Source organism: Argentina silus (genome assembly GCF_951799395.1).
Source record: "Argentina silus genome assembly, chromosome: X".
Taxonomy (NCBI): domain Eukaryota; kingdom Metazoa; phylum Chordata; class Actinopteri; order Argentiniformes; family Argentinidae; genus Argentina; species Argentina silus.
Window position 1 is genome coordinate 2335699 of NC_139653.1, and position 63002 is coordinate 2398700.

Sequence of the window (63002 nt, forward strand, 5' to 3'; positions counted from 1 at the left end):
AAACGGTTTAAAAGTATTTAATGGACATGTCTAGTGGGAACTACTTACCAGCATGCCTGGCATTGTCTTACGACGGATAGTGCGACTACATCCACTGACATACAGCAGATAAATAATATTTGTTTGCCTTTACAACATGAATCCTTTATGGCGGTTACATCTTCTTCCTGCTAAAACGTACTGCTTGTTTGATCCCCGCAGGTTTTAGTTCGCAGACCCATTGATTCCAGAAATAATTTGTAAAAATCATGTTATGGTTAAAACTTGGATTGGATTGACTTGAAGATAGACTGTTTTTTTCATTGTGTTGATGCAAATGTGTGTGGTGGTGGAGTACAGATAGAAGAGTAGTGGCAGTATATTAGATTACAAAAAGATAGTGGGGGGGGGGGGGGGGGGGGGGGGGGGGGGGGGGGTAGAATTAAGGTCAACGACCTTAACAGATGTCAGCAAACTTTCACTTTGGGCCCTTTATTGGCAGGTCTTCCGACGTCCGAGATGGACGCGATTTCAACAGCCAATCGACGTCGAAATGTTTGCTGGGAAATATATACAGCCAACCAATGCTCAAAAGGTGGTTTCAATACAATTATTTCATCAAGTACTGTAAGTTTAAACAATGACACTGAGATGAACAGAAATCCCCTCTGCAATCCGATCAGTATGATATAGGTATGTTTTCCAGAGCCTAAATGTTTTCCATGATTTTGTTGGGCTTCCTGCTCGTGTTCTCTTGGACATCACAGCGCCAAGGGCAATACGAGATTCTTTACTCGACACTCCCCTCTTGTGGACTAGGAAGGTGGTGGTTTCAGATCCGTGTTTTCTAATAAGATAATAGTTGGTAATGGTAATAATAATTAGCATGACAAAGCAACCATTTTCAAACTGTTTGACTCTATTAACATGTAGTCTACTTATTGAAATATTATAGCCCAACAGCCTTTCAAACAAGTAATTCATTTGTTTTAGATAAGATCCAAGAGAATATACTGTACATCTAGAATTCAATCAAACCCTTAATATGTTATTTTGTTTACATACGTAATACGTTTAGTAATCAGTACTATAGCCACTAGTTGTCATTTCATTGCTGTCTAGTATGATTGGATGTAGCTGGCTGCCTATTAAAATTATATGAACTCTAGGATGGACATATGTTTCCAGAAACATGATCACAAGTCAGCCAGATTGGTCAGGAGTTCATTAGTTAAATAGCTTGGGTGGACTGGAGTTAGATGCAGTCAGAAATGGCTGAATCCATATAGATATAACAGTGCCATAACTGTATCTATCTTATTGGCTGAATTACCCTACATATCAACTCTATTGACATTTCAAAGTTAGTGATAGTTTCCCTCTCTGATCTGAGGTAATGAAATTGATCATGTCAAAGAGCAGGGCAAGACTTGAAACATCTTCTTCTTCTACTTGATTTGACTGTTGTGGACTGGCTTTTGTGGTCTGTTCAGGACGCTATAGGGAAGAGCTTTAAGGCAAAGAGTACAGGTCAAGACATCAACAAAAAACGTCAAGAGAAGAATATGTTGACAAAAACAGTTGATTGGAGAATAAGAATCCTATATCAATCATCAGACACCTCGGGCCAGATGAAGAGCTGCTGAGTGGCCAAAAGCATCTTGGAGTGGAGCTGCAGAGGGGGGAGCGAGGCGGATGGGGAGACTTCCGGTCCTCTGCCAGGCCTGATCTAAAAGAGGAGACAGTTCTGGAAAAAAATGGAAAAACATTTGATGTGAACAGCTTCTCATTTTCAGTCTATTGTGTAATTATTGGAAATAAATACTATTTGCGATCATTGAATTGTAATTTTAATGTTTTTCCTGAATTTAAATTCAACTGACTGATCTCTGCTACCTCCCTACCCAACAGGGGAGGCTTGTGGATGCAGAAATCAGAGGACGGGCTCATTGTATCAAAATACCAATCCTCATTCCATTCCATGCATTGCAATGAGCCCGTCCTACTGATTTTTACCTCCATTGCACCTACCTACTCACAATGTTCACCCTGGCACAGCCCCTGCTGCTGCTGCTGCTGCTGCATGTGGGCACTAGCTCTCTGCTGAACTACAAGGTTGGGGTGAAGACAGAGAAGTCTGCTAAGCTCTTGCAGTGGGCTGCCAGTCTGGGCCAAGGTGGATCCTGAACTGCGCCTCTGCGCCTCTGCACCTCTCTTAACTCAGCCCTAAACACTGGATATGACCTCGACAGACTCAACGTAACAGAATTCTAATTTGCAGCTATAATTACGCAATATCTTATACAGTTTCTTTCTACGTGTGCATTGATGAAGCTAACATCGGCTCTGACACGGCACTTTTCCGTCAGGTGACAGGACAGCTGGTTCACACGTATGCAAAAACATCCATCACATGTTCAAGGGACAAAGCAGTTTTACACTCCACCATAGTTAAACTGTGCTTTTTTGACAAGGAAACCAAAGAGGTTCCACCAAACTCACCAGGGCAGAGGGTTCGGTGTAGTTTGAAATTTCCGATTGTGCCCACGGGCTCCTTCCCAATATTTTTTTTCGCCGGGAGATCCTTTCCCCCATGATTGTCGATCATGATGACTTGTTCAGTTTTCGTCAAATGCTGGATATAGATATTCCTGCCCCGGCGAAGAATGGGTTCTAGGTGTGGTGAATACACTACTGGTGTTAATATCTTCAATCCTTTCTATGATCTCACACTCTCTGACTTGAAAATATTTGCAATGTCGACCACAGACGATGCCTACTGAACCACTGTTCGTCACTGAGGAGGACAAACCTATGACCAGATACTGGTTTGCTGCACATTTCCGGCTCTTGTGCCAATGTTGTGGACTGTCTTCATAAATAAACACACCTCACTGATTCTGCATCGGCGCTGCCTTCTCAGATGCATCAACCTCAGAGGTGTTGACGACTATCCTGATAAAGATGGGTCAATGGTCCTCAGCTTCATGAGAATGTTAAAGTAAATGAAATTCAAAAGAATGTCAAGCACAAAAAGTGTTGAGTACCTTAATCTATGGTATGGAGACGTGTGCGATTGTGTGCAGCCATTAACAGCCTGCATACAGGCAGCATGAAATGCATGATACAGAGTCTGTGATGAAGTGCAATGATCACTTAAGCAGGTGGTGGCTGGGTATTGATTGCATAGTTAAAGTAGAACCAGGCAGATCTTGATAATCATCCATGGTGGGTCGCAGATGTGCTCTGTGATCTGAGCAGAACCATGAGGTGGTTTCTTGACATCCCTTGGTCAATCCTTAAACATGTGCAGGAAAGCAGTGATGGATTCACTGTAAACACATAGATCACAAAGTAGAATATTCCCATGTACCAGATAACGTAGTTAGTATCTGCTTTGCATGGGTGCTGACGAGCTTAGAGTCAAGAAGCCAAAGTGCCACCAAGGGCTGTTACATCAGCTGGACACATACACATCACATCATTACACATAAGGTCACTGGTGATTGGATGGTTCAGTTGCATTTGGGGTTTGATAAGCCATGGTCTCCCTGCCATATTGTTATTTGTATGTTATAATAATAATAATAATAATAATAATAATAATAATAATAATGCATTTACTTTGTATAGTGCTTTTCTCTGTGCTCAAAGACACTACATTCCATGGAGAACAATAATATATAGATAAATAAAAAGTAAAACAAAAGCACAGTCAGTAAAAACAACAATAAAAATAGTTAAAGATTAAAAGCAAGTTTAAAAAGGTGGGTTTTGAGGGATCGTTTGAAGGAGGAGAGCATGCTGGATTATTTGATGTGGTTTGTTATGGTCGTTTACACTCCAGGCAGGGAGCCATACAGAGTGCAGCCATCCAATTACGCCAAGCTTAATAAAAGCTTCACAATGTATGCAAAAAAAAACCAGAAGGCTGCTTTTTGAATAACTTGCGACATTCAATTTACGATGAGTGGAAAGTCTTGCACACTTCTAACTGACCTTCTTGATCACTCTAAGGATATTATTAGTAGACTTAACACGGACCTTTATGACCACATCCACATTTACCGTTATTAGCACAGCATTTACAATGAAAGGGTTGCGTGTGCTAGGCATGTCAGCAAACACACAATCTATGATGAAATCTACTAATATTCTACTCCAGTCCCAGTATACACAATATAATTTACTTCCTGCCTACTGTGATATTGATGTTCTAAAACTCTTACACACTGTAGCATGGTGTGAAATTGGTAATGAATAGACCTTGGAATGGAAACAAAGAGGCAAGCTAATGGCAAAGAGCAGTCATGAATACATCACATCTGCAAACTGCAAACAGAACCTTCCCCTCAGTGGGATAATTACAGATATTTTGTATGTTTACCATCCTTGAAAATCTTACACTGGGGTCTTTCAAATTCATTTTCCATTTAGGTGGATATACATTGATGATAATAACCCTGCAAGACTGCAACAAGAAACAACCAGTAGTAACATCATTAGTGGGGGGAACATGAATCTAACCACTTTGCCCAATTCATCCAGGCCCTTTATTTGTTTTGTCAAAGACCTCTTGTCCCCACAACCAATATACACTTTTTATGGCTCTTAAGAACCATCACTGTGATTCCAGCACTGTTTCTATAGTGCTAGTCTCATTAATGCCTGCTGTAAAAACAAAAGGTGAAAACCCTGCTTTTGGAGACACTCCACTACGCTTCAAGTATATATGTATAACTTGGAAAGTGAATGCCAAACAAATACAATCCAGTTTAAAAATCTTACAGCTCTATAATGTCAGATATTAATCATAGTCCTTTAAAGGGGCAATTTGGGATTAAAACAACAACAAAGCGGTCACCCTGCCACTTCTTTGGTAAACAGCTGAGGGATGGGGCTGGGGAAATGCAACCACTTTCTAATTCATAGACAGAGCTATGGATGCAAGGACTGACCATCCATGAGATCAAAATGGTAGTTTTAAACCATGTTTTGAAGCTATAAAGTGTTTGTTTACAATGACATTGTTTACAAACAATGGAGTAAAATAAGCTAATATTTTGGGTCAGTTGAACTAAGCTCACGAGGCATGTATAAGCTCACAAGGCATGTATAAGTTATATTCTTCAAGAATCAATGGCTATATATCCTTTATTTAACAGCCCAAAAGCTGATGTACCAATCCCAGATTGCCTCTTAAAGAGTCAGCAAACATGAATTATCTATCAGATTCCATAGGGTTGGAAGTTTCCTTCATGTGTCAACTAAGATATTAAAGTACCACTATTTCAATATGAGGCCATGTAACATGAATATTAAGGTATTGTCAGAGAGTATATGTGAACGCATATGAAAAGTTGTCATCTCTCTACATGACCTAAACAGTGGTTCCGACCTGAAGGGTGCCAGAGAGTTAAGTGGAGTCTCAGATTAGATATGTGTAGATATGAGGCATAATACAAAAAAACCACGTATTCAACAAATCACTACATTAATCATTCCATGACCCGGCCAGAGTGTGTTATTTAGAGAAACAGGCTAATGACTGCATGAAATGAACAAAATACACCAGGACACCAAAACCAGACAGTGACTGTGACTTTTCCTTTGAAAGAACAAAACAAATGTGAACAGGTCAATAAGATATACATCATGTCGAAAATATAGTTGGGAGCCCGACCTATAACATTGATTTTGATGGGGTCAGACAGCAAGTGACCACTAGATGGGGTAAGGAGCTGATCTTTTGAGCACACAAGATTGAGACCAGTGGTTGAGATGCTGAAGATGTGGCTCGCTTTTATTTGTTCTTCTTTTTTACACAGGTTACCATGATAACTGAATATCCAGTCAGGTGACTGGACAGCTGGTTCACACATACACTCACCGGCCACTTTATTAGGTACACCTTGCTAGTACTGGGTTGGACCCCTTTTTGTAGCCCATCTGCTTCAAGGTTCGACATGTTGTGCGTTCAGAGATGGCCTTCTGCATACCTTGGTTGTAACGAGTGGTTATTTGAGTTACTGTTGCCTTTCTATCATCTCGAACCAGTCTGGCCATTCTCCTCTGACCTCTGGCATCAACAAGGCATTTTCGCCCAGAGAACTGCCGCTCACTGGATATTTTCTCTTTTTCGGACCATTCTCTGTAAACCCTAGAGATGGTTGTGCGTGAAAATTCCAGTAGTTTCTGAAATACTCAGACCAGCCCGTCTGGCACCAACAACCATGCCACGTTCAAAGTCACTTAAATCACCTTTCTTCCCCATTCTGATGCTCGGTTTGAAATTCAGCAGATCGTCTTGACCATGTCTACATGCCTAAATGCATTGAGTTGCTGCCATGTGATTGGCTGATTAGATATTTGCGTTACCGAGCAGTTGAACAGTTGTACCTAATAAAGTGGCCAGTGAGTGTGCAAAAACACCCATCACATGTTCAAGGGACAAGGCTTAAAGACAGCTAAGTTTTACACTCCACCATATTTAAACAGTGTGACATGATCGTACTGGCATTGAGAGTAAGCTTTGTACCACAACCACACAAAGTAGAGGTGCCACGATCGTCTCATTGTGGCTGGCTTTAGTGTTTCTCTGCTATTTGTTTTTTTATTCCATTTGAATTTGGCCAGGATATAATGCTCTTAAATAAAACCTTCACAACGTCTGCAAGAAAAAAAAACAGAAGACTGCTTTTTGAGTAACTTGCGACATTCAATTTATGAGTGGACGGAGGAGTCTTGCAAACTTCTAACTGACCTTTTAGCTTCTAACTGACCTTTTTCTTCACCTGGGTAAAGTCACCTACTTACTGAGGTGGAACGGAACAGTCTTAATGGGGAATTCTAGTTACATTGAATTGGAGTGTCAAGGTCACAGCACGAGAGCAGAATGGGGCATACTGTAGACTACATTACATTCAGCATATTGTAGACTACATTACGTTTTGCAATTGCAATGTATTACTGTAATTACATGTACTTATTGTAACTAATCAGGATTATCTGAAATGAGTGTACAGCTGAGTTACTGCATTCAGGCTACCAAACTAGTCTTTCAGTGAATAAGTCAAACTTGAAATGTTGATAACACTATGCAATTACACAACTGTGAAACTTTTTTGAAGCCTGTGTATTTCCACATTGAACATTACTTTACTTTCAACACAACTGAATTAAGTAACCCTTTGGTTCCCACAGGTTTGTTTAAAAAGACTCTTTGAAATTGTGAAAAGAGTTACAACAAAAACAGTAAAATAAATATAACAACACACCAAATGGGCCAAGTAAAATTATATATATATTTATAATTGTATTTAAAGTTGACGCCAACAGTGCCTAAATATTGTGTATGGGTTTTCTTTTGTGATGATCAGTTTGTAGACTTACATTTACATTACATTTACATTTATGGCATTTAGCAGACGCCTTCATCCAAAGCGACTTACAACAATCATCTATCCATCAGTCATCATAAGATAAAGTAATCAATGCTCGGACCAGGGGCCATAGGCAGTCACAATGCTAGAAGAAGGAATTTTGTTTTAATTTTTTTTTTACTAGTTCATAGATTCAGGATAAAAAAAAAAAAAGAATACAAAAAAGATGGGGTGGGCATGTGAGGTAAACCTGAGTAGGCTACCATTTTTCAGATTTTGGGGTTTCTTATTTGCAAACAGAGAGGATTAAAAAAAGAAGATTAATGACATGTCACCGGAAAACGCAGAATAGCAGGATCTTAGGTCATGATGTAGAGCTGCAGCCTTGCAGCCCCAACTGTAGACGTCTGCTGTGGAATGGGCTACATTCCTGCCAGAACAGCCGTGTGAGCTGACTGGAGGGGCGGGACAGAGGGCTACCTAACAATCGGAAAGTATAGCAGCCTGGGGTACAAGACTTGCTTTTTCTGGAGGTGTAGATCGGCCAAACTCGATTACAATACTTCGGCTGAAAGAGTCCATCACGTATAGCATTCTTTTAAATGTGCTTTTTTAGCGCGCCATTCGTAGCAAGTAACCTATAAAGGAAGCGAAGATATTGGAGAAGAGGTTTAAGGGGAATAATCCGAGTGAGTTTTTGATATCCCTCTAATGATACAGACTGCAAAGTAAACAAGGAAAAATTGCATTCTCATTGCATTAGGTGTATAGGGGAGGCTCGAGGGACGATAACGCAACGGGATACGATGACTGACAAGGAATCTGCAACAGACAACGTAATAGCAGGTAAAATGCATTTTTCTAACCCTCTTGCAATTTTGATGTAGCCTACAAACAGCCCTCGTCATGTACGTACTGATAATGTCACAGATTAGGTGCGTTCATTCCATCAGTGCGCAAAGAGGCGTTTTGTATTTCGCCTGTGAGACGCATTTACCACATTCATTCTGGGTTCAAGTCGATCTGGTGCAGAGGTATTCGTAAGCGATATTTTCGGATCATATTAACTGCACTTCACACTTAGGTCCACTACAAAGCTTCAACGTGGGGCTATTCTTGGAAAGCGTGGTCAGATTCACTCTGCCGCAATGTGGGTGAAACCATCACATACCCTGTGGAGAACTCCTATACAACATATAATTATAAGATACCCAGGCCTATGTCACTCTGTTGAATATGTTTTTGTTCGAGCTTGCTAACTGAGTACATGCAGGATGTCTACTCATGACTAACGCCCTTTTCGTTGAGCCGAGAGCCGGGAAAAGTAAGCGCGCATTTGAGTTTGTCGTCCATAACGGTGCAGAGTTTGGTCACATGGTTCAGTCTCATGGGAAATTTGACTCAATGCAGCAAAAGGCTCCGTGCCTCATCATCATACCAGGTAACGCAGCAATGAGGCTGAAACTTAGTCCTGTAAACTGTTTGCTCTTCTCAATTACGGTAATAACATTACATTTAGACGTATTGAACAGATGCGTGTTAAAGTAGGCTAAGGATAGGCTATATTGCGATTCCTCTACTCAGCATTCGCATTTTAGTTCGTCAGTGTTTTCAGCTTAGTCTTTTTCCTTTCGTTTTCCTTGCCTAACATAATGCCCATATTATGCGTCATCGTTCCTCCTGTATAACGTACAGCATACAGCCTGTGACGGGATGGTGGCTAGAAACACAATGTGCTTTTCAGTGGGACGTGCTTATCTAAGACAAAAAACAACAAACTCTTCTTCACGCCTCCTTTGTCCCGCCTATAATGATGTCCCGCTGGTGATGTCCCGCAGAGAAGTTGAAGTGAACAGAGAACCTCCTGTCACTTTCAGTCTGTCATCTCGTAGCACCAAAGCACCAAAAAAACTCTGGTATTTGCCGACAGTATATTGCCATTGCCAATATGTGGATGTTATGTTACTAACATGATACAATGAACTTGATGGTTGAACTTGAACGAACTGAACTTGACTTGGGTTGGGTCACCTTATCCAATGGCCTAACTTGGTCCTCACGTTTCACATGGAGATCCATAAACTACTTGTGGAGGTTAGCAGATAGAAACATGACTTCTTGGAAGTGAAAAATACAATATTTTTTTAAAAGTATCAAGGTGCGGGGTGCATTTAAGACAAGGGTACCTGCATGAATAAATTGATTCATTCATGATAGGCCTACAAAAAAAAACATTAAGTCATGTTTCATGGAGTTAGCAGGCAAACTATCTCTGAATTAAGTTACAATGCACGCTTGTTTCTCACCACAGTGACACTTTGAGGTTGCTGATGAAGGGCTCTTTGTTCATTTAGGGGGCATAATGCCCACACATTGCTGTGTGCGTTTCCGTATAGAGCCCTTTCCCGGGGGATTGATGTCACACTCTTGAGTCTTTAAGAACGCAGGCCTATGACATCAGGCTCCTTTTGACATCAGGGTCCTTTTTATATCAGGGTGAAATACATTGACAACCTTGCAATACCACAGAACCAATTGAGATTATGTCCCTCAATTTTCCTCAGTTGAACAGTAGTTATGGACACATATTGCCCCTTCAAAGGCATGACCCCTCCTTCTTTGGAAGAAGTGAGTAATGGGTGGCCTAATGCTGGAAGCTGCTTCGTCTGCTAAGAGCCCACCAATCACAATGTAAAAACAAACAGCTCAGCACTGACACAGAGGTCGCAGCTGTCACAGTCACTGTGGAATCGATTCACGCGAATTTGAGCTAGTGCAGCATACTGGGACAATAGAATCTCCATAGTATCCAGGGTGCGGTCAGAGCAGAGGACCAGTAGTATTTGTAGTAGTATTTGGTCAGGTAATTATGCATGGTAAAAAAGTGTGGACATGACAAATTGACACTCAGCTATAAAGGACCATTTCTCATCAGGAGTGCTGATTATTACTGATCAATGTCTCAAATTCCCATTATAGTGAATTGATTACAAATCCCAGCAATGACAAAAAACATTCAAGCAATTCTCGATTGATAAAAGAGCTGTCAATATCAAGTATTGATTCTAGGCTTTGCATTTGCTGTTGGAGTCTGCTATTGGTGTCTGTCAACATGAGACAATGAAAGTCAAGGAAGCCATTATGAGCCTGAAATATGAGAAAACAGAAACAGCCAAAACCTTACATATCAAAATCAACAGTTTGTAACATCATTTAAAAAGAAAGAAAGCACTAGTGAACTCAGCAATCCCAAATGGGATGGTTGGCCAAGGAAGACTTCTACAGTGGATGACCGAAGAATGTTCACTATAATTAAGAAAAAACACAAAACATTTTATTATTTTTCGTATACTTTTGGAGCCCTGAAATAGGGGGAGTATGTTTAAAAATGTTTATACTTTATAAGTGGTGAATCCAAATCTGAAAAAAAACATTGAATTAAAGCTGAGAATCTCTACTTTGACCAAACTGTTGTAGTATAGAGCTAAACAAAGACAACATGCTTCCTCTTTCCAATACTTAGCCACACAGGTTCTACACATTGGCCTGCCTCATACAATCTACAATGAGTAGTGACTAATCATCACCCTCACCAGTACTAAATGTAGATACATCTCTGGCTCTAACCATCTGGAAGCTTTTTGATCAGCCCAAGAGCATTGTAGTGGATGCATTCTCAACAATGAGACAGTACAGTATAGTCTGAAATCTAGGCAAGTTGAGTGATTCTAGCCCCAATGTGAATCCTAGGTTTTCCCCTTGGTCTGTTGAGCTTCCACATCATTGGGCAATTGCCCGAGTTCTCTGCCCAGCTGTTCTATATCCAAGTTTATGCTTATTCCCTCACATGTGAATACAGCCAAGTGGTGTGTGTGTGCGCGCATGTGCGTGTGTGTGTGTGTGTGTGTGTGTGTGTGTGTGAGAGAGAACATTATCCCAGTCTCTGTATTTATACAGTAATATACTATATACAGTATAGCCAATGTACAGCAGTATTCCAGTCCCATGTTTTACCCTGAGCTAACAGTTGTGCTATGAAGCCCTGTGAACAATTTAAAGTAAACTGTAAAGTTTCAGACACTTCGACCTCTGTTCTTATAATCATAAAGTAACCTAACATAAAGAGGGATTTTACAGTGGCCACATCACCAATGTAAAAAAAAATTAGCTGAGAGTCTAATTTGAAAAGGACTGATACGATGATACAGTAGTACCTCGATGGAATGTAGCCCAGCACATCATGAGGTAGGCAGTGGAAAACAAATATCACTATAATATCAGTGCAAGATCACTTTTCACGCACAAGGCCGTTTTTACATTAATGTTAACCGTTTTTTACACCAGTAAACTTTTTTATTTAGGTGAATAGAGTTGACCCATCTTTTCTGCTAGGTCAATGATGTTATCTGCATTAGCATTTACCCACCTATTAAATCCATGGAGTTCAGGGTTTTTTACTGTTTTTTACCACTACATCCCTGAATATAAACCAGTAAAATATGTTCTAGGTTCCTACAGTACCAAGTTGTTACTACCATCACATTGTTGTTACCTTGGTGACGTAAGAAGGGGATTCTTGACAGCACAACACCAGCTGTGTGACAACTGCAGCAGCTACAGAAGGAATGAACCTTTCATCATATTAAACACAGTATACAGCCTCCACACAAGACCCTTCTGTTTTATCCTACCATAGTGTTACCTTTTCCATTGACTTAAGTGTATTGAAGCAAATTGCCTTGCTTGCACCCATTGACGCCCATCTGTAAAATGCATAGGAGGTGTTGGATGGGGGGTTGGTTGACAGGGCAGTGATGGTGGAGTGGGGGGAGGGGGGCTGCAGTTTCCAGACAAGGGTGATTTACAGCTCCGGCCATTAACGTCTCTGTTTAAGAATCTGAGGGAGGGAGCAGGTGAGCTGGCAGAAAGAACACCACAGTGGCCCCTGTCCCGAGGTCAGACAGACAGACCACCACAGCCCAGTACACACCATTGTTGAGGGGTGAGTCTCATGAATATCATAGATACACGCCTTCAAAATAAAGGTCTTATAGCCATAGGACATAGGCATTCCTCAGGCAAAGAGAAATCATAGATGAGTAAATGAGTAGATGAGTGTGTAAAGTCTGGGATGCCTATTTGGCGAGATATGCGCGTATCTTTTCAAAATGGGAATATCAAATCTTGGGAAGTGTGGAGCCAGAAGTGTGTAAAAAGTGTGGAGTGCAGGAAATCATAATAGACCTCTATGAGACTATTCCAGGAAGTAAATCTGAGCTCACAACTAAGATATCTATGATGTTTGGATGCACAAATGGTGGGCTGATGAGAGCTATGCAAAAAAAGCTATTTTTTAGTAAAATTCTGCTTTAAGATCATCCACACTCTCGATGAGCTGTATTTTTATTATTTTAATTTGGTAAAGAGAAACAGAGGAAAAGGGAGAAGAAGTTCCATGCTCAGCATTATGTCATGTCCAAGATATTGTCTGAGTTTACTCTTGGGGGGAGGCACAGGATGAGGGAGGTACTACTCACTCGCATGCCATTGAATTGTAGAATAGGAGGCTTTGAGAATAAAACACAAAAACAGCTGTTATCTCTGAGATTACTCATGGGGCCCTCTTCCCGTAGATATTATAAACACTATATGCATGTCTGTCTTTTTGTCCTATGTCAAACATAGCCTGCTAACATTCTCCACAGGGAAAATATACTGTTTTGTAGTAGGTAATTGGTTTCAGATTTTTCTGTGGTATTTCAAGTATGTGCTGTAAATAATAAGTTTGTTTGTGTACTCTAGTGTAGTTCTCAGTTTCAGTGCCTTCCCCACTCCTATTCTGGTTCAGATACAAGCTCTTCCACATACCACTGCAATAAATCTATCCACAAAATGTGTTTGGGACATGTGTCTCAATGACAGATAGTTAGTCAGCACCTTGACTGTATTTGTTGCTCATTGATAGTTACCTCACTTTAAACAGAAGAAATCAGTAAGCATGTAGGAGAACTTGACAACTTAAAGATACATTATGGAGCCTTTTATACTGATTCTTTACCTCCGGATCTTGAATGTTGATTATATGGTACGTGATATGATGTTAATTGATATCTTATCTCATTAGACCACACAGTCCTTAAGCCCACCTGGCGCTGGAGCTCTCACTCTGGGAGAGCGGAGCGGGAGCGAATACAAGACCAATGAACATGGTGACACTCCCCCTCTCTCATTGCAGCGCTAGATAGAACTTTGTATAAAACAGCAAATCTCCCAAAAATAAATAAACGAACAGACTATGATCAGGAAGCCCAATCGATTATGAGATATGGCATATGCATTCTATGGGATAATATTTGGTAGCAGGTTTATAATTTTACCCTTTATTTATTCTACTATGTGTACTATGTGTTCTAAATAATTCAGCTTAACTCTGCCTGAAACACATCTGGGCCAAGGGAAGCATGGGACTAGATCTTAAACACAGAGGCTGTTTTGATTGACATGGCCACTGAACTTGATGATAGCATGCAAGCACTGATAAACATTGGTCATGATGACGATGACACAATGGATTATGAATTGGGCATGAGCTTGCATATTATTGACACACAGATGTTGTTGTCAAAGCATGCTTTTGAACATGACATATCTGAAATATTATGCACAATGGTCAGCTATTTTTATCGGTTTTGTGTGTAAGTGAATTGTGTTATTATTACCAGACACTATTTCGGAGGGTTTTTGTTGTTATCTGGGTCTCCAAGGCAGTCAGACAGGAAGGAAGCCCATTGTTCTTTGGAGGGGTTTGAGGAATTTCCTCAGTCTGAACTAAACGCTCTGCCCTCATAAGGAACCACTCTTCCTTTCTTTCAAACCTCTCTCTCTCGCCATTGTTCCATATGAATCCTTGTTGTAATAGTAATTTTCTCTTCTTTGTTAAAGCTTGGTATACATGCCATTTTCATGTGCTGATGTTCATGTTCACACATTTGGGAAAGGTGAACTGCATAGCCTAACCATAGGGAACTGATAGATGTCAGATGGATACTCATACTCTTTTCACACCATGCAAGGGTGAAAAGCCTGGGGTGGTGTCACTGAATGACAATTCAAAATGTTGTGCTGAAAATAAGCATTGCTAATTGACGATATATTGTGAAAGGGGTATACAGTCATGAGAAAAAATTAGGACACCCTATGAAAACCTTTGTCTTCTTCAACATATTCAAACATATGGACATTTGATATTCATTTGAACAATATTGAAAAATTGAGGTAATATAACTAAACAAATACAACTGAAACAAATTATTTAAAAAATGATTGGTAAAATGTAATTAATAGAAATGCAATCTTCTTGTGAGGAAAAAGTTAGGACACCCCCACATTTAGTTCCACTTAAAATGCCTAAAATTATAATAAAGAGCACCACATCAGGTGCAAATGATTAGAACATCGTTACAGAGGATTTTGGAGGAGCCTGTCCTATTTAAGCCTCAGATATTTAGTTTGGTTTGCTCTTGATTGTTGAAGTGAGTTGCATCACCATGGCGAGATCAAAAGAGCTCTCTGAGGCCTTCAGAAGAAAAATTGTAGATGCATATGAGTCTGGGAAGGGATATAAAAAGATCTCCAAACTATTCGAAATTGGCCATTCCACTGTCCGGAAAATAATTTACAAGTGGAGAACATTTAAAACCACCACCAACATGGCCAGGTCAGGCCGCCCAAGCAAGTTCAGCCTAAGAGCTGACCGAAAGATGCTTAAAGAAGTCTCCAACAATCCCAGAATGTCATCACGAGACCTACAGGTATCTCTTGCCACAATTGATGTCAAAGTACATGCATCCACCATAAGAAAGAGACTGAACAAGTTTGCATTACATGGGAGGTGTGCAAGGAGGAAACCCCTGCTGTCAAAAAAAAACATCAGGGCAAGACTAAAGTTTGCCAGAGAACACCTAGAGAAAGACCAGAACTTCTGGAACAATGTGCTTTGGACAGATGAATCCAAAGTTGAACTATTTGGGCACAGTAAGAGTAGACATGTTTGGCGCAAAACCAAGACAGCATTTGAGAACAAGAACCTCATACCAACTGTGAAGCATGGGGGTGGAAATGTCATGGTTTGGGGCTGCTTTTCTGCAGCAGGGCCTGGTCAGCTCACCATCATAGAATCCACTATGAATTTTGTATTGTATCAGAGGGTGCTTGAGGAAAATGTGAGACCATCTGTTCGAAAGTTGAAGCTGAAGCAGATGTGGACCATGCAACATGACAATGACCCAAAACATTCCAGTAAATCTACCAAGGAATGGCTCAAGAAAAATAAATTGAGAGTTCTGGAATGGTCAAGTCAAAGCCCGGATCTTAATCTTATTGAGATGCTGTGGATTGATTTGAAACTGGCTGTGCATGCAAGACACCCCTCGAACATCACACAGCTGAAAGAATTCTGCAAGGAGGAGTGGGAAAAACCTTCTCCCAATTGATGTCAGAGACCTGTAGACAGTTATAAGAAACGTCTAATTGAGGTTATTTCAGCCAAGGGGGGCAATACTAGCTATTAGGGCATAGGGTGTCCTAACTTTTTCCTCAGTAGGAATTGGCATTATTGTTAATTTTTCGTTAAATAAATGATTACAAAGTTACATTTTCATAGTTTTTTGTTCAATTACATCCCCTTTATCTATAGACATTGTTAGAAAGAAGATAACATATTGATATGTCCATATTTTTAAGAGAATAACTTAATATTTTGGGGGGTGTCCTAACTTTTTCTCATGACTGTATGTGTGACAATTGATAGCATAGAGTCTAGTAAACTGCTGCTACATGGTTCGGACCAATCACAGCCTGTGTTTAAAGACCTCCAGAGGCAGCTGATGTGGTTCTGTCAATGTGTCACACTGATTCATCCTCAGCCTGATCAGGAACAAGGCCTGCTCCTTCTAAAGGGTTTATAGCGGGACTTGGGAGCCTGTGGTGGGTTCTGTTTATTTTACTACACAACAGATGTCCCAGCCTCTCCTCTGCTCTGTTGAGAGGATACCAGATACCACAACAGAGGGACACTCATTCACAAGAGGGCATTCATGGGTCCTCTCCCCTCCGCTCCTCTCCTGAGAGAGTGTTTTATCATTCATATTACTTGGCATACACAACAGATAGGCATATCATTTTCAATATTATTTGGTCCTTAAACCATATAAATCACAAATGACATCATATACTAATAGATTTCAGATTTATTTGCCCTGATCTATACATATAATTCAAATAACCGGGCATGAATACTATAGAGTTCAGATTACTTGTCTTCAATGTCATTTTCTAAGTGTCCATCTAGCATGTGGAGTTCTACTATGCTGATCATATTAACACCAGTGGTGTTCTGTAGTAATCGGGTTACGATTCACTCGTAATCAGGTTACGATTCAAGTGCAGTGGAAGTGTATTTCTGTCTGATCTGCAGAATCACTATGAGCTGCAGAATCTATAGATTGATCACAGTCTGAAGCATTTTTAAATCTGTGCCTCTGCCTTTATCCCTTCAGTAGAAAGATGGCAATTCAACAGTAACAGAATGATGCTGGGACTAAATTTTTCACTTTCAAACAAAAACTCTTGATAGCAAAGTTTAACAAACCATACAACTCTATGCACAAGGACTACTAACAATTCCAACTGAAAATAAAAAAGCACATTTACTTTAAGAACTGTGTAGGTAAGTTTGGTAAAGGAATGACCATACATTTCTTTTATTTTTTTAAATGTACTTCTAGTGGAAGATGATAGGATGTCACTCACCGCGACTCTCCACTTTGGCATTGTTGTCGTGATTACCTGACGACGGCTCTTGAAATGTGATCCTGAAGATACAGATCAACGTCATTCATGGTCAGACATGGTTAGTATACAGTGGAAACGTAAATATTGGGATTTAGTCATGTATCTGGAGGAAAACCTGAGCACCCGATTTTATCGGCACACAATCTACAATGCTCTTGTAGTGTGAGATGTGCAACGACAAGTTTTGAGAACGGTGATCAGCAGTTGCCAATGAGCAAGACAGCGTGGTATTGAGAATCCTCACCAACAAGTGAAGAATTGTGTAGTGTGTCACATCGTGTGCAACATCGTTTAGTGTGACCACCACTACATTAGCAAGAAAAAAATACAGGAAAAACGGTCATTTAATGTGAGAGGCTTAGCGATGTTAGGATTTTGAAAGTCATGTAGTGTATGCTCGGCATAAGTGTAAATTATTATGTGATTTTACTGAGACTCAAATTGGATTTCTTGCTGAATAGGTCTAATGGTATTGATATTTTACATACCTTCCACTTATCTATAGGGGAGGTAAACTGAATTTCAATTTATTAACTTTTTGTAAAACAGACCTTACATTAAAAAGTGATGTGTGTGTGTGTGTGTGTGTGTGTGTGTGTGTGTGTTGTGCGAATGTGTGTGTATTGGTGCATTCTGAGGGGTGCTCTAAACTCTGGGCCGACCACAGCTGTTGTCAGGCTGCTGCCCTGTGCTGTGTCTCTGGGCAGTTGGCCAGCTGGATGCAGTTGAGAAAGAGGGAGGAAGAAAGAAGGCCTCTCTCTCTCCCAACCCTTTTTCTCCCTCTCTCCCTCCCAACCCTCCCTCTCTCTCTCCCAACCCTTTCTCTCTCTCTCTCTCTCTCTCTCTCTCTCTCTCTCTCTCTCTCTCTACCCCAACCCTCTCTCTCTCCCAACCGTCCCTCTCTCTCTCTCTCTCTCTCTCTCTCTCTCTCTCTCTCTCTCTCTCTCTCTCTCTCTGTCCCCTATCTCTCTCTCAGCTCCAGTCTTGATGCTCACTATGCTGCCTCATGGCATGAATGAGAGCTTAGATGGCCAAAGAAGTGGGACATTCTCCAAAAAAGGAGAGCCGCCCGCCCTTCATCTCCATGAATGTAGGCCTTTGATAGGGAGGTTTTTGTGACATGGGACGTTTTGCAACATTGAGTTTAATGGGCCGTCTTTTGCCTTTGTAGGTGTTGATTGGTGCCAGACATTGTATCTGCTCCGTTTCATGCTGCCTCAAATCTCTGCAATGTGGAGAAAGTGTTCTAGCTCTATTATATCTCTAAAAGCACTGTTTACTGTTTCTACAGTGAAAACTAGTTATACAGTATACCATTTATTATGTCTTGAATAGATGTTATATTTACAGTATATTTGCTGTGTAGAATATGTGTTGACAGATTTGCTGGTTGTGATTCTGTAGGGCTCAGGGGAGGCTGGTGTAGGTGGAAATCCATGCATTACGATGAGCCCGTCCTCCAATTTCTACCTCCACCAGCCTCCCCTGGTGTGGCTGTAGGGTCAACATTTGCCCTACCTGGTGTAAAGAGTTCACTGTAGAATGGATCTTATCTGGGTAGCAATATGTGATGTATCGCACTCATCTTGGCTTTGCTTTTAAAACTCAATGTGTAAGGCTCTATGTTAAAAAGCTTTATCTAAACTGCTTAAAGGGAACTACAGTTTGGTGTTTATTTTTACATTAAATGTTGTCTTGAAACGTGAGTTGTTGGTTTAGGATCTATATTTATTTGCTTAACATGCTCGGTCAGTTTTAGGCAATAAACATTGATTTCCAGATTAGGTTTTGAAGGTAAAGGCACAATCCGGGATTTGTTCTGCTGTTCAATACTAATTTCAATTCATGATATACTGTATTATATACCTATTAACTCTTGAGAAGTATTTTATTTAACCTTTATTTATACTGTGGAAACACACTGGCCTCTTTTGCAGGTGCACCCTGGCCACAATATAAATACAAAAAATACAACACAATAAAATCTAGAATTTAATAAAACTACATACAACCACATTATATGTTATCAAGATGTATCAAGTGACATTCTTCACCAAATAGGTTCTCAAGCAACATTTTTTGACTCCAAAGTGCGTCCTTGCACTTTGTTACAAATGCCAAGTCACTAACCCACCATTGTACCTTATATCATATATTATATATATGGCAGACAGCTACATTGGTATGTGTTCATTTACAAAACCCTTCAGCGTAACCTCCCCCTATACCTCTGTAGCCTGCTCTCCTTCACCATAAGCAGTCACGTTCTTCTAGATGGGTGCTTCTTAAAGTCCCCAGGGCCTTTACCGAGTTAGGCAAGACTGCCTTTTCATATTGTGCACCAGGGGCATGGAATAGTCTGCAAGGTATGCTTCACCTAAATGTACTGGTGCCCCTAAATAAGTTTAAAACTCTAATGCAAAACGATGTTCAGGAGGAGTTTAAATGTTTTCTACAGGCCGGATCATGTTATGCTGATTGTATTGTATGTTTTAAATGTTGTAATGTTGTATTGACTGCTGTTGCATTATTGGCCAGATCTCTCTTGCAAAAGAGACTTTGTGTCTCAATAGTCTTTTCCTGGTTAAATAAAGGTGAAATAAAAAATTAAATACAAAATTAAATTGCCAGAGTGGCACCAGAAAAAACAACTGTAATGTTTTTTGTAGATTATACTCCAGGCAGGGAGTGTCAATTCAACAGTCTATTGGCCTGGGGGTAAAAGCTATTTCGAAACCTGTTGGTCCGGGACTGGATGCTCCGATACCGTCTGCCAGATGGAAGCAGAGAAAACAGGGCATGAATGGGGTGACTGTTGTCCTTGATCTGGGAAAGGCAAGATCTATTCCTATAAAAAAGCCCACCTTAAATCTTACCTTTTTAACAAGCTCCTCTGTATGTTTTCTAAACATCAAGTCTTTGTCAAACCAAATGCCCAGATATTTATAAGCGGGGACACATTCAATGGGGGCACCACCCAAAGTACATATACATAAATCATCAGATACATTTCTGTGATTTGGAAAATGACATATACTTGATTTTTCCTGCATTAAGTATCAATTTCAGTTCAACAAATGCTTTCTGTAGGACAAGCAGACTGTAGCTCAGAAAGAGCCTGGTCAATAGTGGGGACAATAGCACAATTTCTCTCTACCTCACCACAATAGACAATTATTTAAAGATAACCCAATATTGTTAATGTAAATGGGACTGGACCATGAATCGATTCTTGTTTTCTGGACACCCTTTGTTATGTCCAGAAAACCTGATTCAACACCATCACGTAAATACACACATGTACAAATCATTTTCAAACCACCTGATCCAGGCCTATTCCTGACAAACTCTAAATGAGTAAGTAATGGCCGACCGTATTGAATGGAAAGGACTATAAATAAGGCAGCACAATGTTTTTGAAAGAGACTCTAATACTTTGGAGAGGCAAGATAGTTGGGGATAACACCTGAGGTAATAGTCAGATTATAAATATATGTCAACAACTGCAATAGATCTGGATCAAGCAGATCAGCCCCATTAGATTTTTCAGTCAATTTTAAGCAGGGCAACAAGCACATGACAAGTAGACAATGGTTGAAATGAAAACAAAGATTTGCTAGTAATTGAGCCAACTGGAGGCTGGGAGATGGAAGCACAGTCGACTGACTGACCATGGTCAGCCAAACCACAGTTTTCTTATACTAAAAGCCTGCCGAGATAAAATGCTGATTAAAGCATCACATATCTTATTTTTCTCAGTAATGAGGCAAAACTTGCCTAGGTAGGGAGGAAGAGGTATTTCCACACTTCAGAGCATGAACTGTTTTCCAAAATTTACTAGGACCACCAGCAGAATCCAAGATAGCACAGTCTGAAAATCTGCCAATAAGCCACTCAGTCCATTAATAGTTTTGGCCCAGACCTGGTTTCTCAGCAAAAGGAGATCTGAAAGTTTTGTGGAATACCAAGGATGGTACCAACAGCATCCACCAAGGCAGTGGGCGAGCGGTAAATTCCAGCAACAATTAAATGTATATTTTGTCTTATGGCCACATCAAAAACCAACATATCACATTTCTTGGGAACAGTAATATGTAGATAACATTATGTTATAAGTCATTCATAATATGTGTCATGTCATAATACTGTTCTCCACATTTTCCTCACTCCTCAACCCACCTCCTCCCCTCCTCCCTCCTCCCTGTCTGCAGATGACTTTGTCACCTACTTTGAAAAGAAGGTTAATGACATTAGCAGCTCTTTCTCTCTACCTCGCCAACACTGCTACCTCTCCTTCCAAACCCACTGTGTTACACTCGGTCTCTGGTTTATCAGCTTTCCCCCCCTCTCCCCTGTTGATATTCTAAAACTGGTCACATCCAAGCGGGCAACCACCTGCCCCCTCGATCCTATCCCCTCCCCCTTTCTCCAATCCATCTCCAAAGACCTCCTTCTGTTCCTTACCACCATAATCAATTCCTCTCTATCCACAGGATCTGCCCCAGCTGCCTTTAAGACAGCCAGAGTCAAGCCTCTTCTCAAGAAACCAACTCTCGACTCGTCTGCTGTCCATAACTACAGACCGGTATCCCTTCTCTCCTTCTTATCCTCACCCTGCTCAAGCTTCCTCCCTCTCCTCTGTTCTCATTCTTCTGGACCTGTCTGCTGCATTCGACACAGTAAACCACACAATCCTTCGCTCCACCCTCTCAGAACTGGGCATCTCTGGCTCTGCACTCTTCTGGTAACATCCTACCAGGCCGATCTCTCTTACCAGGTGACCAAATCTCTTGGCTCGGTAATTTCTTCACATGGTTTCTCCTACCACTGCTACGCAGATGACACTCGACTTTTTCTCTCTTTCCCCCCTTCTGACTCACAGGTGGCAACACATGTCTCTGCGTGTCTTGCAGACATTTCCGCTTGGATGTCAGCCCACCACTTCAAGCTCAACCTGAACAAGACTGAGCTGCTCTTCCCCCCGGGGAAAGCCTGCCCTCTCCAAAACTTCTCCATCACAGTAGAGAACTCTACTGTGACCTCCTCCCGGACAGCCAAGAACCTTGGGGTGATCCTTGACAACCACTTATCCTGTGTGGCGAACATCACAGCGACAGCACGCTCCTGTAGATTCTTCCTCTACAACATCAGAAGGATACGTCCATTCCTCACCAAAGAAGCAGCACAACTCTTGGTCCAAACACTTGTGATCTCTCGCTTTGACTACTGCAACGTACTCTTGGCCGGGCTCCCCATCTCCGCCATCAGGCCTCTGCAGCTCATACAGAATGCTGCCGCCCATCTGGTGTTCAATCTCCCCAAATTCTCCCATGTCACCCCCCTCCTTCGCACCCTCCACTGGCTCCCGGTAGCAGCTCACATCAGATTCAAGACCCTGGTGCTCGCCTACCAGGTGGCAAAAGGAACAGCCCCTCCCTACTTGCAAGCAATGGTCAGCCCCAAACCCCTGCCGGATAACTCCGCTCTTCTACCTCAGCTGGCTGCCTGGCAGCGCTGCCTCTACGTGGATGCAGCAGCCGTGCTACTCAATCACGGCTTTTCACTGTCCTGGTGGAACGAGCTTCCCACTGCTGTCATGACTGCAGAATCTGAGTGGTCACATTTACCGAGCCCCATTGCATCATTTTTGGTTGAAAAATTAATTAAGGGTTGCATCTTTTCAGGCCTGGACTTGTAAGCTTATCAAATAATGTATCACTATTCAGCTTCATGAATACTGTAAAATAATTTCTAACATAATGCACCCTTTATCTCTCTTCTATGCAAGAATACATGATGGATTCCTTGTCCTTTCAATAATGCCTGACGCCTTTTATTTTCTTTCACCTTCAAATACCTGCTGTAAAGACCTTGTCAGTTGTTCTTGTCAGTTCATTACTAATATGAATAGACGTAAGAATAAGATAAGCTGTGAAGGACATGCCATGTGCGGCCATTTTCTCTCGTTGCTCTTGCACTTGAGACAGTATTGAAGAGGTGGCGTGAGCTGAGCTGTCTGGGTCGAGGTGCTGACAGGAGGCTCTGATGATGTCATATCCAAGCAGAATGCCACAGGGCCACTGGGTTAAAAGCTTGAATTTGATTAGCCACTTTTTTCAACACAACCCAGGCACTCACATAGAGTAGGCTGTAATGATCACACTGAAAGACACAGCAATTCCACAGTACCAGAATAACTGTGGGACTCAATTATTCACTTTCAAACGTATGTCAAACAAAAAGTTAGTAGCAAAGTTTAACAAGCTATACAACTCGATGCACAGGGACTACTTCTAACAATTCCAACAGAAAAAAACACATTTACTTTAAGAACTGTGCAGCTTCAATGTTCGGTAACGGAATTACCCTAAAATCTCCCTGGGTTTTTTGTGTAACCACGTTTCCCCAAAACTCTTAAATATCTGCTCCAAATTAAGATTCAAATATGTCTGCAGAAAGAATGGGGTGTTAGCTGTCATATGATAACTTTGAAAATATCTGTTTTGGTTGTTGAGCTCCAAGTGTAAGTGAAGTGGATTTACATCTGGTAACAGAATGACTAAAAGGTGCCTTACAGAAATGCATAATTTCTGGATTTGAATGTCATTCCGTACATGATGATGTAGCTACAATAGGGACACACAAAGATAGAAGTATACAATTGACAGACCCATTAAGGTAATAGTGTATTATTTTTAATCAACTTATATGTAACATTAAAAAGAAAAATTGATAAAAACTCGTAAAACATAAGAAACATAAATCTGCCTTTGAAACTCTTCATTTAATGTGATTGAAATCAATGACATTTATGGTTTTCAATGTCTTATTCTTCATCATACCAAAAGAAAATAGCGTACACTTTTGACAGCAAAATGATTTTGAAAAAATAAAATACACATACTGTAGACACCCAATCTGCTTCTAATTTGCCTCAGATAGCCTCTGCAACATATTCTTTATTGTCTGCAACCGGTGTGTGAGGGATCCTAAGAATCTGTCTTTGGGACACCACACCATATGTGTCAGTGAGTCATTAGTGATGAAGATAATTCCCTTCATGTCCTTTTTGTAGTAGTGTGCAACATGCATGTCATCATTCTCAATGGAAGTCACTTGTCCTACACGTGTGTGATTTGCTGGCTTTGCTTTCCCCACTGTACTCAACAACAAAGAAGTCTCCATTTATTGGAGCATGAGATGAGGGTGTTGATTGTAACTACTACTGTATGATTTCCCACAGTTTTTCAGCTGTCCCTGTGGAAGAACCCTTTTGGAACTATTTTAAGTAGAACCCTCTGTATAAAGGGTTCTACATGGAATCCAAAAGGGTTCCTAAAAGGGCTCTCCCACAGGGACAGCTGAAGAAACATTTTAGGTTCTGCACAACCTGTACAATAAGTGAATGTAGCCAATTCAATCCCGTTACCGATTTGAATGAGTAACTCTGTTACTGATTTGGGAACAGAATGACCAGTTTTAATCACATATTAATTCATAAACTAAATCTATATCAGTAAAAAAAATACGACTCTACCTATACTTCTTACTTTTGTTAACTTTCATTATCCTCGCTCCTCATGAGGCAGAGAAATTTAAAAATATCCTACACTTATGAGGTATTTTGGTAGCGTTTTTTTTCTTCTTCTAAAAAATAAATATAAGTGTTATTAGTTGACCGGGGTCTATACTTAAACATTAATGAGGTTTGATGACCTAAACACCTTTAAATACTTTTTCTTAGATGCTTTTCCATAGGTTTGACCAGAAGTCAAAGCCTTTGCTTATCCATATTTTTATGATGAAAGATGGCTGAGAAATGTATTTATAACTTAATTTCCCAAAAATATAGACTCTTTACTTTCATTTGACACCCCATTTGATATGCTCTGATGAATTTCACATTGTGATCCTCATGGGTCCTTTTCACAGAACTGCCCATAGTCAAATTAAGACCTCTAACATATCAAATAATCTGTTTTTTTTGAGCACTTAATGTATGTATGTAATGGAATGATTTAGGTTTGTCTGTCTTGAGATTAGGTTTGCCAATCCATTTCTGCCCAAAGGATTGAAAGAGAGGACTATTCAACTCTGGCTCCATGAGTTGTCTACACTACAGTGTGGCACTGTAGCCATCTGCATGGTGAAATTCTACCTCTAGAATACCAGAGAATTTGAATGTACTGTGTGTCCAAGACATTCCACTCTGTTACCTTGTAATGAACTTGAGGCAACCAATTTTATATTTGTGTCCATTTGATACAAATTCATTTGACTTATGCTCTTTCTGTAACAAGGAAAAGACCTCGACCATGTAGTTGTAGCTGGAGGCCCAGCCTCTTGTTTAAACCCCGGCTGACATCTGTGCTGACTGAGGGACTGAGAACAGAGTCTGTCTGGGGAAAAGCTGGAATGTGACGAGAACAGGGAGGAAAAGCTCCTCCTGCAAGGAGGAGAGAAGGGATCCTCTCTTCGTTTGCCTGTACAGTTTAACTCCAACTCACCCGTTCACTCGACCAGCATTTAGTTTCTAAAGTATGTAGATAAATGTTTTTTCAAAACCATGAAGATTTCTGATTTGTTGACCCACCTGGCCCTTTGCAACAGGCAGCAAGGTTTTCTAGCCTGTCAGAGCTGTGACTTTTGACTTCCCCCTGTTTCCTGTCAGAATGTGTAGAACATTCCAGACTGGACCATTCTGCTAGGATGTAGAGGGCTAACAAACAGGATACACACTATCTACGGCTTCATCACCCAGGCAGTGTTTATATTTTGTGCTTGTAACTGTAACAGAAAAATGAAGACTGATTGTATTGATTGTATTTTGATTACTAGAAAGAGTGCTATTTTAGGGCTCACATCCTATGATTATTAAATTATTAATTATGAATAATATTGAGTTACAGTATCCTCATTCAAATACTGTTACATTTTTTCTTTTTTTCCTCAATGCTATTTGCTCTGGCTTTTAACATTTTTATTGTCCCCCACCGCTGAAATCGGAGAGAGAGGGGACTATGATTCGGTCTCTGTCCGTTCGTATGTCACAAGCTTTTTTTTTTCCTCATACAGATGGAACATTTATGAAATTACACTGATTGGCCCAATTTTGACGAAACTATGGTGAAGGATGCGTCTTGCCATAGAGATTGTTTAGGAGTGTCAAGGTGACGCCAATTCATCATTAAACACATCATAATAGGTTGCAAAGTGGAGAGCTAGGAGTGTAGCCTAACGCAGGAGGCTTATATTCTTACGAATTTGGGAATAATATTTTGAGAAATCAACAAAGCTCTAAGAAGCCAGACTGATCAAAACTGATCAAATAAGCACTACAGATACCGGTGACTTTTCATTCTGGCTACAAATGCAGCTATAGGAGTGTAGCCTAATACAGCAGGCCTATAGCCTAACAAATTTGGGAATAATATGCTGTGAGTGAAGTCTCTTATGCAGAATAAATACCGTTGGTCTATATCAATACAGAAACCGGAGTTGTGTAACCTAGGTGTATAGCCAATAGCATTTGTAACCAAATAATTTGGCTGTGCAAATATTTTGTCTTAGCTATTAGTGAAATTTGTGTTTGAAGTAAAGGTGTCATATATCAATAGAGTTAGTACAATAGTAGCCTAATGGAACCCAAATTATTATTCTCTTTGGTCAATGAAAGTGATCACAAAAAGTTTATGAATAAACGTCCTGCTTCATTTACTGGCTTCATTCCATCACTCTCCTTTTATAAAGGGGTGCCACATCATTTGTGTGGGACAACATGTTTACTGTCCACTTGCTTTGTCTATATATTGAAAAGAAATTGCTGATAGCATAAGAAAACAAAAACAATTGGACAGAAAGTTTATTCTAAACAACCATTCTTTCAGTAATTCTTGGTCAATTTGTAAATGACCCACACATTTTCCCTCAGCAACGGGTTTTTTCTGCTTTTTTGCTAGCACACCTTGAGTGGCAAACTGCTCAGATTGCATGCTATTGACCCAAAATATCAGTTGGCTGAACAAGGACTATCAGAGTGATACAAATATTGTATTTTTAAGCCACAGTATGTGATGGCTGATATACAGTATCATTCATTCCCAGTTACTGTAATAAGGGAAAAGTTAGACAGAGCCACTACCTATCTTCCGCCGTGGATTGAAGACCCATCTCTTCAGGCTACATCATAACTGTCCCTCCTAAAGACCTCTTCAATCTTTGACACTGATGTGTTGTTTCTGTTTGACCTACATTACCTACAGTGTAATATTCTCTTAAATGCTTCAAGGAAATTCAAAAGAAATACATTTATTCTCGACCAGAGGCCCAAATCAACTTGTGCATAATAGTCAGATAAATATCGACATTTTAGAACTGCCAGAATTCAATACATTTTGATGAAAATTCGTATTACACATTTAATGTTGCCTGGTAAACAAACCTAACAGATACAAAAGAAAGATTCTCTGACTCATCCCTTAAATAACACTACACTTGAACACATTTAACACTAGAGCAATCATGTGTTGCTTAGATTTTTATTGTCCTCTTTTCAAATAAAACCTCCAGGTTGTATGGGTGACTTTGGGATGGAGGGTGTGGACGTGGTTGAAGATGGAGTCTATCCACAGGTGGGCTGTAAATGCCTTCTGTAATTGCCCTGCAAAATGTATTATGTGGCTTCAGGCCACTCATCCACACCGTAGGAGCCATGCAGAAAATGTCCAGATGAGGTGATGTCCCGTCGAGAGACAATCCCTGTCAGACACTTAAAAAACGTAGGGAGTATTATTATTGTGCATTGTCAAAGAGCCTTTTTTCACTGGCACTATTAAGTGAAAGCTAATGACAATGGTGGCAAATGGACAGAAGCAATCTTTAAATCAATTGAAATGTCATTGTGTTTTAGAGGCCAGTGCCAGACGTAAAAGTAACGAGTATGTTTTAAAGGTAACACTTATTTTAGGTCTGCAATATGTTAATTGAATTGCCCAGTTTAGATGAGTTGTTGAGAAATCTTTTATTTGATGCTATTCCAACATGTATCTTTCAATACATTAAAATAATAAGCTCTTGTTGATGACTTATTAAACGGCGTGCAGTGCAAAGTTACAAACAATGGACATACATATTATTCCAATCTAATCCTCTGTTTGTTTGACTAATTTCTCAACACTCTCCCTCTCCTCAGATGTAATGGCAACTCCTTCTCCAGCCAAGAGCATGGGTGAACCTGGCATCACCCCCCTGTCTCCCTCACACATTCAGGTAGGTAACTCTGGAGTACATCACATCAACTTATACCTGTGTAGTTATGATTTAAATACACAAGTAACAACATGTCTGAACATGTTTCTACAAATAATATGCAAATTGCTGTATAATTGCATAGTTACTGAGCCGTTTCCTTATTGCAATAGGGAGGGACTTATCTCACTGGAGTGTATGTATGTAAACTTGTGGTCTCTTCATGCTTCCACCAAAATTCCTCATGTTTGACCCTGGTATGTTACCTCCCCCAGCAAAATGACCCAGACCAGAACACACCTACAGGACCCTCGTTTGTGGTGGTGGTTGCTATCGACTTTGGCACCACCTCTAGTGGCTATGCTTACGCCTTCACCAAGGAGCCAGAGTGCATTCACACCATGAGGTGAGCCAACGCTGCATTGCAGTCCCTCTGAGTAGGGAGAGAGAGGGAGAGAGCTGTTTACATTTCGTTGTTGGCCCGGTATGCTGAAATCAGAGAGGAGGAGGCTCAGTGGAATAACGAAAGCCGGTTTTCCTGCGCATGCATGTCCCTCCTGTTCTGTCTATAGAAAACCCATTGTTGAGCAGATGGTTAACCGGGAGCATATGTGATTTGTGGTAGGAAACACGTGTGGCTTTAATGCTTCCCAACTAGACGACAGTGTGAGTGAAAATAGGTGAACAGTTGCAAAAATTATGAATTGCTTTTATAATGCATTGTGCAATCATAGCAGTGTTTGTCATGAACACATGACAGCTTTATAATATCTCTTTACCTTCAAATTACAGTATGATCCTGAGAGCTTCTGGGCAGCTGGCTATTTAAAAAAGGATCATTCACAAGACAGGACATGGGGTGTTTGAAGACCACCCACTAACCAATAATGGCCTTCTAAATTGTATGATTGTTTTGAATAAGCAAAATACTTCTGCCATTTGTCTGGCCAGTGGCCACCACAACTATATATGCCTGTTGGGTTGATCGTTCTAACCTAGCCCAAAGTTTATCTTAGGCTTTTCAGGTTACTTCCTTAGTCATTGAGATACACATATGAGCCATGATGTTAAAAGTGGGACTTTATTGTTAGCCTTGTTTAGAACAACCCCAAATCTATTCAGCACCAACAATACCAATCAGACTGAAAGATGCTACATCTAGCATCCACAGCTGTGCATATATAATTAAACAGCAGGTATAGACCATGTTTACAAACTTTCACTTGTCATTCATGTAACATCAGAGTGGGATAATCACATTAAAATGTAGCACTGAGCTAGGAGCTAGATTAGACAGTGAAAATAGGGGCTAGCAATTTTCCTATTCAGTCCCAATTCCGCTAAAACTCAAAACTGTAAATCCTGTCTTGGTGAAGATTCATCACCTTCCATAGGCTTCATTAGGCTTCCATAGGCTTCATCCATAGGCTTCATTATCAAAGCCCCTCTCCTACCTATTTATTTATAAATACCGCTAAAACATTTCATCCACTACTCAGCACTGCCATGTGTATTGCTGCCCAGGGGACAGCTTCATTGAGGTGGTAGGGGGTCATCTCCCCGTTCTTCATGAGCTGATCTGCTATAGCCCACTTTAATTCATGTCCCTTACTCTAGCCCGCTACCTGCTCTCATTATCCCTTGACGCCCTCTTCGCCCACAATTCTTGTGCATTACATTGTTGAACATGGCATGTAGCTAGTACTTTTTTTGTGTCATTCATGAAAGTTTTCATTTCAACCACATCAACATGGGGTGGTGGCCCTGTCTGTCAGTGTTGGGAGGGGTCAGTGTTCACCGGGCTGGGGTACCAGCTGGACTGTAGTCTTGAGAGCTGAGATCACATGACTTGTAAAAGGTACATAGATCTCCCCCCACTGTGCTCTGTGTGCTATGTTGTGCCAGGAAACAGGGCTAACCATCTCCATACCTTAACCTTCACTAGCTGACAGGTATTTATATTGTCTGACGCACATGTGTCGTTTTCTCATTGGCCCCGTCTTGAACTTTGAATTCATATCTAAGAGCCTATATGCATTGCAAAAATATGACATTGTTAAGGTGATTTGAATTACTTTGATTCAGAAAGAGTAATGCTCAAAGATGAAAATCTTCAAAACTATCTAAATGTGTCACTTTCAGTTTGTGTTTGACTGCTGTTTAGAATACTACTCAAAACAGTTGCCCAATGCCTAATGCTAGCAGCCCAAAAATGTTTTGTTCTGAATACAGCCGTACAACTATTCTCTATGTATTGGAAGTTAGTGTGAGGAAATAGTTTGTTTTGGTTGAGTACCTGATGAAATAGAGGATCATTATCTAACAACCTGAGGATCTTCTAAACACTGGGAGAAAACACACAATTGCAGAGAGAGACAGACATCATTTTACAAGAGAGAAACCCTGTTGGGGAATCCTCTTCTCCCATGGGCCAACTTTGGCCATCAGATAAAAGCTGAGAGAGCTATTTTGACTAGTGCTACCACCAGACTTGCAGTAAAAACACTCAGAACCCCAAGATTATTTTGTTTGGATTGAGGATCTGCTCTCCAAATCCTTACACAAACACTGGCTTCTCTGTGTAAGCCCTGCAAATGGATCGCTAAGGTTTGCCTTCTTTCAAGGGAACACTTCTTAGCATGGAGTGCTGTTACACAATAACCTGGTTCCATGCCTGTGCCTAAACTCATCTGACTATTGATGCTATGCCATACATGATAACTATAGTTTGAGGAATTTGCACATAGAGTACATACCAATCTGGGACCAGGCGAGTAACATTTTAGCTCTCACGTGACAAAGATTCCAGGATAGAGTTCTTAGGTTGAATGGAGGAGGGTGCATTGGTGTATTTGATAGTACACATTGGCCATGTTGGTCTCAAAAGACAGACATTAGCATTCACCAGCTGTCCTCACCATTGCTGGGCCTACACAATGGTGCAGGAATCCGATCGCATTGCTAAAGACCTGAAACAAAGAAAACAAACCTGAATTGAAAACAGTTATTCAGAAACTGCAGCAGCCCAATTTCCAGCACAATATTCTCACAACATTCTTCATGAGAGATCATTTGTATGTGTTTTTCTATATGAAATTTTGCCCATGCTACTGTAGGTTTTGCAGCAAGCTATCCCTAATATGTGGTCTAATATAATGTTTTTAGCTGGGGATTGTCAGGCAGAGGTCTGAGAATAGAAGCTTGTCAGCCCTCCTTCTGTTCTAAATGCCTGTGCTCACAGTAGAAATTGATGCATAATTTAAAGCTTCTCATTCTGTGGTGCATATTTCAGTGAGCTGTAGTGAGTAATGGGCTGTAGTGAGTAGTGGGCTGTAGTGAGTAGTGGGCTGTAGTGAGTAATGGGCTGTAGTGAGTAGTGAGCTGTAGTGAGTAGTGGGCTGTAGTGAGTAGTGGGCTGTAGTGAGTAGTGAGCTGTAGTGAGTAGTGGGCTGTAGTGAGTAGTGGGCTGTAGTGAGTAGTGGGCTGTAGTGAGTAGTGGGCTGTAGTGAGTAGTGGGCTGTAGTGAGTAGTGAGCTGTAGTGAGTAGTGGGCTGTAGTGAGTAGTGGGCTGTAGTGAGTAGTGGGCTGTAGTGAGTAGTGAGCTGTAGCGGCTGTAGAAGGCACAGAAAGTCCATCTCAGGTCAGGGTAGATGTTTTTCGTCTGTCATGTTTACCATGTCTGTGTGCCCAGTTCATGTGAACCCAATTACTTGCATTTAGTATAGTAGCAACAGTTTTAATCACAGCAACGCAACAATTCCATTCACAGTGTCTGAGTCACAATCACATTCAGGCTTTGTTGTTGTTACTAATTCATCATGTTACAGAATGAGTTTTAGATTCCTCATTTCATAGAGTATGGATATAGGGTGTAATTGCTTAATTAAAAACAAATAACTTCACTTGAGTTATGGTCCTTGTCAAGCATAGACCCCTCCAAGCATCCATTATAGGAATTGAAATGATTAGGGATTTCTAAACTTAAATCATGCCAACAGATTTCATTAAGAATGTGACCATACAGTAACATTGTAGGGCCTTATCATTGTCTTATGACTCCGTCCACACTGATCTGTCTGATAAACAATTATAGGAAGGATGAAAAGTAGCCTGGCTAAAATATGCGCTGTCAAAAAAGTTACCATGGTTACATGGCAACCTTTCAGCCTCAAACCAGTCATGATGACCAGTCAACAAAACAATAAATACATACATGATATGCAAGTTTCTTTCCAGCAAATGTCTTCATTACATGAATGTATGACTAGCAAAGGAGTTTAGAAGTTGAGTGTGCAGAATATATTATGTTTGGCAATGAGGATGAAAGCTAGCATAGGTCAGCTAGCCAGCTGGTTTAGCTAGTCACATTTAATATGAAATGAAACGTGTGCTCATTATACTTGTGCATATTAAAAACAGTGCATATAAGTGTACCTCTACAAGTAGCCAGTTACTATAAAAGCCAGATTTGATAGTTGGTAAAGTAGATTGTAATGCCACTGAATGCCAATGAGCAGTGGATTTGCTAGAATAGCGATACCTGATGTAAGACAATGGGGTCTTATAGGTTGGCAGTTACAATGCGAAGAATTGTTGAGTTTGGGTTGAGAGCAAGAATGGTCAAGTGAGAATAAATCAAATGAGGCTTTAATAACACTATAAATGTATACAACTATTACAAGGCAAATACATAGAGATATATTACATTCTACCCTCATGGTAAATGATAGAGAGAGACAGAGAGAACCACAGACCACATCGTCTCATTACTGTCCTCATAGACAGTGAGTACAGCTTGGCCAAAGCAGACACAGACCAGAAAACAAAGAGAAATATGTGTTCCTCAACATCTGTTTTATACCCGCCTTCCAACCATAAGTTATCAAATCAAGAGCTGTTTGTGAGGGAGAACCAATCAGACCTCATCTTATCAGTACCAGTCAAATGACACTTCAGTTCACACATTCCTTACACATCAAAGTGAGAGAACACAGTAATTTGACCCATCAGGGGAAGGGATCTCAAGAGGGGGGCAGAATTGATGTCGACCCTTTCACCATCCTGCATGATGATGATGAAGAAATTGCCAATCCACATTGACATTCTCACTGTCGTCCATTGGCTTCCCAAATGTTCACAGTTGAGATGACCCTAATAATCCCATCCTACACTAAGCAAGCATACTGTACGCTCATCTCTCCGTGATGGGAACCAACACTAATTATAGATAGCCTTCATTTGCCCAGAACAAGTGTTAGCTCAATTAGCTTGTAGGTCAAGTTCAGTTAGGCTCTTCTTAGACAATTAATGACAGACAAGGGACTGAGGAGAGTAAGATACTGAGTATCTTACATATGGAACTTTAACTGTATTCTGGCTAAGATTTGATTGTGGCACAAATCGAGAACACCTAATTGGAAAGGAATCATTTTGTCATTGCTTTCGGCATATGGTTGAGCAGTTTGAGTCACAAGTGTGTGTAAAAGAAAAAGAAAAAAGAATTCCATGGCTGGGTTGAGCTAATTGTTGAAATGTTTTGTGATCATTTCCAGACGTTGGGAGGGTGGCGACCCTGGTGTGTCCAATCAGAAGACTCCCACCACCATTCTCCTGACCCCAGAGAGGAAGTTCCACAGCTTTGGCTACGCAGCCCGCGACTTCTACCATGACCTGGACTCCACTGAGTCCAAGACCTGGCTCTACCTGGAGAAGTTCAAAATGAAACTCCACACCACTGCAGTAAGGACGCACGCACACAGACACACGCACACACGCACGCACACACGCACGCACACATATGCACACACACACACACACAAACACAAACACTCCACATTACTCTGCATTACTCCTTCCTTCTACAAGGCAGGCAGGTTGGCCGCTCTGAGCTGACTTTGCAGCAAACTCTTAAAGGTTCTCTGTTCTGTGCCAAGTAGGAGGTAAAACTGCCAATAACTGCTGGCTTATGCTTCTGTTGTAGCACATATATTTACTATACTGACGCAAATGGACATGAATTGGATGGGACTATAGCAGTATAATGGCTGTATTTGTGATCTGTATGTCTGTACAGTGTTTTAATATAAGTGAGGATGATATGGAGCTTTAACTGTTTCTGTCTCTGATTTCTTCCTGTAATCAGAACCTCTCCATCAACACAGACCTCCATGCAGCCAACGGGAAGAAAGTCAAAGCTATCGATATATTTGCATACGCATTGGCTTTTTTTAAGGAGCAAGCACTGAAGGTATGAATTAATTCAAATCTAATCTAATCAAATTTTATTTGTCACATGTATTGACACAGTGAAATGTTTTGGGATCTTGCTCCACGCTCAACAACAGCAGTCAGCAACAATCAACAATTCAATAATCAGTAATAAAAATGTCAAAAAGTGACAATATGTAGGTATGAGCACTGCATGTTGCTAATACAGTTTCACACTCTGGCACATCCATAGTCTAGTTGTGTATTGAAAATACCCAGGTACACAAAAACGTCTCGCATTATTGCATATAAGAATCTGTTTCTGTTATTCTCTGACTATGAATGGGACTTGATTCCTCATACTGTGGTAGTGGAGATGTTATGGTGGGTCAGGGTGAAGGGATGTGAGGCCATGTTTGATTGGGTGCCTTCCAGGAGTTGAGTGACCAGGCGGGCGCGGAGTTTGACAACGCTGATGTGAGATGGGTAATCACAGTGCCAGCCATCTGGAAAATGCCAGCCAAGCAGTTCATGAGGGAAGCAGCCTACAAGGTAGGGTGGTCTCTGTCCACCACACACACACACACACACACACACACACACACACACACACACACACACATACATACACATACACACACACACACACACCAAACAGACAATAGGGATGCAATTCTACATGATAATATCATTCCTTGTGGCCTGGGGTGGTCCAGTGGTCTAGCACCGCGGCCTACAGTGCACACATATGCTATATGTATATATGTTGGCATGGGTTAGAATCCGGCCTATGCCCTGCTGACATACTCTCTCCTCCTTACTTCCTGTCTTTCTCTACTGTCTCTGTCCAATACATTTTTTTTAAATACAAGAGTGGGACTGCCCCACTCCAAACAATAACCTAAAATACCATTCCTTGGCCATTTTTACTTTTGTTTAAAAAGTCAGTAGTTACAGTAGAACAGCAAGCATGTTCAAGATCAAAGTATCTCTCCCCTTAGCTTAGATGAAGCAACAGCACAGCCTCATTGTGTGTGTTACCAGGAGAATGTATTACTAGGGGTGTGTGTGTGTTACCAGGAGAATGTATTACTAGGGGTGTGTGTGTGTTACCAGGAGAATGTATTACTAGGGGTGTGTGTGTTACCAGGAGAGTGTGAGGACCATCCTACTTAGTGATTTCAGAAAAATAAACAATGGTGAAACATTTAAAAAGTTATCCTTAGTCTAGAGTAGTCTCAACTGCACCCTCTAGGGTAGCACTCATCATATTACGTCAGTTGTCGTCATTCCTCTGGGCCTCGACCGACAGACCAGTCAGTGCAGACGGAGTCGCGCTATCTGACATGAGGAAATGGGGTAGCACCATGGTGTAGCCGGAGGACAGCTATGTTCCATCCTCAAATGACCAAACCCAAAACCTAGGAGGCTCATGGTTCTCGACCCCTTCCATAGACCCTCACGGAGTGACAAGTGATGTTCCACAGTGACCACACCTCTCTACTGGGGTATGAAAGTGTGGTTTCCAATGGGGTGTTCCAATGCGTTTTCCAGTGGGGTACAATTGTTGTTTAACTATAATGCAGGTGATTGATAGTAATGACGGCTAACTATTTTGATAACCCAAGAAAGTTTAGTTAAGCAATAATACACGAGAGGCCATCTGTAACACATAACACATTGACTTGAGTGTATTATTGCTTTTATACAACAGGTTACCAGCATTAAACAGCAAGATTCATTCCCAAACCATACATTTTTCAACGAAATGTGATGCTACATTCACTAACACTGGTTGTCAAGTGCAATTTAAGGCATTCTCTGGTCGTTGGTTCCTATTTGTATTGACTGCCATGTTAAATCAAAACTACCCTTCACTGGTTGATAGTTCCAGAACTGGTTTCTAGGGACGCTGGTTTCTAGCGACGCTGTCCACTGAAAGCAATAAGCTGTAATAGAAATAAGGCCATGCTAATAAAAACCAAAAATCGTCCCTGCCTAGTTTTGAACGGCGCCAGCCACCACTGGTGAGAAGGAGCTCTGCCACTGCAAATGATGAGCACATGGTGTATGGGTGTGGTACTGTGTAGAGTAATGTCTGTGGAGGGGAGTGTGTGTGTGTGTGTGTGCGTGTGTGTGTGTGTGTGTGTGTGTGTGTGTGTGTGTGTGTGTGTGTGTGTGTGTGTGTGTGTGTGTGTGTTGGGGGGAGGGGGGGGGGGCATTAGTATGTCTGGCAGAGGATCACAACATGGGTGTGGCAATCTGTCTGAGCCTGCAGCCAGAGAGAGACACCCTCTGCAGTGAACAGAAGAGATGTGGCTGGAGAGGAAAGGGCAGTGTGTGTGTGTGTGTGTGTATGTGTGTGTGTGTGTGTGTGTGTGTGTGTGTGTGTGTGTGTGTGTGTGTATGTGTGTGTGTGTGTGTGTGTGTGTGTGTGTGTGTGTGTGTGTGTGTGTGTGCACGCATGTGTGTGTGCACGCATGCATGTGTGTAAGAGAGAGATGGGTGACGGAGAGAGAGAGAGAGAGAAAGATGGAGTTGGGGAAGGAGTGACAGGGGATGGGAGAGACGGAGAGCTGAGAAAGCTCTTTAGATGGCCTGATCACCTGATTTCTGCAGTAGGGATTAAGGCATGGTTGGAGAGGGGGAGGGGGGAATCTGTGTGTGTGTGTGTGTGTGTTGGGGCGAGGGGGGGGGGGGCTGCGCATCTGCAGTGACTCAGCATCCTCTGGCTCCATCATTGATTATTCGTGTTTGAGGGAATGGGAGAGGAGCAGCCCGCCCTTTACCTACTCCTCCCTCCCCCCTCTCTCCTACTTTGTCCTCCTCAACTGCACCATTCAGATCTGGTAGGGGATAGTGATGCACAACACTCAGCCTTAGAACGGGCCATGCTTTTCTCACTATATACTCTGGACTATAACACAAACTAGTGTACAGCATGTGATACTCTGGACTATAGCACAAACTAGTATACAGCATGTGATACTCTGGACTATAACACAAACTAGTATACAGCATGTGATACTCTGGACTATAGCACAAACTAGTATACAGCATGTGATACTCTGGACTATAACACAAACTAGTATACAGCATGTGATACTCTGGACTATAACACAAACTAGTGTACAGCATGTGATACTCTGGACTATAGCACAAACTAGTATACAGCATGTGATACTCTGGACTATAACACAAACTAGTGTACAGCATGTGATACTCTGGACTATAACACAAACTAGTGTACAGCATGTGATACTCTGGACTATAACACAAACTAGTATACAGCATGTGCTGTCTTAAAGGGCTCTGAGCCAAGGCTTTTCCGCCCTCCAAACTGCAAAGTCGTAGTTGCTTGTGATGTTGCAAGAAATATGGAATATGATAGCTTTTGGGATTTACTGTAATGTTAGCATATCATGATTTATCTCTTGTGTAATTTCCTGTTTAAATGTGTGGCCTGTCTCGAGCTCCATGCTTTTCCAGAGGCTATTTATCATTTTTTAGTTGCCAAGTTATGTTTTAGATTAATAATGTTCACGTTAAAGGGTTCTCTTGCAGAGCGTACTGACCTTACACCGTATGGTTCTGTTTAAAGGGAGAGAAACACAGTTTATTCAAACTGATTTATTTGATATATTTGATTAAGTTTATTTGATGTAGAGTAAATCTGGGAGGTTCTGGTGTCGTTGTCTATGCTTGGGTATCTACTCGAACACTTTTTCTGTAACTACCATATTAATGCATAGTTGTGATATGATGTTATTACAGTTGTCATCGTTTGGACTCCTCAAACCTCATGTTGACAACGTCCTGTGAAGTAGAAAGCTAATACCTGTATTTCCTATCTGTGTTCTGCCTTCTTCTAGTCTGGTCTGGTTCCCCGCGACAACCCAGAGCAGCTGATCATCGCCCTTGAGCCCGAGGCAGCCTCGATCTACTGCCGCAAGCTCCGTCTCCACCAGATGGTTGACCTTGGCTCCCGGACGATCCAGAACGGCTTCAGCCCCACTGAGAATGTGGGAGCAGGGATGACCCAGGGTAACCACTCCACAGCCCAATGAGCATGACGTTAAACATTGTGCCATAATTACATGACATAACAAAATACTTACATTGTTTACATCCCATAACTATAACTATCATGTATGCCTCTACAACTAATTTTGGACTTGCAGACAGTTATTTTGTTGGCAAACATGAAAATCTATAATGTGTCCAATGAGTAGTAAGGGTTGGTTGAGTCAGGGGCATTGTTAGGGACACATGACATTAAGGACTGTAGCTATAGCTTTGTTCAGCCCTAAGGTGAGAAATAGTATCGATCTATAGAGAAATTACATACACATCAGTGAGAGTGAGCACCATGAACAAACATTTCTATCACCCTCCTTATAATAATGGCTGTCTGTTTGCATTGTAGTGTTTATATTAAAGGGATAGTTAACTGTAAAATTGAATTTCTGTGATTACCCACATACGCTCACTCCTGTTGATATACCAAGACACTTTTTTACCCTGTTATTAACAACTTGCAGCAGACACATTTCCCAGTATAATGGAAGTGGGTTGCGTCCAATTTGTGGCCAGAAACTGGACCCCATTCACTTCCATTGTTTTGGAAAATGCGTCCGCTGCAAGCTGCTAAATAATTGGGATATAGACAACAACTGGAATATGGTGTTGGTGCATCAACTGGAATGAGGGTATGTAGTTTATCACAGAAATATGATTTTATAGTGAACTACCCCTTTAACATTTTAACATACAATCTTTCCTTCCAACTGAAATGTTTCGGGACAGATTCTCCAGTTCATGGTAAACATAGCTTTTATTAAATGCATGAAAAAAAATAAAACATCACCTTTTATGTTTTAGTATCCACTCCTCACGGTCCTGTTTCTAGTTGCTTTTGCTTCTTTTCTTGATTAAGTTCTACATCCATCTTGAACTAATACTTCAATATGCTCAAAGTATTTTGATTGATAATGGCAATGTACTGCATTTCAATTACATTTTGTATTCACAATGTAGCAGTGAAAATGTTCTATGAAACAATAACTCATGTATCTGAATTTGCAGAAATGATTTCAAGTATATAGTGAACAATACCACTTTTAAATTGGCACAACCTTATATAATGAAATCCAGTCTCATGTTTGCCAGCATGTGAAGCAGCAACAGCAAATAACTTTTTAATTGTCATCCTTCCCTCATTCATACGTCATTGTATTGTTTTGGGAAAGACACATCCCACATCAATGATCTAAAGTACAGACTGAAAAGTTCACATCAATGATCTAAAGTACAGACTGAAAAGTTCACATCAATGATCTAAAGTACAGACTGAAAAGTTCACATCAATGATCTAAAGTACAGACTGAAAAGTTCATAGCCCTCCAGTCTCACCTCGCCTCTGAGCGGGTAGCTATGCAGCTGAATGCCTCAATAGCATTCACTTGCATGCTTATGGAGCAACTATTTCAAAAGAATTGAACCCATGGCCTCTCAGTCATATGGTAAATGTAATACATTTATATTTTGTATCTTGAAATATGAATGTGTCGGCTTCTTTCAGCAAACATTTAATGGAAATGTGTGTTCGTCTTTGACATCAATGGACTGTCTAGGCTTGTAGAGCATAGATTTAATTAGCACATTGTGACGCTGACATTACTAAGACTTATAATAAATACTGGGTTCAGAGAGGTGATAGATGTATAGATCTCGCAGGTGCTGTAAATTCCCTTGGTACACTAATTAAAACTATCGTAATTGGTCTCCTTGACCTTGTCGAGAGGCTTTCATTTATCAAAGGGCACTATTTCAAAACCAGATACTGTAGTGCAGTTCAAACTCATCCTCGCTTCCTGAATGTGACTCGCTTGTTATGGTACCATAGTAGATTTAGTTTGAATTCAATTCAATTCGAATAGCTTTATTGTTCCCCTCCCACGCATTGTAGAAACCATGTAGAACTGGATGTAGTACATGGTATAAGAAAGACGTTGCTAGAAATTGCAGCACATATCTACAGTATTCATTTCGTTACTGGTCATGTTGTGCCTCACAGTTGTTAATGATGACAGTGAAACAATGCGCTGAAGGCTATTGGTGTCTCTCCAGAGCAGATGTCCTCTCATGTTTTTTTACTTTATAAACTCTCTAATGACCTGTTTCAGGCTGTGTCTGGATGGATGGCGGCATTGGTCCGGGCCTCCAGCTGTGATTATGAGGATATACTGTAGGTCTTGTAGTTTATCTATAGACAGACCTTATACAGTTCAGTGTTGTCAACAAATGCCCAATACTGTTACTTGAACTGGAAAGGAGCCATCTTTTATTCTAACATCTTGTTGATAGTCAGGCTGCTTTAAAATAAATCCTGCAATGAATAGCTGGATTGTGCAATGGCCTACTGTCTTGCCTTACAGCAGCAACACAGCTGAGGGCACAAGTCAGCGCCCGCAAGTCTAACGCTGTGTGTGTGCTCTCCCTCCAGCTGCTTCTGTTACCTCCTTACATTAATTTGTTCATAATGCCCAAAGATTCTGCCACAGCTAACTCAAAGCATTCCCCAGAACCTTTAAAGGTTACTTCTCGGTTATATTGTGGTCTGTTTTGACGCATTGACAGTGTGTGTGTAAAACGTAATGGTAGCATAGATAGATCAAACTCTCATGCTCTCCAGAAAGCTAATGGGAGTAGGAAAGGTTCTGTTTCCCCCCTTGGTATTGTTTCCCCTCTGTTGGAGGAAATGTCCATCTGACAACTTTGTCGATGCAGTCATGCTTACTACTACTGTCCCTTCCTGTTGTGAGCCAGAGTTGACCAGCTCCTTGTTTTACTAATGTCACCACCATTTAGGCTGTCAGTGGGGTTCATAAGCACGTAGTTTGGGTTCGGAACGTGGAATGTTAAAATGTCCTCTGTAGACAATCGTAGACTCTTGTCCCTCATCTGTCTCTTTTTTCATAATTTCTTCTCTCTGTTAACAACAAATGAAAAAAGTGACGTGAATTTCTTGTGTAGGAAAGAGTGATGTATTTAGGTTTGGGTGTATAATAAAAACGAATGTGTCATTATGTATTCCCATAATGCAAAGCTTGAATAACATATGAATAGTGATGTAAACATGAATTATTGCGCGAGACTGAAATGTAGATTTGCAAATACAAGTCATCACAGTATGAGTCAACCCAGTTCCCTGTAGGATGGGTGTGCTGTAGGCCTACATTCCTGTGGTTAGACCACATGGACAATCACTGATCACCACTCCATCCTACACACCCATGTAGCCCTTATCATTCTGTCGCTTGCCTTACAATGTATGACATCACAGCTTCACCACAGCGCTTCTGCCCTTCTCACACTCACTCGTTCTCTCTCTGTCAACAACCAGCCAAGGAGCATGTCCGGCGCAACCGGCAGAGTCGCACCTTTTTGGTGGAAAATGTCATAGGGGAACTTTGGTCGGAGCTGGAAGAAGGTAGAGTTCTTTCTCTTCTTGTATGCTTCTGTTTCTCTCTCTCTCTGCTGCAGTATTTTGCTCTTGCTGTTTCTTATGCTGCTGATCATCCTGCTTACATTGTTACTCCCCCTTGATATATTGGGGAGGGGGAACATTCTGCTACTCAGCACTTTTTAGAGTCTAATCAATTGTTTTCTCTCCACTAATCAAATGTTTCTCGTAGGTTCCACTGGAAGTTCACACAGGCTCAATTCACGTTGACGTATTTACGTAGTATCATATGAACATACCCTATTATTGTGCTTATTTAAAACCACATAATGTTTTTTAGGAATAGTGAAAATACCTGGTGGACTCCTTGATCTAGTAAGTATAGAATCAGTACTCAGAATAAGGCCTGTGTGCTCTAGAAGTCGTGTGTAAACAAAAAAAGACCTCACCTCTCTAGGCCCCTGGCACAGTGCTGCTGTAGCTGCAGTGTAAATCTAGGTCGCCAATATGATATCTACTTGGGTGCCGATGTAGAGCCCCTCTCCGGAAGACTCACGTTCAACATCCTCAGAGAGTGTCCAAAAACAGCAGTCACGTCACACTACACAGGAGCTTTGGCTGCTACAGTATTGTCCTGATGGACAGGACAGCACCTCTCTGCTCTGCTCACCCTCCTCCCTCAGATAACATTTGACTCTCTCTGTGTATTCAGGTGACCGCTACGTGGTGGTTGACTGTGGTGGCGGAACGGTCGACCTCACGGTTCATCAGATACGCCTCCCAGAGGGTCACCTCAAGGAGCTGTACAAGGCCTCAGGTAATGGAATTAACCACACCCCCATCCCCCGAATATGGATCTAAGCGGTATCCTCTAATCACACAAACACAATCACATCTATTTCTTTCCTTATATGTAGCTACATCATGTAGCTACAGAGGATGTTGTATTCACCCAGCTTCAGCCTTAATTTACTAAAAAGCACCCTTATTAATGGAGACTCCATTGAACATGCTCTTCAGTCCAGGAGTAGGCTTTATATGGCTCTGTGCAACTGTAGACACCACGACACAGGGACATTTGAGCTGTTATTGACCAACAGTAATTTCCCCTTCTGTAGGCGGTCCCTATGGCTCTATCGGCATTGACTACGAGTTTGAGAAGCTCCTGTGTAAGATATTCGGGCCTGACTTCATCGACCAGTTCAAGATCAAGCGGCCGGCCGCCTGGGTGGACCTGATGATCGCGTTTGAATCCCGGAAACGGGCCGCGGCCCCTGATAGGTCCAACCCCCTCAACATCAACCTGCCCTTCTCCTTCATCGACTACTACAAGAAGTTCAGAGGACACAGTGTGGAGCACGCCCTGCGCAAGAGCAAGTGAGTGTGTGTGTGTGTGAGTGTGTGAGTGTGTGTGTGTGTGTGTGTGCGTGCGTGCGTGTGTGCGTGTGTGTGTGTGAGTGTGTGAGTGTGTGAGTGTGTGTGTGTGTGTGCGTGCGTGCGTGCGTGCGTGCGTGCGTGCGTGCGTGCGTGCGTGCGTGTGTGTGTGTGTTTTCCACTGAATTAAACAGCCACGGGCAGTATATCCATGCATAGATTGCCCAGTAAGCTAATAAGGGAATTCACACCACGTCTGGCCCTGTGAAGAGAACAGTGCAGTCAGCTCATCAAGAGCCTGCTGTCTACATGGTCTCATTAGCTGACTAAGTATTCCCTTGACTCAGCTTAAATAACCTCATAGAAGACATTGGTCTGAGTCCTCCTTTGCTGAGTACATATAATAGTTTGATGTTTTGGACAGTATTGTGTAGGCTTATATTAGAAAGAGGCCAGGATTTTTTTCTGACCATTTCATTGTTCTTATCATGAGCTCACCAAGGATGACTCACGATGCATGTTTGAAATACAATATTATTTCTTTGTCCCAGTCATATAGACTCTCAGTCACTTTGATTACATCTTAGTCTGGCTGTAGTGCTGTCGTGCTTGAATATTGATTTTTATGTCCTGCACAGAGTCATGGGGCAGGTTAAGACATTCATATGGTAGAAACCGGAGCCTCCAGTGGTCCTCAGGGCCCTCTGACTCATGACTGTAAACTGTAGTCTGTCTTATTGTGCTGGAAAACCCTGTGTGATAGAGAGGGGTCACTGCTATTATCTGGCAAACGTACAGGCACGCACGCACGTATGTACGTACGCACATACGCAATAGATGCTTATAAGATTTACTGTCAAATGGGAGGAGAACTGTCGAGGGGGACTTTACTGCACATATAGTAAAACATTGGTCTCATGAGAGTTGCTTGTGAGCTTCTGCATGTAAGAAACACCATAATACATTTCTGCACAGATTAAATCAAGATGTGCAATACAATAAAAATTAACAAAAGATTGTATTATATGTGACACCCATTATAAGAATTTTAAATGTATATTTTCATACATCATACATCATTCATATGCACATACTAACAAAATGTAAGATGTAATGGGACATGCTAAGTGGGATGCCCTGACTCTGACGTACCTCATTGAGGTTCAGATTTAAATCTGTAAGGGAAGGGTTAAGCTTAGGGTTGGATAAGGGTTATGGTTAAGCTTATGGTTAGGGTTTAGGGTAGGGTTATGGTTATGGTTAAGGTTAGGGTTAGCATTTCCCCTGGTGTTAGGGTTAAGATTAGGGTTAGGGTTAAGGTTAGGGTTAGCATCTCCCCTGATGTTAGGGTTAAGGTTAGAGTTAGAGTTAGGGTTTAGGGTAGCGTTAGGGTTTAGGGTAGGGTTAGGTTCAGGTTAGGGTTAGGGTTGTAGTAGTGTGGACATTGTCAAGTGGTTAGGGGTAGGGTTAGAGTTTAGGGTAGGGTTTAGGTTAGGGTTTAGGGTTAGAGTTTAGGTTTAGGGTTAAGGTTAGGGTTAAGGTTAATGTTAGGCTCCCCTGGTGTAATGGTGGTTCTGAGCCTGACATCTCCTTCCTTCTCTTCCTCTGTAGTGTGGACTTTGTCAAGTGGTCCTCCCAGGGCATGCTCAGAATGAACCCTGACGCCATGAACGCTCTCTTCAAGCCCACCATAGACCACATCATCCAGCACCTCAGTGAGTAGATTCCTGTTCAGGTGATGTGGCCACCACTGATCCTCAATTAGAAAAAATTATTGTGTTTGTGTGACTTCTATAACACAACAACTCCCTTGCCTGCTGGAAGACTATTGTCTTCCAAGTCTTATAGGCGGATGGGGTGGGACATGCAGAAGCAGAAAATGGTTATTCGTCTTGGTTCTGTCTGCATGACTGTAGCTATAGAGATTCATTTAGATTATAGTGAGCACAATTTCCATCTTTATTCTGAGCCTCACCTTCCAAAACTCGTGATTTGTCTCAGAAGTTCTCAAAAGCTGGATTTATTATATTCAGACGTACCACATTAGCTGGTACGGATGACTTGAGACTACACAGTAGCCAGTGATAATTATACAGTACAGTAGTAAGCTGTCCAGATGTGTGCCTGCAAGGGATGAAACCTCAAAGGTGAAGCCGGATGTCTGAAAAGCCAGAATGCACCCATTTATATCACACACACATTTTTGTCAGTAGATTTTTGTCTAAACTTTCATTCAACATGTCTGAGCTACATCTGAACATTAGCCCTTCTGATTTGCAGCAACATTGTATGTTCTTGAAGATCGTTGTCCCCGCTGCTGTCTTGGACGAGGTCTTTCTTTAAAAAGGAATTTCATCTATCTCAACAAGACTACCTAAATAAAATGTAAAAATAAAATAAAAAAGGCTTTCAATTTGGACACTTCATATGTGATTCTCCACATCGTATGTCAATGCTCCAAGCTTAAAGGAATGTCCTCCCCCTATGAGTTCAAGCTGTTGTTGAGCTCCCAGAGGAAGAGGTAGACAGGGAGACAGTGCATGCTGCACCCCAAGGCTCACCCTCATTGTACAGAGAGCAGACGCAGGGTCTGGGTCCTCCCTCTCCAAAATAAATCAAGCTCAATTATTCATAGTGTTTTGGACAGAGAGAAAGTAGGTCACATTACTTTAGCACGGTCTGTATGAAGTCTGATGAGCTGTCTGATCACTGAACACTGGGGAGAGGCATCTGGAGGTACTGTATACAGTAGACACTGAATAGATACTGCATTGATAATGCATGCTGGTTCCTCAAGAGTCCAAAAAATGGTTTGGTTTGTTTGTTCAAGACAGGGTTTTTTAGGGGAGGATGATGGGGTAAGACAGTTGTATTAAGCTCATAAGATAAGTAATATTCTTCAAGAATTCATTGGTATATAACATACATTTATATGTCCAAGCAGCTTTGCAAATTACAGATTGTGGCTTTAATGCTTCACATAGACTAGAACTCTTACAATGAATGATGAATTAGATTTAGCATACAGAGTTATTAAAGTGCTCACCCATGGTGACTCTTGACTAATTAAGAATCTTCCCTCTACTTTCAGCCGAGCTCTTTGAGAAGCCGGAAGTGTGCGACATCAAGTTCCTGTTCCTGGTGGGCGGTTTCGCCGAGTCGCCCCTGCTGCAGCAGGCGGTACAGAACATGCTGCAGGGCCGCAGCCGCATCATCATCCCCCACGACGTGGGCCTCACCATCCTCAAGGGGGCCGTCCTGTTTGGCCTGGACCCCAGCATCATCAAGGTGCGCCGCTCGCCCCTCACCTATGGTGTTGGGGTCCTCAACCGCTACATTGATGGCAAGCACCCACCCGACAAGATGCTGGTGAAGGACGGCACGCGCTGGTGCACTGATGTCTTCGACACCTTCATTGCCGCCGACCAGTCAGTGGCGCTGGGGGAGACGGTGAAGCGCAGCTACACGCCAGCCAAGCCCTCACAGCAGGTCATCGTCATCCACATCTACTGCTCTGAGAGGGAGGGCGTGGGCTTCATCAGCGAGCCTGGTGTCAGGAAGTGCGGCACACTGCGGCTGGATGTGAGCGGCACGGAGAGCCCCACGGCACGCCGGGAGATCCAGACGCTCATGCAGTTCGGGGACACAGAGATCCGGGCCATGGCGGTGGACGTGGCCACCGCGCGCACCGTCAAGGCCAGCATCGACTTCCTCAGCCAGTAGATAGGGGACTGTCATAGGGGTCATAGGTCATAGAGAATAGAACCTCCAGCAGCACACACAGCACACACACACACACACGCACACACACACACACACACACACACACACACACACACACACACACACACACACACACACACACACACAATGAGCCTGTAACGGTTGCAATGTTGTAGCAGATTTAGCCTTTTTCCTCTAACATGGGCACCAGTTTGTTTCTGCATAGGCTAACTGCCAGATACCGGCTGGCAGGTAGGGCTCTATTCCCTGTGTAACATTTGAGTATCCATCTAGTCTTCATATTTGGCTATTCTGATGGGCTTAATAGGTCCCACCTTAGCCTACCCTAGTGATGCGTAGATTGCTGCAAAAGATGCTACACAGTTTCGAGATTGATATCACTATTGATACAGTGTGACATCATCTGACAGACAGACAGACAGACAGACAGTATGTTTCAGCCCCATTGTGTGTGAGTGTTGCTTGTGTGCTGTTCTGTAGCTGGCCAGGTGTGCTGTTGGTGGATCTGTTAGTATCTCCTACATGCAGGTCTGTAAAAAATGACATGACACAATACGACCCAAACCTCAGTGTTCTCTTCAACCCTGGATCATGGGCCAGTATTTCCCTCAAATTATGATATCAACAGAAAACCTGGGGCTTCCACAAATTACAGTTGTATTCATTCTGCTACTCTGCTACTCATCATGCAAGAGTCAGGGTTGGAGAGCACCTGAGCGAAAGAAGAAAGTAAAGTTGCAGTGGTTCTCTAATATAAGACTACACTTGGTCAGTTTTCAGCTGTAGAACTTTGCAGGATAGCTTTCGAATCTGTATTTATCCATGCTCACTCTAAAGGCACAAGATGCCATACAAAGGAGTTATATTATCTTACAAAACAAACTTGGTGCATATGCTTTTAAAATACAGTACATAGGAGCGCTTAACAATTCTGTTAATTTTTTGGTCAAAGTTATGCAGACAGCCTCCTATCCTGTCACAAATATCTGTTCAAGGCAATGACTGGCTGCTAAACATGATTGTGCACTGCAAACAAATCTATCTGAACAACATAACGAGGGACTGACAAATACACTGTTTAATCGTACTAGCGTTTCTCACAAACAGTGTAAAAATCCACGCCACTGGCTAACATGTTCGACAGCAGAATATAAATCCTAGAATGTGAAATGTTTCCTGAGGAGTCTTAATACAAGTGGTAAAGTCGAACTTGCTGCTAGCTTAAACTGCAAACCGATATTAACATGGCCCTTGTGATGTGCTTTATTGTTACCTTTAATTGTTTATGCTTATGATACAAGAAAGGATCAAATAAGCTCTGAATTTCCTTATTTGAATCTATCAATTCAGGAGATTGCTCTACAACTACAGGCCTTTGGGAAAGATTCAATTGAAAATATGTTTATTTCTGTAAATACAGTATTTAAATATTGTACAGATTTTTTGCGTTATTATTTTAGCAGCTTTAGGAGTGTGTGTGCTTTCACGTGAACACCATTGTTTCCATTCCTCTCATCAGCCACAGCATGAGTAGTCCAATGTAGAATGAAGCATTCATGAACTATGAGTGAAAGGGAGTATGGCCTGTGTGGCCTGTGTAACGCTCCGCAATTGCAAAAAAAACTGATTTCAATACCGTTGCCCTTAAAATCAGGAGTTGTTTTTATCTGGAAAATATTGGAAACAATTTTCTGGAAAAAACATGTTTTTGTTTGGGTTGGACAACAGTGTTGGTTTGTTTGGTGACTGTGAATTTGTGAGTTTTGAGTTGTTGGAGTATTTTCTACAATTAATTGGTATAGAGGGTGAGACCCAATTATAGCATTTGAAAACCAAAAATTCTGCATTCACAATTTGAAACTAAAATCTTTATTGGGCCTTTCCGAAATATGATTTGAACAATAATAAAAGTAATGTCAAATTCAGAATGACAGATTATTGAAATGAAACTAGCCTATTCTTCAGCAACCTCACAAAACACCAAAGTGACAGCTCAAAACCATTCTGAACCAGCCTTCCTCTCCAAAACAATGGTAGTGTTCTTTACCCCCTCCTAACCCCACCCTCCATTCAGCACAAGTGCAGTGCCTCTATTTTTAAGTTGCAGGCTGTAGCTACCAAAGGTTATTCTATTGCCATTGGACGTATTATCCCCAAATAATGAAGTACTGATGAAACGCAATAAAAACACTTCTCATGTCATCATCTTGAAAAGCTATAACCCTTCTCCAATGTGCTGATATGGCTTCGATGTCAGTAACTTATCAAGAAAGCGTTGGCAGTGTATTACAATGTCTTGAACAAATGAGTGCCTAAAAAAGGATGAGATGTCACAATAATTCACCATATAGACATATACTGCAGTGTAGGTCTTTAACATACAGTAATTCCCATTAAGGGATGCTCAAAGAAATATGTTGGTCTCGACTCAAGGAATCAGGTCACATAGGATTCTAATCGATTCACTGTCCTTCAGTAGCTGTTCCTTTCAGATGCACTCAATTTAAGTAATTTACAATAACATATGGTGACTGACACTTGCATGACCTTAAGTGAATGTTCATGGTCTTCCCACAAGGTCCCTCTGACAACTGTACACTGAGGTCCCTCTGACAACTGGACATTGAGGTCCCTCTGACAACCGTACACTGAGGATGACTTGTTCCACAATATATGCTAGACATTGGACACTGTAGAATCTAGTTGGTCTCGCTTTATCTGTTCATGTTAAAAGATGCACAAGCTCCCACCTACAATACTGTCTTCGGCACTCTCCTGTAAATGCACGTTTCGCATGAGTAACTTTTAGCAAATTATTTAAAAGGGTGATTGCCAATACCACAGTTTTTTCACTCCCATACCGTGGGGTTTGAGGTTATCGGTGGTGATAATGTTATATGGAGAAAAGTCTGGCTTCTTCAACTCCACTGCTGCAATGTGCAATACAACATGAACTGTGTTTGTACTTGAAAGGCCAACATCAGTCACCAGAGCAGATCTAGAATGGTCAGAAATATACTGTGTAGAACAGATATGACTGTCAAGTGGAATAATTATTGTGCCAGCTCTACATCTGCCCTCTCCACTGTGCTACCCCCACCCCCAAACCACCACCACCACCAACAAAAAAGTGGATGAATATTGAGTTGGAAGTTGAAGGAAATAACACAACAACATTGGTTTCTTTAATGTATTGTTATTTCGGTTAATACCATGTATTTTGTGCAGCTTCAGTATTATGTAATGCACAAGATTATGTATCTAGCTGCTTTGTATTCGAAGCTATGTTTGACAGAATTGTATAAAGAAATGTTTAGCTTAAATTAGCATTGTATTCGGCAGCATTAAGATAACAATTAGCGCCCTAAAGAGTGTACATCTGTCTAAATCACAGTGTGTCGTCTATTAATCTGTGGTTGAATGTGTGGATAAAACAAGGAGTGTCAGTTTAGCTAGCTTATGCATACTAAAACAGAAAGTGCTTTACTCTTAATATAAAATATATGATAATACAGGAGATGAAAGTTCACAACTACTTGATTCTGTGCTTGTGTAGGAAAAAAAGGTTATCTCACCTTTTCAGCCAAATTTGCCTCAAATGTCAAATGTTTCACAAATGGCAAGATTTTAATTTGATCCCTTTGGTTGACGCATGTGTGATGTTTCTACCATTGAGTTAGAAGTCTCCTGCTCAGACCATTTTCACTGAATGAGTTGTACTTCAATACCAAGTATCCACAGCCAAACTGTCATCCAATAAAAATGTATGTGTATTTCAAAGAATATCTGACTACTTGTTATTTGTTTCTGATTTTCTAACACATGGGTTACACATGCATCAGCAGAAGTAGATTATTATGTTGTTATTTAGCATGTTCATTTAGGGCTAATTTAGAACTTACCTCACATTGCCTGGGGCAACAGTGGATAGAAATATAGAGCGATACAAGCATTTACACTACATATCCTAGAAGAGATTGCCTGTATCCAATTACTTGCTTTGTCAGCCTCTTTTCACCAGAATACTGGAAGTCTAATTACCCTACTCTTATGATACATATCAATAGCTGTTTTATCTCTGAAATATAAAAAAAAAAAAACACGTATTCAACCATAAATGGGCAGTTTAACAAACATAATTGAAAGAAGAAAAACAGGTACATCTACTGTAGACTCAACTGGGTGTGAAACAGTTTGGGTTTGCCTTGGGATTGTACAGTGGCAGGTGGTGCAGATTTCTGAAGAACAACACTGCCCTCCAGTGGATATTAATGTTATTTGAATGGTAATCAGAGATAAACTGAGGTGATTTTGGAACTTTCATTCAAAGCTTCCAATCTATCTAAATTAAGATGTCAATCAACCCATCACAATAATCCCTCCAAATGTTCAAACCTTGAACTGAGTATTACCAAATCCCTTACAGGAGGCCTAAATGTATTTGTTTGTAGAATAATAGGGACAAATGTAATCCCTAATTTGTTGTTTAAAGGCCCAGTTACTGTATCATAAAAATGGAGAACACTTGAATGTAGGCTGACTGAATGTGGAGAGCTAATATTGGAGCACTAACCATCTCCATCTTCTGGCTAGCTGACAACCAGCCATGAAAAGATTGGGTTTGACAGTATATTTGCCTCTAGCTGCTATTGTCCACTAATGGCTTTGGAGTGTTTTACATGGCACTCATAGAGGACAGATGATTGAATAGATGTGTAGAACATACCTGTGCTGTAGATCAGTGATCCTCAATCCTGTTCCTGGAGAGCCGCAGTGCTGCAGGTTCTTGTCCCAGCTCAGCAGGGACACACCTGATTCACCTAATCAAGGTTTTGAAGATCAGTTGATTAGTTTAATCAGGTATGATAGCCCTAGGCTGGGACAACAACCTGAACCCACCGTGGCTCTCCAGGACCAGGAGTATCACTGCTGTAGTAATACACATGAGGAGAAACAGTGAGATCGTATATTACACCTTCCATCCACTTGTAGACATTGCTTTATGCCCACCTGACTGTTTGTTCTCTGCTCTACACTACTGTATTTACCACTGCTGTTTGCAGTCACATGTAGGCCCAAACACCGTTTTATAGATGCTAAATTATTGTTAGCCTCAAGCACCCTCGCCAATGATCCAACAAGCTGAATATGAAACTAAACACAGGCTCTTCTTATTCATTAACCATGTGCATTTAGGGAGCGAGTGTGTTATTCTAACAGGAGTGTGTGTGGAGTGGTGCTCAACCCCATACAGGGCAAGGTTGTTTTTAGTTGGTCTGTGAGTGAGAGGGGGGATGGGCAGAGTGAGGGTGGTAGATGAGTGGACCGATCTTATCCAAAATGGCTGGAAAGTAGGTCAGTTGCTACAGCAATTTCGAGGGGCAAGTCTCTTGAAGCGGCCTCTCAGTAGCTGGTGCGATCTCCTCCCACACACTCTCCTCAGGGAAGCTGGGAGTTCTGGAGCGGTGAGGTCCACCAATAAAATCACACAGAGGAAGAGTGAGAGCTTGACATGTTTTCATTCCATTTGGGGCACGTTTGTGCTCTGCCAGGCATGAGCATTGTGCTCTGCTCCTTTGTCCGTCAGGTTACCCAGCTATCGTTTTATTTCATTGGTACTTGTTTGCTTAACACACACCCTTCTCCATGAGATAAGTGTCACTGAATGTTGATGAGTGGACTGTTTAAGTAACCTCCACACACACCCATGTATGCACACACGCATGTATGCACACATGCATTAATGCAAACACGCACGCACGCACGCACGCACGCACGCACGCACGCACGCACACACACACACACACACACACACACACACACACGCACACACACACACACACACACACACACACACACATAGTAAATGAGAAGGATAGAGCGGTCTAGACTGTGAGGGCCATTCATCTCATACATAACATATTCCAGTTTTAATTAACACTTTCAGTGTTTTGGAGAGGGCATGTTTTAGAGGTCTAGGAGGCTGACTGAATATGTATTTTACTTGGAAATACAGGGTTTTATACTATGACTACTATGAAGTTGGGAAGTCGTAGATTTGACAGAGAAGTCAAAAAGAGAGCCAAAAGGCCTATAATGTAGATATCGAAGCTACAACAGCCATTTGGTATTGATAAAATAACAATTTAAAATTAATACATGTACTAAAGAAATAGTATACGGAATTTATATAAAAAGATATAGAAGAGAGAAAATGTTTTGGTTTATTTGGTTATTGCTACACCTAGTGGTCACCTGTGAGCTACCAAAGGACAGATCAGTATCAGAGCATAACAGATTAGCTGAGACATGGCACCTTGCCAATCATTAATTAGAACACTGATTCTCAAACTTGGGGTCGGGACTCCACGTTGGGTCACAAAATGATTTGGGGGAGTCGCCAGATAAAAAAAAAAAAAAAAAGTATATAATAGGGCTACCCAAATATTTGTATCATATTAATCATTTTAGAGAGTTATTTGATCAAATATAATAAAAAAAGATATACCTTAAACTTGTAACGTCTTACTTCACACAAGAGAGAGCATAGGTAGAGAAAATATACAAATTGTTTTCAACAGCTACTGCACCGAATTTGATGCAAGCAGCGAGGGATGAACTCATCTTGACCTACATTTGTTGGGGCGTGCCAAAAAGGTTGAGAACCACTGGATTAGAACAGGTGTGTGTATGTGACAGGCAGGGTTTGAAACCCCAGATCTCCCATGTGGCAGACACAAGCTTCTACCACTTGGCCAAGAGGACATCCTCAAGGTCAGTGGGTGTCAGTTGTGAGTTTACATGTCTCAGGTGGCTACCTCCAAATCACCTCGCTACATGTAGTAGCTGGTTGTTAGCCACCACAAGGAATAGTTTTTCTATTTCTATTTTTTCTTTAATTTATTTTGTCATGATTCAGTGTATTTGTGTAGGCCTGTCATTTAATTTCTATAATTTTCATTTACTATAATTTGTTGGTTTATGGAATCTATTGTCACAATTACTCAAACCTGCATCACTATGACAAGATTCTGGACACCTTTCAACCTTCCAGGAAACCCAGGATTCCTTCAGCAGTCTTTGATAATCTAGCCAACCATACCCTTAGAAAAAAAGACAATTAAGGTTTCAGCAAAACAATGCTTTTCTTTAAGAAGATGGAACAGAGAATGTAGATGTTATACAGTATTGGGACAGACACTGGCTTTTTAAGAAGATGGAACAGAGAGTGTAGATGTTATACAGTATTGGGACAGACACTGGCTTTTTAAGAAGATGGAACAGAGAGTGTAGATGTTATACAGTATTGGGACAGACACTGGCTTTTTAAGAAGATGGAACAGAGAGTGTAGATGTTATACAGTATTGGGACAGACACTGGCTTTTTAAGAAGATGGAACAGAGAGTGTAGATGTTATACAGTATTGGGACAGACACTGGCTTTTTAAGAAGATGGAACAGAGAGTGTAGATGTTATACAGTATTGGGACAGACACTGGCTTTTTAAGAAGATGGAACAGAGAATGTAGATGTTATACAGTGTTGGGACAGACACTGGCTTTTTAAGAAGATGGAACAGAGAATGTAGATGTTATACAGTGTTGGGACAGACACTGGCTTTTTAAGGAGTCCAAGGGTCAGCACATTATTTGCTCCAGCTGATATCAAATCCCAAGTGAGCAAGACCTCTTCTTTTTTGTCACATTCCTCTTTGTTGTTCATTCATGGTATCATTTTGTATTCCAATCATATCTCATTATGCTGTATAACTCTACACACTGAATCAACATTTGTCTGTGTCTGTGTTAAGGTTGGGTGGGTTAACTTTGTTATGCTTAATTATTATTTCCGAGGTATCCCATTCTTCTACTCTTTGTCTTTGCCACCCCTGCTCAACTTTTGTGTTTTTCCTTTTTGAAGTACACCTTGCTAATGGGTGACCTGTCGGTGCTTTGTTAGCTACAACGCCACTCCCAGAGCTACAGGGACAATGATCAAAATGAAATGCTGTCATCCACGAATTCCCTCAGACGAAAAGGCGTAATTACTGGAATTAGCCAGCTATTTTGTCATAGCCTCCACATTCAATGAGCCAATGAAAGGAAAGACACAGGAAGGAAAGACAGTGATGGATGTCTTTAGAGGATTTCAAGAACACAGGCACCCCCCCCTCCCCCCAATCTCTTAGGCTCATATAAAATTGTGTTTTAATACAATAATGTATCCTAGTTAGGCTTTGGAACCAAAGATTGCTCTGATTAGTCTTGTGAGAGTGTTGATGGCTTGGAAGTCACAAAACCAACAAAAGGCACTTTGTTGGGTTATGATGAAAATGGCAACTTGCCTTTTAATGCCATATTTTCACAGCTGTGATTATGGGCTGGGTATTCAAATCCATGAAGACAAAACAATGACACACAATCAGGACTTCATAAGCTGGTGAAAGGCCAGGGACACATTAATAAGCGCTCTACGTACACAGAGTGCCTGTTAGAATTACAGATATATGAGACATATTAGGCATGATTTTGCATGGGTGTTCTCTCTGTGTCTAAATGGAAAAAACTGATGTTAATGATGTTAACATTTAATTTAGTTGTTTTGTTTTTGCAAAAATGCAGTCCTCAGTCTTTCAACATTGATAAGGGTAACATTTACCCTCCTCTTTGCTGACATGATTTGGCATCGTAGGACAATTTGGTTTGGAGATAGGATGTGGAAGTCAGAAGTTGGGTGTGAAGTATACATTTTTTATTGTATTTGAGTGTCTGAACTAAGAACAATGTGATTGGAAAAGAGAGAATTTCACTTTGGAAAAGATGAAAACAAGGAGGAATGAATTTGATGTGATTTTACAATGACAGAGAAAAGAAACAGAGCAAGAAGTTTTGATTTGGGGAAGACAATTACAAATTTGAGATAATGTTGATAAGTCATTTTTTCATTACATGCATTAGTACACCATTTATGCCAAGTTTATGCCTCCTTTTTTATCCTCTGTCCATCAACTATACAAATATACTGTCTTCAATCTTCGGTACAATGCTTGATTGTTGAGCTGTCATACTGTACACAATGTATACTCCCTGCCAAAACTTTGAGCTCTGAAAAGAGAATATAGACAATGGCAAAAAGGATCAAGTCAATGTGGCTCACTTAAAGAGTTCAAATGCTTTTGCTTTATTGAAATGAAATGGATGACATCTCTGATTGTGCTTCACTGAGTTTCGCAGGGAGTCACAGTCTGGAGAACATTCTCATGCACAGCCTCAGCTCCACAGAACATGTAGCTGTAACACAGAGGAGGGAGAGGAATGATTGGATCGGATTACTTTTATCCCCAATCCTAACCTTGTCCAGGAAATGAAGACAAGCTTGACCTTCTATTAGTGGTGGGTATTCAAATACATGAAGACAAAACAATGATACACAATCAAGACTTCATAAGCTGGTGAAAGGCCAGGGATACATTAATAAGCACTCTGTGTATACACGCACGTGCATGCACACACACACACACACACACCCTCAGGGAGCTGTGAATCTGTGGACCACACAGACTCTCATACCTGAACAGGCCACAGACACACACATCCAGACCAATTTGGGATCTGAAACTTGCCACCTTATCCCAATGTCTCAATACTATTTTGAAGATTTAGAGACACACACACACACACACACACACACACACACACACACACACACACACACACACACACCTCCCTACTCCTGGGTTATGACAGCTTGAAGTACTACACTGCCCTCTAGTGTTTGTAAGAGCGTACATTTGTGTTTTAGAGAGCTGCTCTTTGTTTCTCAATTAATCCTTTGCCATATTATTCCATACACTATTGTGTCAGCCTCAGCCTATGTATGCACTAAATTAAACAAATTTAATCTAAACTTTCCTTCCATCGTCATGTACATTTATAATCCAAACAAAATACAGACCTATTGAAAATAAAAACGCACAATAAACATTGTATGTAACATTTATCTTAGATAAATTGAGGGTAGAAGATCAGGCCAGGCCGAGGGCCACTAGGGGGGGCACCGTCAGCAATAACTGGATGCCCTTGCCTGTCCTGAGTCCCAAACAGCTGTCAGACAATTGTGGGATAGACGGACAGGGCATGGCATGACACACACACACACACACACACACACACACACACGCACACACACACACGCACACACACACACGCACGCACACACGCGCGCGCGCACACACACACACACACACGTACGTTTTCCTGTCCTTTCCTTGCACCAGCTCGAATATGGTTGTTCCAAAGGAATTTCATCTGGGTCACCTCACCCACGTCAATCTCTGCGTCGATGTACAGCTCGTAGGTTTCGCCAGGATACAAGAAACCACTTAAAACAAGAGAAAGAAATGTCAATTCCTCTTTTAGTTGTGTGGTTCAAGTTCACCGTTCTAATGATTATAGGCTATTAAGTTATCAGACTTTAAAATAGAGTGTACTTGGAGACAATAAAAAATGCTCTATCTTATCTCCAGTAAATTCAAAGAACACTTTATATCCAACCTGAGATAATTTGTGGGACGAGTCTGTAAGCACACGTGAAGCTGATATTGGCGAGTGCTGCCTTTTTCTCCGTCCAGCGCCACATTCATGATACCTGGCTGAGTACGGCTGCCGTCGATTGTTACTTTTGCAAAGTAGCTGTACCCTGGAATAAAATATATAGACCAGAAGAATCATAGAATAGTTAACATTTGTTGACAATGGTTAATATTTGTTGATCATTTTGATTTGATCCACAACAGTCAACTGCTGCACAATCACATCTTAGACTGTTTTAATTTTTATGTATGCAATTAAGTAGTGTGATGCAATTATCTACAGAAGTCTCTATAGGTGCTATTTCATATGTCTCAAAATGTTACAGTAGTAGAAGTTGTGAGTAGGTTGCCATAGTGACTGTGTTCGAGCTTGTAGATTTCACAATCAAGTCACTTTTTTATTACTGTCAAATGGTTGCAAGAAAGGGCAATTTCCAAGAGCACAGCTGAGGGATAAATCAGATTAACACAGTACTGGCAGTGGAAGGAAAGTGCCCTTATGGGGGAAGGGTTTTGCATCGCCTGTGTTTAGGTAGAACTTCATCTTGGATACGTCGTTGGATATGGTGAGCTGGTCGGCATAGTGACCCATAACAGGGCAGGATTTGTCTGCGCATGGGAAAAACTTCCCCTAGAACCACTATTCTCAAAGTGGAGTACACGTACCTCCGGGGGTACGTGGATCGATCTAGGGGGTACCCGAAATAAATCTGTGATTTACCTTCCCAAACAGTCCTGTTGAATAGCTGACTGCAGTCTCAGTACCAAAAATAAATGCATGCACCCTATCCAACAGAATAATACTGTCACAATGTCTAATATGTAAGGGATAATGTTCATAGAATATCAATTAGGCTACAAAATAACCGACAGGGGGTACATGACTGTTAAAAGTTTGGGAACCACTGCCCTAGAAGAAACATGAACACATTCAGTTCAGAGGAGTCATCATACTGTTATGGTGTGTGTCATATAAGGAGACGTTTGTCAAGCAGGTCAGAGGGACCAGAATATAGAAAAAGACCGTATATGGTATTATGGTTAGTTGTTTTTTTTTATAGGTGTACACATACATCAACATAAATGTTGCAGTGACATCTCGAGAGATTTCTCAATCTGGCAATTACCATTTACCAACACAGCTGCTATTTGCAGCCTCCTTAGTGTGAAAATGACGAGGGTCAGCAGGTTTCGCCCACCTTTCGTAAACCATTATGAGTCACTCAGCTACTGTTAATATTCCGCTCAAGGTGAAATGTGAAAAAAGATATTTTACGACCCAGCATTTTTGCCATCTTTACACCTATGCCCGAGGTACAGTATCTCTGTGAGCAATAATGTTTTCTCATCACAGTTTCTTACCATCCATGTCAACACCTGTGGATTTGCCTGTACCCACCAAAGCAGAGGGAGAACCCTCAAAGGCTTATTTTTCCTCTCCCAACTTGTATGTGTCTTAGATAGCCACCCTATAAATACAGCAATTGGGTTGAAACCAGTTTATAGTTGGTTTATAGTGTGGGAACAGGCGAGTTTACGGCTGTCAACTGGCGGCAAAGGAATAACAGTCAAGGGCGTTTATGAGGTGAACAAAAGGGAGGTGTTGTTGGTGGTGCTTCTTCTCTGGAGGGGGGGACATAGTCCTATGAGGTCATGCTCCCAGGCCCTGTTTGATTGGTGGGGAGGATATAGTCCTATGAGGTCATGCTCCTGGCCCTGTTTGATTGGTGGGAAGGACATAGTCCTATGAGGTCATGCTCCCTGGCCCTGTTTGATTGGTGGGGAGGACATAGTCCTATGAGGTCATGCTCCCTGGCCCTGTTTGATTGGTGGGGGGGACATAGTCCTATGAGGTCATGCTCCCTGGCCCTGTTTGATTGGGACGGGACCCAGAGCAGGGATCAATGGTCATTAACGCCGACAGCTGCAGACGAAGGCCCTCCCCATAGGAAGCGTCTCCGTCTGCCCCCTTGCCGTACAGAAAGATCCAATCCTGGCGAATCAACTTCTAAAACCATAGAAATGGTTCACAGCCGTATCAATGTCATGTGCAGCGACAGGTGGTCCCGTCCCACCCCCAACCCCTCCACATACACACCCTGATCTAGATCTGTCTTTGCCATGCGATCCATCCCATTTGAATGCCCTGAGTCATTTTCAAATGGAGATGGACACCCACTGCGGATGCCTCATCGTCCCCCTCACACCTCTGAGCAACCCCGCTAGTTTTGGGGGAGACACCCTGACGGAGGAAAAGCACTTTGGAGTCAAAAGCCTCCTTGTCAGAGCAGGGGTATCCTGTAAAGCCCTCAGGGTTGAGGATGCTGTCGCTGTAGTACTTGTAGGATTGGAGATGGTTGCAGGCCACAAAGTTCTGGGTTCCTGGCAGGAGAACAGAATGAATGAGCAGGGAGGGAGAGGGAGGGAGAGAGAGGGAAAGGGAGGGAGAGAGAGGGAGCAAGACAGAGAGAGAGGGAGAGACAGAGGGTGAGTGAGTTCTGAGTTTTAAAATACCTTAGATGGGTTAACAGTTAAGGACTGTGTATACAGGGCTTCAAAGGCACATCCAACAACTAAAGAGAGAGAGAGAGAGAGAGAGAGGCATAGACAGTGGACAAGTGATAGAGGATGAGAGAGATAGACAGGGTGAGAGAGCGACCGAGAGAGTGAGAGAGTGAGCAAGAGAGAGAGATAGAGGGAGGAAGGGAGAGAGGGAGAGGTCACAGGCTGTGTTGTTTTGCTCTCAGCGTGGGGTGAGCACCAGGCGTTTCAAGATTTCCAGCTATGCGGCCCTGACTCTCTCTCTCTCTCTCTCTCTCTCTCTCTCTCTCTCTCTCTCTCTCTCTCTCTCTCTGTCTCTTATCTATAAGATCAAAAGAGGCAGATTCAGCTGTGGCCCCAGACATGGCACCAATGTTGCCACTTGAGCTCTGTCACGCAGCGGCACATTTCAAAAGGAGCCTGATGACATTTAAAAAAATACTTTTTTTCCCAGATAGGACCAACTGGAAAACCTTTGGTGACTTTATGATCTTTCCATTTCTTTATGATTTTTCCATTGGGACTCTTCCAATATTCCAGGAGGGTGTGTGTGTGTGTGTGTGTGTGTGTGTGTGTGTGTGTGTGTGTGTGTGTGTGTGTGTGTGTGTGTGTGTTGCACGCGAGTATGTGTGTTTGAAGTTGCCCAGCCAAGAAAATGTATGATTCATTGTGACGTACTGTGTAGGAACAGGAGGAGTGTGTATCGTATGATGATGCTCGTGCTGTCCTTAGGGGGTTCTATTACAACAGCATATAGGTGGCCAGAGACACCTCAACCTATTATGGGGCTCTAAGCAAAAATAGTTGGGAGCCCCTCACTGAATTATGGGCTTGATTCCGACACAGGTCGCATGTTGAATAACGGATGTTATTGGCTGTCTGGGTGTAGAGGGTTTGTCCCCCAGTCCTCACAGATACAGTTGACATCCTCCAATGTAAGCATGAGCTGAGAACACAAGCATGGGAAACATGAGACACTGGACATGAGGATGAAGGGACTACTCTGTGAGTGATTTGAAATAGCATAGAATGAGCCAACATGACATGTAGCAGACTAAAAAGAAGGGACACTCGTGCCATACCTTACACATATCAATGAGCCAGTTCTCATCTTCTTTGTCGATGAACCCATGGGTGATGAAACGGGTGTTCCAAATACTATTGTAGTTTGATGCCTTCAGAATGGACTTGACAGGCTGGATCTCCTGTGGTCATATACTGTATTGTGATTTTTAGAACGCCATAGTCACTAATTTCCTTAATCACTGAACACAGCAGAAGCATTTTAAGGGAAAAAGCCTGTTTGAGCAGATACACACCAGTATTACAACACAGTACCATTGATTAAAAGGATAGTTAATCCGAATTACAAAATTACATATTTAGTTCCTCACAAGGACAAGGACAGACTTCAATCAACACTTGGGCACTGGCACTAACTGCTAACTGATAGCATTATTTATTGTTTTACCTCAAATCAATGTAAGCAAATGTACCCCAAATTAGCATGCTTGAAATGTCATGCCAAAATAATCCCATATTCTTTGAAAGTAAAAGAACAAGTAAATGTAAATGACTTTGAGATGGTTCAGACATGACATTTTTAAACATGCTAGTTTAGGGTACATTGACTTCCATTGTAACACGTTTTCTTATTTTTTCTCCAACCATAAAGGATGAGGGTTACATTTTACATTTGACATCAGTCCAATGCTATAAACATCATGTCCCTCATGCCTGGTACTGTTCGGGGTTCTGTTTTGTGTAGAGGAGGAAGCGGGTGCCAATCTTCTCAGGACTCCAGGGCAAAATAACTTACCATCATCAATCTTTACAAAATATTCTGTAAGACAGGCACAGCACTGAAAGTGACATGCACTTACTTTGCACTGAGGACAGACACTTGAGCTGTACCTCCATGCTGTTTTTATACTCTGGCTGGGGCCTTCTGCCTGGGAAACAAGCAGATGATACATACATTATATCATGTGTACGCATTGGTATATCATACAGGTCATGGTCATGGTACAGTCATGACTGGGGCTTTAACCATACAATACTACAACTCTATTGATAATGGATATCAGTCAGATGGTTATGTAAACGTTAATCTGTGTATGTGATGTGGAACCCCTCTCATGTCCAGATGGAAACATTTCTGTACAACTGTTTTCTGATAGCTTTGATGCTAATATCAGATATATGTGCTCAACTTATACAACTCAACACTAAACTCACAACTATAACACATTGTTGAGTTGAATACTGCACTCAGATAAAGCACTATAACACATTGTTCAGTTGAATACTGCACTCAGATAAAGCACTATAACACATTGTTGAGTTGAATACTGCACTCAGATAAAGCACTATAACACACATCATATAAGCCCTTTTTCATCTCAGTAGGTTCTTACACATGCTTCCAATGCTTACAAAATGAGTGTGTTTTTTGTTTTGTTTTTTAAATCAAATTGCCTTTAACAATAACTCTGATGTCAAAGTCTTCACTGTAATGTTTATACCCTTTATACTATTACATTACTGTAATAGTACAGTGCCATTGCACTGTCCATCAGCCATAGATACCCAGGGCAAAGTGACAAAAAAAGACTATTAG

General features: G+C 41.4%; 1 protein-coding gene across 1 annotated transcript; it reads left to right on the forward strand.

The window, feature by feature from the left end:
- Window positions 1-8167: 8167 nt before the first annotated feature.
- Window positions 8168-51000, forward strand: hspa12a (heat shock protein 12A; the record flags this gene model as incomplete). The annotated part of the gene is made up of 12 exons (XM_083696114.1): window positions 8168-8207; window positions 28405-28481; window positions 28736-28866; window positions 34013-34199; window positions 34603-34707; window positions 35103-35219; window positions 38540-38711; window positions 42073-42159; window positions 42845-42949; window positions 43251-43509; window positions 45118-45221; window positions 46598-51000. The coding sequence occupies 12 exons, from the start codon at window positions 8168-8170 to the stop codon at window positions 47227-47229; spliced, it is 2016 nt and encodes a 671-aa protein (XP_083552240.1). The 3' UTR covers window positions 47230-51000.
- Window positions 51001-63002: the final 12002 nt, after the last annotated feature.